Raw genomic sequence first — 72,089 nt, 5'->3', positions numbered from 1 at the left:
TTTCATCTATAGGACACCACCAATCACCTTCCGAAATTGCGTAAAATGTATAAGGAGATCTGGGAACCAGAGAATTTTTTGTGTCGAAAATTTTTCTCCATTAATTTTGACCCCAAGGATGAAAATGAAAATTTCACAAATTTATTGCACATCTACATGGCACCACTTATCATCTTTCAAAAGATTATTTGCCTCCTGCATAAATTGTAAGAGGAGTTCTGGGAACAAGGGTTTTTTGTCGTTTTTATAGAGAAAAACACACGGTTTTCAAACCCCCATTTGGGTCCCTGGATGAACATGCAAAGTCCGAAATCTTATTGCACATCTACATGCCACCACTAATCATCTTCCAAGGGATGTTTGTCTACTGCGTATAATGTAAGAGGGGTTACGAGATCAAGATTTTTGTACAAGAACATTGTTTTCAACCCACATTTGGCTCCCAGGTTGAAAATGAAAATTCCCAAAACCTTAAGTCAACTGCACATCTAGGGGACACCATCAATTACCTTGCAAAAGATGAATTGGATACTGCAAAAATGTATTAGGAGTTTTGAGAACCAGTAATCTTTCTTTCCTTTTAATTTTTTTTGGGGGGGTTTTGTTGTTTTTCTCTCTTGTTTTTAGAAGAAAAACCTATCGTTTATTTTTACCTCCAGTTTGTCTTGATCAGGGTAAAATTAAAAATTCCGAAATCTTTTTGCACATTTACAGGACACCATCTATTATTCTAAAAGATTGATTGGTTACTGCTTAAAATAAAAGAGGGGTTTGATTGATTGTATCTTGCTAAACGTCTCAATCGAGAATTTTTCACTCATATGGAGACGTCACCAAGACCGGTGAAGGGCTTCAAATTTAGGCCTATGCTCGGCGTTTATGGCCATTGAGCAGTGAGGGTTCTTTAGCGTGCGACACCTACTGTGACGCGGGTCATCCGTTTTTAAGGTCATCTCCGAGGACCCGCAAAAAAGAAAAGAAAAAAAGAGGGGTTTGAGGAGGAAGACAAAAGTCTGACCAGGGTAACAACAATATACCCGAACTTTCTTCAGATAGTGCGGGTATGATAAAAGTAATTTTGAACGCCAACTTTTGGGTTGTATTGTATATATGTTTTTACACTTTGTTCTCTGTTTTTAAATCTTACAGTATTTTTGTTTTATATCAGGGGAGATCATTAGGCAACTTTCATTAGCAACAATGTATGATATATGTATGGGTGATCTCCCCTTTTACAGTATCATTTTTATTTCTACATGAATTTGTTTTCATATCAGGGGAGATCACTACGCAATTTTAAGTAGTACCAATGTATATCATTCTGGGTGATCTCCCCTTTTTACATTGTCATCACAATAAATGACAATTCACACAAGTAATGTTGTCTGTCTTACTGTTGGGGTCAGAGTAACACGTTTCTGTGATCATCATTAAACGGGTATTACATAAAAGTATTTTTTTCCGATACCATCCAGGGGTCGAAATTAACTTTTTCTACCACAGGCTAATTTTAGCCTGTGGGTAAAAAATCCACAGGCTAAAATGAAAACCTACAAGCTAAAATGAAAATAATGAAGCAGTGCTCTTTTTATATATATATTTTTTTCAATCAATGATTTCCCCCATCATTACTGAGCCTAGTGGGTCAACAGGTAGCGTTTGGACAAGACACTAAGTCACGCAAGTCATATGGTGCAATGTCTAGGTCTCTTGATTATCGCACCTCTAACAGTCTAATCCACGACTTGTTTACCGCAGGTCTAGATCCAGTCTTCCAATTTCATGCCACATCAGGGTTGTCACTAGTGATTTTTTAAAGCGAATACAGGACTCATGGTTTTATAAGCAGCACGATCACGAGTCCTATGACTTTTTTGATAATCGTCTACGCGGTAGAAATGCACCCGTGTCGTCACTACAACCCGACCTCAATATGACAATGACATTCTCATGATTCTGATAAAAATAACTACCGGAAGACTTGGTAAAACATAGATTCCGATATTTTTTGTAGATAAATGAATAACAAAAACATCATACTTGGAATTATTCAATTTAATCACCCCTATAGGTGAACAGGACTCGTGGCACATGTCGATATGCGATGTCCAATCTCTAAAGCATTTGTTTGACTCCGAGTTTCTTAAAAATCATAAAAGAAAAATCCGGATAAAAACGGTTATTGAAATCGGTCGTTCATGTAAGCGTTTGTATGATTCAGAGTGCAAGTTTGAGAAAAGCGAATAGCCCATCACCGTATAAAAAGGATACGATACGATCATAGGTAGCAGGGGACAGTTTCGCACTATAGGCCCGGTCAACTTTTTCAAAAAATGGAATTACCCTGTATTTGAAGTGATATTACATGTGTAAAAATGTATACAATAATTTTAGGATGCATGTCAAATGTAGCTGAGTGCTTAGTAAAAATGTTGATATACAACATGTAGGTGTCACCATGATTCCTAGCATATAGATGGGTGCAAATACGAAACTAAGACACGTGGTCAGTTGCTGAAGAAATTCCGGTGAAAACATGCAGGGTCTAGCAAAAGGTCTGTAGCTGTGAGGGAAGGTGGATGGCCCCATATGAGAGGTAGATTTTTGAGAAGGGCAGATAGGGTTCTTGATTGTGCACAGTGTCTAAATCCCCATGTTTGGTACTGTGATGGTGTGGGGGTGGTGCGGATTAGCCCAAATGAGGGAAAATCAAAGCAAAAAAGGGGAACCTGCTCAGAGCATGTTTTGTGCACCAGCACCAGTATTTATAGATGACATGTAATTTAGGGTCATAATTTATTAACTACACTAATATGAAATACAGGTATTGACATAAAAGGGAAATATGATTTTTCATTAGTCTGTCATAATCTGACTTTGGTGTATACCCCCTATCCACATGTTTCAAAACCAAAGAAACTGTCCCCTGCCACCATAGTTTGTAAATCACCACTCGCTAAGATTTTCGAGTGTCCATTATTTTTACTCGCTATTTTTCAAATGTACTCGCATTTTGCGAGTATTTCTCGCTAATTTCGACCCCTGACCATCTAGAAGGGAGAATTAATTTACAGTGTGGATATACATGTATGGTTTCTTATATGTATTGATAATTCCGTGTAGAAACAAGGTAAAATTTTCATAATTATCAAAAATATTTATTGCCTCATAAATCACAATTCAAGTTTTTAACAGTCTCATGAACTATTTCCCCCCCCCCCCCCCTCCATGTATCTTTAATGAATAATATGTCAACTTCATTACTCTCGTGTATGAAATCGTCAGTGAGTAAACTGTGGATGGTTGTGTATTAGACAGGAGCACTGCTTGACCATTGTTCATCGATTTAACCGCGGCGTTTTCCTGGTGTGTTAAGTTGCACATCCGAAGCCAGGGAGATCTGGTAAGGAATGGACAGGGATGGGCTGGCAGGGTTCATAAGGCCAGAGACCAGGAAGGCGCTGGGTGGGGTCACTTCAATTACACCTGAAACAAGACATACAGATTCCGTGTTGTTTTAAAATCAATTAGGAAGACATATCAGTGGTATTACATGTAATTATAGAAGTACTACAATGGGTCTTTTGATTAATTATCATGATATCTGTCCTTGATTACTAGATATAAATCAAGAGTCTTCAGTTTAATAAACAAGGATGAGGAAATCAATTTTATGGATTGGAAAATAATTTTTGTTACCGGGATGGAATGCGGGCTGGTTTGGGATAATAATTCCTCCAGTAGTGGTGGTGGTGGTAGTGGTGGTTGTGGTAGTGGTGGTGGTGGTAGTAGCAGCTGTGGTGGTGGGGACCACAATTCCAGTGGACGATAGCTCGAAAACATTACCCAGTTTAGCCGCCCTGCAGCAGAATCTAGCGATGGCCGGACTGAGGGCCTTTAGTTGGTCAGCGGTCAGTTTGTTTGCAGCAGCCACGCTGTAGGCCGCTCTTGCACCAGTCTCGATTTCCATCATCTGATTGAATTAATGTGGTATATATACTGTAAATTTTGCTGCTGGTAATTTGTAAAATAAAATGATTTAAAAATTCAATTTAATCTGAATAATTTGATTTACAGATTAATTTGAATATCATATTTTTCTTAAATACCTGGTAATATATTTTACGATAGATTTTAAAATTGAAATAAAATAGCACGCAATTTAGGAAAAAACACTTTTAGGAGGAATAACACATCAAAGAAAACCGATATTGATGGAAAATTGGGAGCATAAGTATATTTTTGAATTGAAACAGTTAAATTTACCTTTTATTCCTTTACCTTACATAGTGAAAAAGGTGCACTATATGTAGGAAGTCCATGATGGACTCGAACCCACAGTTTACAGATCGGCAGTCGGACACGTTAACCTAATGAGCTATCCAACAAAGCAACACTATTTTTTTAAAAAAGGGACAAAGAATATTTATTTATTATTATTATTCATATTTATTATCTTCCATTTGTGTTTCGAAAGGAAGTCAGTCGTCACGGTGATGTGTTGTTCCTCTACTTCATTGATTTACGGATTATCAGAAAGATTATACAATAAACCCAATTACCGTTTCCCTGCTTTCCAACTCGGAAATAGACTGATTCATAGTGGCGACAGTATTTCCCACAAAACAAACTGCAACAGACCTCGCACGTCGTCTAAAGAAACCAAAAAAGCCTGCGGGCTGATCTTTCTCGTCCTCCCCAAATTTATCATCAATATTGTCGTCATCAGCATCGAAAAAGCCTGCGGGCTGATCTTTCCCGTACTCCCCAAATTTATCATCAATATTGTCATCATCAGCATCGAAAAAGTCTGCGGGGTGATCTTTTCCGTCCTCCCCAAGTTTATCATCAAGATTGTCGTCATCATCATCGAAAAAGCCTGCGGGGTGATCTTTTCCGTACACTCCAAGAAGATCATCAATATTTTCGTCGTCAGCATCGGCCGGATCTTTCGCCGATTCACCTGGTCCAATGTGTCCAGCAGGGGTCACGCGGTACTCGATGCGGATTCCCAGTTTCCCCTTTAAAAAGATATGCAAGTCAAATATTGATACTATTGTACTTTATCAAAATACAGTCTCTCTGATAGAATTTGTTTCATTAAATTCAAACAATTTCATCATTTTAGAATAAAAAAGCACATACTGTTGAGAAATCAAACATTGTGTTGTGTCTGTCAAACCCGGTATTATCTAAATCTCTGTCACGTGATGCAAGGACTGCAATCTGTTTGTTCATGTGCACACGAGCAAATTCGTCAACTTCCACAGCAACATTGGTATTGGCTTCATCAAGATCTGTCACCCAGGAAAATTTCTTTACCTGTAAAATTATAATAATCTAATTAAAATTAGATTCGCTCGCATACTCGCTTATGGCCCTGTCACACTACATCGCGACCATCACGACCTCACTACGTTCTATCATTGTTTTTAGATCGTGGTGAGATCGTAGTGCGAACGGCATGGATTTGTAATTTTGTCTGTCTTCACGATGTTACTGCGTCCTCACTACGCTCTTATCACGATTCCACTACGATTGAACTACGGCCTTGTTACGATTTCACCACGTTCTCACAACGTTCATCAAGTTCTTACTACGCTCCCACTACGTCCATCACGTTCTAACTACGCTCTCACACGACTCCCACACGAGTTTCCTACGCTTCTGCCACGATTGAACCACGATCTTACTACGATTCTACCACGACCTTACTACGGTTCTACCACGTTTCCGCTCCGCTGTCGCCACGCTTTGCAGCAGATGAATCAGATCCAGATTCAGTATAAATACAGCTCAGAACCTTGTCATCCATTTGTACCAATATTTCCATAGTAAAAGCATGCCGTCAAGGTCGTACCCAGCAAGATCTACGCTGCCTTACGATTATCCTCCTCCTCCTTCGCCTAAGTAACAATATAGCAGCTTGGTCGTTAAGTGTCATATACTGAATATGCATCAACATCTCCATCAATATTTCTTGGTCTGGTCTTTCCATGATTCCAAAGAAGCAATGGTCATATGCAACCTTTGTTCAGTTTTTATACCAGTGTGTGGAGGAGAACAGAACGTGATGCGGTCGTGGCTTGCGCGCAGTGAAATCGTAGTGAGGACGTACATGTATTAAGGACGGGAAGAGCTTGGTAGAAACGTACTACAGTCTTCAACAACATAGTATGGACGTGCCGTGATCGTAGCGGAAGCGTGAAGAAAACGTAGTGCAAACGGGGTGATCGTAATGAGAACGTAGTGAAAACGGGATGGTCGTATAGAGAGCGTACTGGAATCGCAGTGCAGTCGTTTTCTTCTGCATCACGATCCCATTACGATACTACTACGACCATGCCGATCTAAATACGCCCTTAGTACGTCCTTGCTACGCTTCCACTACGATCAAATTTGACCACGATCTTACTACGTTTGTTTTGAGCATGTTCAAAGTTGTTCCACGACCATCACGACCATAAAGACGTTACTACGTTCTTACTACGACGTACCCGATCGCACTACGATCATCAATTTTTACATGGTCGTAGTGCGAACGTGGCTTAGTGTGATGGGGGTATTACATAAGAGAGTATATGAGCGGATCTAACATCTAATTTTAATTAGATTGATATAATACAAAATCAAGCGAGTTTCAGGTCAGTGATGTTTGTGTCATTACAAGAGGATATCTCCATGAAACTAGTTCCTGATTTTTTTTCAAAGAAGTAACACATGAAATTTCACTAACGGTAGGTTTTGTGAAGAGCAAAAAAGAATAAAAATATATTTCAAATACAACTTAAAGGTCGTTTTATATATATATATATATAAATATTTCTAAGATACAATTAACCAGAGAAATTTAACTTTAAAATGGAAAATTATGTCCACTGGGGAAATTGTTACAATAAAAGGTTTACAACTTATCGATGATAACCTTTTCAAAACTAAAACAAACTGTACGTCTTCCGCCTCATTCATAGCAATATTAATTATATGCTGCTACAATAGTGTGTCTCAGAATTCTTTAGATCCTAAAACACAGAAACAAGGTTTACTTACGTTTAAGGCAGAACGGCCGGCATTTCCATCATCCCGATCTCTACCACGCCCCCTTCCCGGGGGTCGTCTTCCGCGCCCCCGGCCCGGGCGACCAAAAATCTCCGTAATCCCCACAAATAGGAGTAGAATCGAAAGAGCAAATGCGTACTTCATTTTCTTTTGATGTACTTATTGAGATTCATAAGTAGAAGCCCTTTATATACGCTAAAACTAGCGGAAAATAACGAAAAACGCGTCATAGGTTATTTTTGTTCCGATTTCATGATCTTAACAGTGTGAATATTGAGTCAAAAGGATTTGATAATCCGGGTGGCGTATAAGGCAAGATAAGCATTGTATGAACAAACAGGATCTTGGACAATAGTTATATTAGAACGTTTCACAACTGACATCTTCTCGCCATATACAGTATTTAGTAGTTGAAGGAAAGTAGAAAATTGATTTTAAAAATGAACAAATAATCTATGTATGTTAATCTTTAGTACAGAATCTTTATCTAAAGTTTTACCCAGTCACAGTAAAATATATCAGACACCAATTTAAAAGTACTAGTATCTAACATCTTTTAGAGGTACTTCTGCTTCATTTTTTATTTCATTTTTTCCCATTCTACATGTTGGAATGTTTGGGAGGATCGAATACATATAGTGGAACACTGAAGAATTGGTCACCTCGCGCTATTAAAGCATATCCACTAATGAGTGGGAAAAACAAAAGGTAAATCCAGAAATTGTAATAAATAGATAAACATGACCATTTCCGTAACGTCAGCACATTCTCTCTCTCTCTCTCTCTCTCTCTCTCTCTCTCTCTCTCTCTCTCTCTCTCTCTCTCTCCCAATGAGTAATTTAATTCAATTGTCCTTCCTCTATAGCGTGAATCCTTTGCCTTTATTTGGGGGAAAATAAATAGAAATATATCAACATTCTGGTGTAATATTCTGAACACTAAGTTAGCTGTTTCATTAGTCGTAAATATCTACGTTCCAATGTTTCCACTTCGATAACTTTACCAATTAAAATGATTACCATTTCCTCATAAATGTGAGCAATATGCGTATGAATATAGATGAATAAAATACGACTATTTCAATGGATGGGAATATTCTGACAGAAATGTAAGTAAAATGTAAATATAAAAAAATAAATTATATTTTTGAAAATACACGATGGCATGGATAGCAACGCTTCAAGTCAGCAAAATTTTCATTCAGCACCATAACGCGCTTCATGAAGTATGCGTCGAAGTTTATGCCCCCCCCCCCCCCCCCCACGTATTTTCAAATACAAAATTTGTTTCTTAAATATTTTTAGAACATTGTTAGTTCGTTTGCTTTTAGGTTATAAGATAAAACATGATGAATATATGACCCTTTTCATTCTGTTATGATTTCGATAAAACTCGAAATCCTTATATTCTAATACTCAATTGAATTTGAAATAGTTCCTGCACTAGAATTGCATGTAATATTGAAGAAATGAAAACATTTGATAAACTGTGGTATGCTGTACTGTGGTTTTCAAGTATAAATCGCTATTTTGCTAAGGTTATGATCCGTTACTATGTCAACCAACCTTAGATAAGCTTTATTAATTTCATAGATATCCACTATGCTGTGAAACACAAAGGGAATTCATGTGCTAAATTCTTAACTTGGGTGTTGAAACTATAAGTCAGAATCATATGGCTTCATATTTGCGACCCCGTAAGCTAATTTGTTAATTAGAATCTAGATCTTTAAATCATATTGATGTGAAATTTGTTGTTTGTACTTCTCAAAATATATTTGTAACATTTGATAGAATACTACATGTCGCTTTCCAGGTTTATATTCACGTTCGAGATATGAAACGAGACATTCTGCATCAATGCATAGCGTATTGATCCACAATCTCTTACTGTCCGATGTTTTAATAGCGTATTGATCCACAATCTCTTACTGTCCGATGTTTTAATAGCGTATTGATCCACAATCTCTTACTGTCCGATGTTTTAATAGCGTATTAATCCACATACTCTTATACTGTCCGATGTTTTAATAGCGTATTAATCCACATACTCTTATACTGTCCGATGTTTTAATATCCCAATCACTCGAATCTTTCTTTCTGTCTTCTTTTGAAATTCCTATTCATTTTAAAGATTTTTATAGCCGTAATAGAAACAAAAGCACAGAAGAAACAATAGCGCAGTGCCACAGGACAGTTTTTCAGTTTCTGATGGTGTCATTTGGAAAAATTTTTCAGTTACTATCGTTTTGTCATACCCAATCTACATATAACAAATTACCCCTCAAATAAATCGTAGTGTAGATTTAATGCTAGCTTTTTGTACATCTTTTAGCCATTTTCATTTGTTCTGAGGATGGGGCGACCTTCGTCCAGAAAGTCCGACAATTCAATACGCCGGTTTCGAGTTATGTCCAAGTTAACTCTCGTACATGTATGTACATGCAGTGAGGCGCGAAACAACTTGTTTACATGCGGAGTGGGACAAATATTCATTACTGCACAGTAAGTTTCTCATGCAATTTTATCAGAATGAAGGTCAGAATTCAATCCGTATCATTTTCAAAGTATACACTCAGCTGAAAAAGTTTATTCGTATTTTGCATTGCAAAGTTAAGAAATTTGAGTCTGAAGTTTGTAATTTCATACGACTCCTCGCCATCTTTAGAAATAAACCTGATAGATAATAGTTTTCAAGCTCAGTAACGTTTATCTGGTAGCTGGCTATCACTAATTATAACTTTTATATCTTGTAGTACTTAGCTGGCTACAAGTAGCTAATTTTTCTTACGTTTAGTAGCTGGTTACTAGTAGTTAACTTTTCCTGGTTCAAGAAGCTAAGTACTAGTGGCCAACTTTTCTCTTTTTAAGTAGCCAGTTACTAGTAGCCAACTTTACCGATCTGTTTTATCACCAGAATTGACTGATACATCAACTAAGTAAGCGATAAGTATTCAGGGAGCAATCAAATACATGGAATTCTTATTTTATCACATTATTTCGTTGGTCGTAAGCATCATATCTACCATAAGTAACTCCGTTTACCTGATCAGGATATACGGCTCACGGCGGATGTGACCGGTCGACAAAGGATACTTACAATGTACTCCTCATAGACACCTGATCCCACTTCTGGTGTGTCTAGGGGTCTGTGTTTGCCCAACTCTCTATTTTGTATTGCTTATAGAAGTTATGACATTTATTTCTGTTCGTTATCTTCACCTTTCATCCAGGATATCAATTGCATTGTTTTTATCCTTCTACTTTAGTAAAATATTTAAATATTTCTTTCTGTAGTGTTTTGTATTTCCTTCATTTGATCTTGAAAGAGAAGCTGCTTTTAATTCACAGTCTTCCTCACTGGCTGTAGGTCCACTCTGTTTCACTTAAGACATTCAGATTTGGTTTCATTAAATGCAACTCCTATACAAAACAGCTTTTATCTCGAAACTGGCGTATTGTCAATCTAATTGAAATGAGACTTCTTAGATCCGCGCCTGTTGTTGCGATTGTGAGCGTATCTTAGGATCTGATTTAAAATTAGATTGGACGTATTGTTCCTCTCTCTCTCTCTCTCTCTCTCTCTCTCTCTCTCTCTCTCAGATGAATGTTGTAACGTCACAAATACGTGCATTTCTGGTATAAAAAAATTCCCAGACTGCCAAAAATTATGATAATCAGATCGGGTTAAGAAATTATTGTCCGCATGTGTCGGCTATTATCACATTAAGATATGTTGACTGATCTGTCACGGTATTGCATGGGCCAACGCATGAGGCACTTCATTTCTCTGCGAAGAATCGCCTTAAAGCAATTCTAAAGCTTTTTAAAGAAAGGTGTAAGAAAGTACTACATTTGCTAGCTGCAGATCTGTAGCGTTATGGTTTTATATTCTTATCTTTGACCATAACGACAAGAATATAAAACCATAACGCTACAGATCTGCAGCTATACATTTGTGGATTTAATATTCGAAATCAGTAATTTGTTTGGGGAAAATAAGATTTATATTTTGTGTCTGAAATTTTAGAAATACAATAAGGAAATTACTAAATATCAGAGAAATCGAAGAAAGTTTAAATTTCAAATCCGCAAGTGGCTATATAGCTCCACACAGTCCTTCTCATTTTTACTTCAACGTATTTCAACATGGAAATTATTTAATTAAAGAGAAAACAAAGAATTTTAAGAATAACTTCTGTTTCCTTTCCAGTTAACGTCGGGGAAATGGAAGGTATAACCTCCATACCCACCCTATGGATCTGCTCCTGAAGGACTTAACTGTCGAAAATGTTTGTCGTGATAAAATATATCCTACCTTTTTCTTCGTCTAGGTTCCTTTTAATTTTACAAGTAATTCATGAACAAATCCACTCATCTGTATCACGCTACAATCAGATGAAAGACGCTGATGATCTGGTTACATCCCTTTACAATTTTTTCGTCCTATATTCGATTAGAGTTATACCACGACAAATACAGGTAACCCTTCTTGTATTGGGATTGTGTACAACGCCCACGGTAATGATTACATTGTCATTTGACCGAAACATAAAAATCAAGCCGAGTAAGACGATCATACGATTTTCATGGTGACCAAAAGAAATAAAACCCCAGGCAATACACACTCACGATACCATGACCAAATCCACGACATACAGTCGACTTGAATCGTGCGCTCATTTCATTGCTGTTTTATAAAATCTTATTATAAATGAAAATTATGTAATAAATTTACACATGCATAAATACGAGTCTGGATATCGAATGATATTGTGACAGACAGAAAATTAAGGAATCGGTTTTCAGATGTTTGAAAATATTATTGTGAAACTTGAATATATATATATATATATATATATATATATATATATATATATATATATATATATATATATCCAAAATTGAAATAGAGTCTCAGTAATCGGTTAATGATATTTAAAAAATATGGGGGAAAAAACCACAGAAATCCTCCGTAAAGCTTTAGCGCTTTCATTACATCTTCAGAAGATTTACAAAAATCATTTTTGTAAAGATCATTACAAAAAGCATTTTTGTAAAGCTTCTGAAGATGTAATGAAAGCGCTAAAGGTTTACGGAGGATTTCTGTGTTTTCTTTTCATATTGTTTATAGTTCGAGATAAAATACATAAAAGATACTATAATTTTTCTTCTTCAAATTATCACATGTCATGAATTTTGTGTAATCCGTTCTAAGCAATACGAAGTAAATATAAATAAGGAAGAAGTGTTTTGTTTTTTGCATTTATATGACAATTTTGACAAGCGTACTCGTTAACTGATATAAAGTGTTAAAATTGTTATTTCAGTGAAGATCATCCATACATTTGTTGTATAGATCAGAGCTTAAACGGATATTAGTCTTCGATATTGATTCATGATGAAAAGCCTGTTGTTGACAGTGTATAGGTGTACAGACAAGAGGCAAACCAACAATATTACAGAATAGAAATAAAACAACTACAATGTAGAACTGATGTCAATCTGTTCTGATCATCACATCTATATATTCTTAAGTTTACACGCCATCTTAAAACAACTAACATACTTTCAGTATATGAGTGATCCATCTCATAGATACCATAAATAATGCAAAATTGACAGTAAGCCAAAAACGGACCTCTGGATATACCAGAGGAGGGATCAGGTGGCTAGGAGGAGTAAGCATCCCCTGTTGAGCGGTCACACCCACCGTGAGTTCAATATCTTGATGAGATAATCGGAGTGATCCGCAGTCGAAATCATTATGCAAAGACAGGCTTAACAATTGGTATGAAACGTCAGACAGTATTAGACGTCATGGCAGGTTGTATTAGATCATTATAACGACCATATGTATTGCAAATTGCTGACTTTAATGATACTGTTGAAACCCCCGTAACAGCAACTTATTTGTAGCCCGACTCGATTTAAAAATTCTTCATACGCAGAACATGCTCTTCTGTATCGAGTCAGTTGAGAGACGTAAAAACTACATGTATATGCAGGCGATAATGGAATGTTCGTACATAGATATGGGGACTTGTCAATGGAGAAACTATCGAAATATAAAGCAGATATGGAAAACTCTGTGGTATCTTTATTTCGAATTCAATGTGAAAAATGGAATCGATACAGTGGATATGGATGAAGGTGAGTATTGATAATAGATAAAACGTCCTCGATGCATTCAAAGATCGAGTTGAAGGTCACAGGAAGATATTTTTTCTTCTTATATAGAAGCTTTTGAATACATTCTGGCGTATAAGAATGGATTGATTGATTGGGGTTTTACGCCGTTTTGGCAATATTTCAGTCATTTTACGGCGGGTATAAGAATGGAAAACATGTTAGCTGATAAAGGAACTCATTTCCTGACCATTGGAATTCCAACAGAATGTTGGGAGACCTGATTTCCAAAGATAACGAAGGCATTATCTATGAGTATCTATGAGTAATTTTGACCGGTCACAGTAGCTCAGTGGTAGAGGTAATGATAAGTAGTGATCGCTCCTTCGCCAAACGCTCGGCATTTTGAAGTGAAAATCACGGGTCGTTCAGAGATGGCCCTAAAAACGGAGGTCCTGTGTCACGGCAATCGTTGATCGTTAACGAACCCTTACTGCTACGGCTGTAAGCGCTAAACATGGGTCTAAATTTGTTGCATTTCACCTACAGCTGGTGACGTCTCAATATGAGTGAACAATTCTCGAGGAGACGTAAAAAAAAAAAAAAACAACCAACCAACATATTTTGAGTATCAAGGTCAAAGTACTTGTGGGTAGAATCAGACTAGTGAGTAGTGATTTACAAAGTACTTGTTCGTAGAATCAGACTAATGAGTAGTGATTTACAAAGTACTTGTGGGTAGAATCAGACTAATGAGTAGTGATTTACAAAGTACTTGTTCGTAGAATCAGACTAGTGATTAGTGATTTACAAAGTAATTTTTGGATGACTGATCAGAAGATGTGAATGTTTTCAATTTTTCATTTTATTTCTTTATCTGACATAGGGAGTAATAAAATATTAGAGGGCGAAGCCCTTTCACGGCCCGAAGGGCCGTGAGAGCGGATCTTTCCCTATAGGTAACACGTATAGACATGTTTAAAAGGAAAATATAGGAAATAAATGAAAAACTATACCATACCTATGGAACTTTAAAATTTTGGTACTAATGGCGTCGATTCGAATATTAGCGCGTGGACATGTATTTCTCTATTTTGAATCTCATCTACCCTAGTTCACGTCGTTCTGAGATGCTACATAAAATTCGTAAAAGCATGTAAATCTTATTTTCTTAATCATATAAAATCACTCCACGATTAACGTCATGTTTGTTGTTGTGGTTCAAACGCTATGTTTGTAAATTTGCTAAATAACGACGCTGAATATGACGTCACAATACACCAATTGCGTTATATTTCCCGCGTTCAATATGTAGGCGGATCAAATATCCAAAATTAGGATGCTTTGATACAGTTCCGTCCTCGTGCTAACTTCGGGTTGTTTTTGTTCTGTTTTGGATATAGATACTAATGCCAAAATTTGTTTGCTTCCCCCTCAAACACGGTCACGCCGTAAAACATATTAGTTTATGATTTAGGCGAAGTCCCTCCGTTTGACCACAATAAAAAATCCTTTTGCATATAGAAATCCAGGGGCAGAGCCAAGCTATTTTGTTATAATAATTGAGATTTGGACCCTAGATGATATTTTTGTCCGAGCAAAATGGAGAATTGGAGCCCCTTAAATAGCACAAAATGACATTTCTATTTAAAATAGTATACATGTATGTAACACCCGTAACAGTCCCAAATCCAACGCTGGATTCTATCTTCTCATGTTGATGAAGTGAGTGCAACTTTTGCCAAGGTAATTAAACAAAAGCAATTACTTTGCAACATTTTATTGTCTTTTATTTGAATAGAAATCAAAACTTTACAAAATCACCGGGTTTAACAGAATTTGGTGGTTAGACATTCTTGACTTGTTCTTTACTGTATACGGAACTGTTCAAGGAATGAAGGTGATACCGGAAGTGACGTTGATGTTATAAGGCACATTTAGTTCTGGTTGAGAAGGATCAATGAGACCGTTGACCTTAAAAGACTGGGAGGTCTGCAGGATGGAGCCTTAACAAAAACAATACAGATTATGATAAATCAGTGTGTCCTATAAAGTTACAGATAATTCGACAAGTTCAACATATTAAAAAAAAAGTACTACTCACTCGATTTCATGAGATAAGCGTTTCCTCTGTTGATGGCTTTGGCGCAAAACGCTGTGGTGAACCAGCCGTGGTTAAGCATAGAAGACTGTATTGTCAGCTTGTCAGCAGCCTCAACAAAGCGAGTCATGGGTTCTCCGGTTTCAACTTCCCCCGCCTAAAATTGAATATACATAATATTTCATATAAATATATTAACATTTACAACCATTTGCTGTTGCAATATAATTTATATTACAAAGCTGTGGATCGGCGTGAGAAAAACACTTTAATTTCCTCCCTTAAGTCAATTCTGTATTCCTAAAATCAACTGAAAATTTGTAAGACTACCGGTACTTTATATACTCCTGTGAAACTAGTCTTTTTCTAGCATTTTTATATATATATAAAAAAAGTACCGTTTCTACTTGCATTGCGTACTCTTCTAGAGTTACTGCCCTTGACAAACGCCATTGATTGATGCATCTGTAGTGTATTTAATAGTTCATCAATCATATCACTGAGGATTGCCATTCGGTTGACCACTCTTGGGTTGGACAGTGACAGCCTTACTGTGTGTATGTTTCAAAATATCAACCGACACCCAATTACGTTATTATAAATGAAAACCGTATCATTGTCTACACCTTTTCCTCACAGCCTTTTTGTGCATTCAATGATCTTAATACTTTGGTACCGATAGGTCCAATTTAATAACAATACACTTATTCTGTATAATCCTTGAGCATGTCATTTTCTCTTTGTCTGAATGCACTAAAAGCATGTCGATCACATGGACGGGCGGATAAGATTATTTCTACATTCCTATATGTCTACTGATCAGATGTAATCCATCATTATAACCGACGAACGGAAACTTACGAAAGTAACTTTAAAACAAATCCCTGACTTAAAAAACGGACAGGTTGTGAAATCCTTAATGAGAAAGATTGTCAGTATACAACAGAAGGTGAACTTACATTTATTTGTCAGTGTACAACAGTGGACTTACATTTATTTGTCAGTATGAAACAGAAGGTGGGTTTACATTTATTTGTCAGTGTACAACAGAAGATGGGCTTACATTTATTTGTCAGTGTACAACAGAAGGTGGGCTTACATTTATTTGTCAGTATAAAACAGAAGGTGGGCTTACATTTATTTGTCAGTATACAACAGAAGGTTGACGTTAATTTATTTGTCAGTATAAAACAGAAGGTGGGCTTACATTTATTTGTCAGTAAACAACAGAAGGTGGGCTTACATTTATTTGTCAGTATACAACAGAAGGCTGACGTTAATTTATTTGTCAGTATAAAACAGAAGGTGGACTTACATTTATTTGTCAGTGTACAACAGAAGGTGGGCTTACATGTATTTGTCAGTATAAAACAGAAGGTGGGCTTACATTTATTTGTAAGTGTACAACAGAAGGTGGGCTTACATTTATTTGTCAGTATAAAACAGAAGGTGGACTTACATCGCCTCTGTTGATGAGTTCTCCGGTTACCTCCTCTGCCACCACACTGCTGTCCATAACAAAACACACAGGGGTGGTAGTAGTAGACTGCGGGACGGGGGCATGGAATCGTATCGCCATTTTATTCTTGAAAATCAGATATAATGGTTTTGTGTATTTTCAGAATTGTCAGCAAAAGTACGCGATTATTAACCTTTCGAATAGTTAGTAATAAGTTTCACACGTAATATCCAACCGAAGACTTACCCTGCGAATGTCGTACTGGGTTTGGGATGAGATGAAGCCTTCGTTAGATAGATTTGTGTCGGTGGAGGCAATGTGAGCTACCCCAAATAACTGATAGTATTTTGCGCACTCGCTAACCAACTGATTCTTGGGTAAATTGGTTTCCCATGAGTAGCTCTGAGCCTAAACATATAATATGGTCTTCAAACTGGTGATTTAAGGAAAGTCCGTGCTTTTACGTATCCGGTTTTAAATTTTAAACACCGACTAGAAAGTTCCAGTTATAACTTCTTTGTCTGATGTTTGTAGTTTACGAGAACTGTACGAGTCAAATTTAGCATTCAAATGTGAATCTTAGATATATTTACCATGATTTATTATAGTGTCAAGTCCTCACTAGCTCCAATGGTACAAAGCAATGTAATATCTACACTGATCTCTAAAAGGCTCATAGCTTGCAATCTAAGCCTGAACAAGTTAAAAATCATACATAGGCGTGACCCTCACAGTGGAATTCAAACTGTTTTTAGTGAGTTTGTGTTTTGGTTCAAAGAAACCAAGAATTATAAATCCTCAGAACAGTATCAGTAAAGTTGTTGAATATTTGAACTCCTCTTCACAAGTATTTTCAAGAAACAAAATTATTTGTACATGAGCTGTAGTTGCTAGAATCTACACATGTTACACTATATTTATTTTTCCTATAAGTATGAGATAGCATGTAGGTATTTTTATGTATGATATGATTGATAGCCAAACCAAAAAAGAATAACACACACACCAAAAAAAAATTGTGAGAAAAAGGAAGGGGTGGGGTCCCCCCCCCCCACTCCTTGTGTTCTAATTGTCTGGTGGGACAAAATTTTCAGTATGTTTTACATATACACTGTATATATATTGTCATATTCTGTTAATCTTGATTTTAAGACTGTATTTGCTGTAACAATTTACTATTTTCAAAGTGTGCAAAGAATAATTGTAAAACTTAAATTTAAAAATGGGGGTTTACGTATTCAAGAGACCATTTTGCAAAATATCTCTGGTCAACTATGGTAAAATATGTTTTATTGTTAACCTTATATATAATTCTAAATATTTTTAAAGAAAAACTGGCATGTAAACAATTTAGATTTTGAGAATTTTTCAAAATTGCGATATTCTGTGATTTTTTTCTGAAGGATGTGCGTAGATTAAACAGCAATTGTGTATGTTTTCAATTGAATATCTTTAAAAATTCTCTCAGTAAATGAATAGCTATTGGTCTTTATATATTATAGCTTGATATAATGTGCTTTGGTGCATATTTTTAATAAAACATGAGATCATGTATTCTTGTGTTAAAATTTGGCTTTTGCATTTGGGGGTATATGTGCTCTGTAGCACATAGTATAAAAATAAACCCGCAAAGGTATGTCTAATATGGGTTTTTAAGTTAGTTTATGAGTTGTTAAAGTTATTTAAATGAAAAAAAATTTTGATTGACAGAAATTTCTAATAGTATTTACCTACCTTAAGCTATATTTCTGTCACATTTTAATGATATTTGTGGCTTTGATAGCACAATGGCGGAAAGGAGAAAGGTGGCAGTGAGTTCTGTTAAATGAATTCAAAGTACTAGTATATTATTGGGGAAGACTAATAGGGTCACATCCGCAAGTACAAGTACATGTGCTGACAATTAAGCACCAAAGCTTCAGGTTCATATATCATATTGTAAAAATAATTACTTTACTTACTTTGTGAATTTCAAATTGATTGAAAACAGGATAATACCATAGCAACGAACAACAACTTACAAAGAAAAAGGCTTTGGCGGGAACAGCTACCGTCAGAAGCAGAAGACAACTCGTAACCTGTGCTGCCATATCGTTTAGTTGCTACGTGTTTGTCGTGAACGTCAACTGCCAGATAAAATCAATTTAAATATTGAATGCAAATGAGTTTCTTATATAGTAAAATTTAAATTAATCCCCATAGTTAACAAAATGTAATAGTAATATTAATACATGGATGACGCGATTGAAGCATTGTTATAATCAGAAAGTTTCTTCGTGATCCTGAAGCAGGATGCGCATGTGTTCATTCGTGCTGTTATGCCCCATGTTGTGTATAACTGCATATGGGTATACACGTCCATAAAAAATCAGACATTTTCCTTGTTTTAATTCCATCGTTTTGAATAGTTAAATATTGATTATCAAACTTTAAAAAAAAATGCAGTCTTAAAGTTTTGTCTCATTACAAACTCCAATACAAGAAATTTCTGTTAAATTTGATTGATTGCAATATAGCTTATTTCAAGTTATCCATGCGGGTCATGAATTGTGCGTAGTCATGAATTAAGCGTGGTGAAATAGTTCACGTCAGTTCCGATACTATTCCGCAATGTTAAGCCAATTTATCATAATTTAGCTACGAACATTACTTGGGAATGAACGCAGATTTGGTACATGAAAGTTCATTTCAATGACAAAACCTTTCTAATAGGATAATTTTCTGTTATAGATTTAAGTAATTACACTTTATGTGGCATTTAATAATGTAGCCATAAAATATAATGAAAGGTAAAGCGACACTAATCGAGAGTTATTGTATGCTATAGCTCTATATATGAATAAATTCTTCATTCTTCCCGCTTCAAGGACACTTATTGTTACAGAAAATATGAAATTTTCGTCGATCATTAATTTGATTTCATTCCACATTTTGCAGATTCGCCATTATTGTTTGTCATCGCCCTTCTCCTTTTTTTTCTTCCCCTTTGTTTGCCGTTGTACTCATCGTAAATTTTTCTTTTTACCACAGTTTCCCGGTTTTTTTTGCAGGTTTTCTCGGAAACAAGTATTTTACACCGATCGATTATACTTTTCCTGGAACTGTCTACTTAGGGTCACAAGAAGAAGAAAAAACCTGAAAAAAAGACAACAAGCTAAGTTCAAAGAGCAGCCTCCCTGGTACTTCGGCAGCTACACCAGGGCCAGTATAGCTTTAACAAGAAATTATGTGACGGAGTTGTCATGAGTACAAAATCTTTTGCTGTTGCAGACGAAACAGCCTCTAAATCAGGTGAATACATATAGGTAGAAACAGCCTTTAAATCAGGTAATTACATATCTGTAGAAACAGTCTAACTAATATTCATAAGGTGAGGAATTTATCATGAAAATGCTACAAATGATTTTGACTACGGATAACTCCATATATCTGAAAATTTAGGGCTCACGGCGAGTTTGACCGGTCGACCAGGGATGTTTACTCCTCCTAGGCACCTGATCCCACCACTGATATATCCAGGGGTCTGTGTTTGCCCAACTATCTATTTGGTATTGCTTATATAGGACTTTTGTGAGAAGGGCTGACTGGCTGACTTGGACATTTAAACCTGCGTATGGTGTGGAAGCACAATATTATTAAATATATGTAATATCGAACCGTTGGCATTTACAGTATAGCGGACAGTATATGGGGGACTTCTACTGCCTTGCTCTTGAGCTACATGTAGCTTTTTTGGCGACCTCTCTTGATCACGCAAGTTCAGCAACGACAAGTGTGTTCAAAACGCTGTACGTTACAGAATCGTGTCATCGTAGTGACTGATGTTTGGTGGGAGGCCTGCTTCAGAGAGAGTATCTCTGGAACACTGGGACTTTGTGTCCTTGTACGGAGGTGGTTTTATCCGGGGAAGACGGAGGTTGTCATCGTGAACGGCGGATGCCTTTACCGAAGAGGTGCCAAGTAATCAGAGAAGACCCATGCTAAGCTTCGGGACGAAGCATCCCTGAGCGTAGGAAGTGTAGCAGACAGTAGGTAGGGAATTTCTACTGCTTCGCTAGAGAGCCACGTGTAGCGTTTCTAGTGATATGGTAGTATTTCTATAAGCAACGGTGAGCGTGTTCAGATCACTGCGTCTTACAATATTATTATAATACGCTTGTTAGATTTTAAACTACCTGAACTTTCATTTATCTGACAATTATCAAAAACTAAAAACACAAGGCTATTAATTCATTTCATTTTTGCATGTATACATAGGTGTAAAATTTTTAATTCGCACAGATACCTTGATTCATGTTTAAACTTTACAAATACTGAGTAGTCTTCGCAGCATGATAAATCGAATGTACATGTAAGTTTATTATTTTCGGTAAGTTTATTATGCAGGATCTTTGTGTTTCCTTTTATCTTACACAGCTTTATTCAATCAAACACTCACATGTTCAACACAGAACATGATAAGAGTACCGACAATTCGGAATTACATGTGCATCAGCATTGATGCACACCAGTAGTTCCCTGGACAATATTTGGACATACTAGTACCAGAAAGCTACAGATCCAACCCTTATAAGAACCTTTGGTTTACGGCGCAGGTTGTTGTATTCTTGCATCATAATATCAACAAATTCCTAACACATTTTCCCAGTATATTTCTGTCCAAACATTTATTAAAGCTGCATGTGAACCGAAAACTCGCCATTTCCAATGATTTCATTTTTTGTAAAGATAGCCATGTTATGAAGCAGTCAATTCGAGCCCCGTTGATTTTTATATCTATTCATTGTATCCAATATGAAGTACATATTCTGTCTTTATTTATAATAAACACGAATATTGGACGTAAATATTGAAAAGTAATCCTAGTTCGTTATGAAAGCCATCAATATGTCCCCGTTCCCGATTAATCTTTTCAATACAGACATATAAAAACAGAACGAGGATGGAACTGAAATTATTTCATCTAAAATATTTAACTAACAAGAGACCCACGGCATAGCAGTAAAGAAGATCTATGCTAACAATAACATTAAGACATTATTTAAAAATGGTTTACACATAAACATTATATATACCAAGTTTGGCTCCGCCCTGGAGTCAGTGCGTCTATCCCGGAGGCCTTCAAGCTCTACACGACTAGATCTATGCATTTAGTTTTTCTTACAGATATGAGGTTGTAGAGAAGATGTTTTAATATTGGTCAATTTTTGCTTCATCCTTAATGCCCCGGGGGTGCAGGAGGAATATGGGGATATTAGGTCACACGGACTTTATTGTTCCAGAAAAGTACGAGTATGGAAATGAATCGAAACAACTCGATACTGTTCGGACAACTAACATTTTTGTACATTGCATCGGTTCATCGCTTAATCATGTATACAGGTATGTTACGAAAAGGTTTCCGTATTTTATGCTCGTGTCAAAGTCAGCCGTTGACTGTAAAAGTCAGCCCTTCTCGCAAAAGTCCAGGAGTATTGAGATTGATCACTGTTCGTTATCTTCGCCTTTCTTTTAAATACAATTTTCGTAAAAAGCTAAAGTATTTCAAATTTAAATGTGGTTTGTACCATAGCCCTAAGACATGCACGCTAATTTCACAAAGGGTGGATAACAGTATTTGAAAACGAACAACGATAAATCTCATAATTCCTATAAAGAGTACATAATTAAAAGTAGAGCTAATACAAACCCCTGGATAAACCAGAGGTGGGGATCAGAAACCTGTAGGAGGAGTAAGCATCCCCTGTTGACTGTTCACACCCGCCAAGAGTGCTTTACCTCAATCAGATAAATGTAGTAATCCATGGCCAAAATTAGATGGTAAAGAAAAATCTAACAATTGGTACGAAACACGTATAAAAACATAAGAATCTTTGAGAAATATTTCATTCTTAAATGGTGTACAAACAAGATATGGTTTTTATGACGTACATTTTGTAACACCCATAACATATGTACTGATATGTACAATCAGGTATATCAAAATGTAGTTTTCGTTTTCTTATATCATGATCTAAGATAAAAAGTGAAGATAACGAACAATAATCAAATTAAGAATGTTGCATGATCTCATCATACAGTAAAGATAACAAACAGTGATCAATCTGACAAATGAAAGGTGAAGATGACGAACAGTGATCAATCTCATAACTCCTATAACCAATACAAAATAGAGAGTTGTGTAAACAAGGACACACCAGAGGTGGGATCAGGTGCCTGATAGTGAAAACGTATGGTCAGTTTTTAAATCGAGGCAGGCTACTGACAAATAAGTTGGTGGTGCAGGGGTTTAAACAGTCTCATTTAAAGTCATCATCTAGCAAATTTTGTGGTCGTTATAACGATCTAGTTTTCCAATCCAATCTAATTAAAATCAGATTTCTTAGATCCGCGCCGTATACTATTCTAGCGATTGTGAGCGTATCCTAGGATCTGATTTTAATTAGATTGTTTTCCAATAAAACCTATCATTTGGTCAAATGCTGTCTGATGTGTTTCATACTGATTGTTAGACCGTTCTTGGCACACTGGTTTTGGCTACAGATATCTCCGTTTACCTGATCAGGATGTAGGGCTCACAGCGGGTGTAACCCGTCGACAGGGGATGATTACTCCTCCTAGGCACCTGATCCCACCTCTGGTGTGTCCAGGGATCCGTGTTTACCCAACTATCTATTTTGTATTGCTTATAGAAGTTATGAAATCGATCACTGTTCGTTATCTTCACCTATCAATATATAGGGCTTACGGCTGGTTGACAGGTCTACAGGGTATACTTATTCCTAGGTCACCTGATCCCACCTCTGGTGTGTCCAGGGATCCGTGTTTGCCCTTTTCCTGATTTTGTATTCTTCATGGGATTTATGAGATTGATCACTGTTCGTTATCTTCACTATTCATTTGAACCACAGGCAATTGCATCGCTTGGGGTCGAATTTACTATATAAAGAGTAAAGGTATAGAACTCTAAATATAGGGTACCCAAGTTAGCCGATGTAAAAACAATAAATTAATTGATATAAAATTCTACTTTGTATTTTAATTTATTTATACATAATCAATCTACATTACTACCAAAGTTCATCCCGAAATTCCGTATACTTCCCAAGATATGCAGAAATGAACTCGGAAAAATGCCTATTATTTTTTGGTTGACTTTTAGCTGGGCCCTGACACTATACGACTACACAGAGTGTTTGAACATTGCAACAAGCTATCAAATAGAATGTGCAGCATAAAATATCATTTCTAAAATGAATTTCTTACCCCAATTCATAAAATGAAGACCGTAATAGCTCCAAGTGACTAAAATTTTTAAACCGTCTTATATGTCTCAAATTATTGAATTCAAGGACAATAACTGTTTTCATTAAATTATTTATCATGTCCATTATGCGATATATTGCCTTTATTTTCACAAACATTTTGTATATTTTTTTTAAAGAAACATTTTCATGAATTTGTTATGAATACTACTATATCGTTTTAACCAATTTTTATGAAATTTTGATAATGCTGTTTAAGGAAAATTGCTGCAATTTTTTTAACGTTGATAACAGGTATATGTGTGCCAATTGATTAAAAAAAATATTAATGCCGCAATATATTTATTTTATCATTTTCATTTGATACTAAGATATATTATTTGAAGAATTAACAATCAAATATAAGAATTAACCTATAATTATAGAAGGGTGGAATTACCTTAAACTTAGATTTTGATTCTGTTACAGTTGTTATTTATAAAGTTGTTTTGCAGTGAAAGCTATCGAGTACGACTGTGTAAAATTGTATGAATGCTTGGTTGTAAGTTAATCACGTGGTGTGTGTCGACCTTTTACCTAACAAACCATTCAGACATTATTATCCATTACTAACCTCACTAATATAAGAGAAACAATTTCGCGCTGATTTATTTATCCCATGAGATATTGCTGTGTTTACGGTCACTCTTTGACGTGATGTAAAGTATTAGCTTCATTTTTATACCATACTACTGGAGTCCCTGTAAGGTTTACCTTTACTTGTGTTCTTCTATCCTATTTATAAATTATCAATTACATTGGCAGGATAACATGAAATGTTTGTGTTCTATCTAGTGTAATATCTTTTATGGAACGTCTCAATGCGATGTTTACATGCTGTGGGCGGGGTTTATTGTCAACAATAAATTTTGAACCTTGACCAACATTTCTTTTATTTTCATTGAACCCTGCGACATTAAGGAAAGTATATCAATGTGCAATGAAAGGTGAAGGTAACGAACAGTGATTAATCTCTTAATTCCTACAGAGTTGGGCGGACATGGACCCCTGGATATACCAGAGGCGGGATCAGATGCCTAGGAGAAGTAAGAACCCACTGTCCAACGGTCATAAACGGGATGATTTCAGCTTCTCTATCGTCAAATTCCCATATGTATGTAGCAGTGTTCCATTATCACCTGTATGAAAGGTGAAGATAACGAACAGTGATTAATCTCATAATTCCTATAAGGAATATAAAATAGAGAGTTGGACAAACATGGACCAAATGGGATCAAATGTCTAGGAGGAGTAAACACCCCCTGTCGACCGGTCACAAGCGGGACGAGTTCAGTTTCTCCATCTTCAAATTCCCATATTTATGTAGCAGTGTTCCATTAGCACCTGTATGTGGTGTTTATATTTTTCAACTGATTCAATACGAGGTAGCTTATTCTGCGCATAATCAATTTTTAAATCAAGGCAGGATGCTGGCAGACAAGTTAGTGTTGCAGGAGTTTCAACCTTCTCGTTTGAAGTCGGCATTTCGCAAATTCTGTGATTGTTATGGTGATCTGGTTTGCCAGTGCAACCTGTCATTGGGTCTGAAGAGTCAGGTGCTGTCTGACGTGTTTCATGCTAATTTTTGGGCCGTTCTTGGCACACTGGTTTTAACTTCGAATTGCTCTGTTTGTCTGGGCGTGATGTGGAGCTCGGAGCGGGTGTGGCCGGTCTACAGGGGATGCTTGCCCCTCCTGGTCACCATATCCCACTTCTGGTGTGTTCAGAGGTCCGTGTTTGCTCAAATCGCTATTTTGTATTCCTTGTGGGAGTTATGAGATTGATACTGTTCGTTATCTTCACATTTAATTAGCTTCCTTGACATTATCAGAGCATTCGATGCATTTTGGAGGTCTGATAAAAGTGAAGATAACTTTAAGAGCTTGGCATCACAGACAAGTTATGACATGTAGTTGTCAGTTTGATACTGAAAATCCTCTTTCTGTGATTTAACATGCTTTGTATCGAAGAGATGTCAGACAAGGTGGTGTATAGTCAACCTTCCCTTATTTTTGTTTTAATCTATGATCTGTTAAATACATCAGAATTGTCACACTCATTATCATCATTTATTATAAAAAAGTACATGTGCCCAGCGCTGGTTGACGATACTGGATGAAAGGCGAAGATAACGAACAGTGATCAATCTCATAACTCCTACAAGCAATACAAAATAGATAGTTGGGCAAACACGGACCCCTGGACACACCAGAGGTGGGATCAGGTGTCTAGGAGGAGTAAGCATCCCTTGTCGACCGGTCACACCCGCTGTGAGCCCTATACCCTGTTCAGGTAAACGGAGTTATCCGCATTCAAAATCAGTGTGCCAAGAACGGCCTAACAATCGGTATGAAACAGTCAGACAGCATTTGACCCAATGATAGGTTGTATTGACGAACTAGATCGTTATAACGACCATAGAATTTGCGAAATGCTGACTTCAATCGAGACTGTTGAAACCCCTGTACCATCAACTTATTTGTCAGTAGCCTACCTCGATTTAAAAACTAACTATACGCAGAACAAGCTCTTGCATATCGAATCAGTTGAGATATATAAACACCATATGCAGGTGATAGTGGAATATTGCTACATAAATATGGGGAGTTGACGATGGAGAAGCTGAAATCATCCCGTTTGTCATACAGTTGAGTTGTCAGTTTGCCGTTAATGTCTACTTTCAATAAAATATCTAAGTATGAAGCAGAAGTGGACGACTCTGTGGTGTCCTTTATTTCGAGCTCACAGGGATATTTCAAATCGACATATGAATGAAAGTTATTATTGTTAATAGACAAAATGTCATCGATATATCGAAATGTCGAATTGAAGGCCACAGCGAGGGATTTTTTTTTCTCACGTAGAAGTTTTTTTTAAATAAATTCTGCTTCATATGAATATAGAAACAGGTCAGCTAACAAAGGAGCACAATTCGTGTCCATGGGAATTTCAACAGACTGTTGGAAGACCTGATCACCAAAGACCACGAAGATATTGTCAACGAGGAACACTAGCATATTTTTTATTTCAACTTCAGAGCACTTGTGCATGGAATGAGAGTGGTGTTTAACAAAGTAAGTTTTTTAATGACTAATCACTAGATATAAATATTTCCGTTTTCCATTTTTGTTGAAGAAGTAAAAGTCTATGATGTCAAAAAGTCTAGTCTTTAATTCATCGTGAGGAATGGTCGTGTATAGTGTTGAAAAGTCATAGGTTTTAATGTTATTTCTTTGGGAAAAATTCTGCGATTTCAAGTTTACTAAAAGTTCTTTAGAATCTTTTAGAATCCACATTTGATTAACACCACTTCTGGCATATGTAGTCGCACAGTAAGTTTGAAGTTTCTCCTTCACAGCTGTTAATATTTTCATGAGGAGCAAAGATAGGGGCTTGGTAGAGCACTTAATGGATCCAGCAATTTATCTTTGTTTGTAAGAGTTTTTATTTAGTTTAGGAATCCAGTATAGGTACGGTAACTCATATTCATTCGACCCATTGACTGGGATATTAAATGTGTCTAAAACTGAAGCATGATTTTGAAGAACTTCATCTTCTGAAAGGGCAGTTGGATGTATCGCTTTATTTCCCACATCTATGCACACCATAATGGAAATAGTAAATGAATATCCGTGAAGAGAGTGCATTAAAGTAAACGTAGAAAAATAATGCATTCTGTTATTCCACACCAAATATAGTAGACATACCTCCATTAATTTATATTTCTTGGCAATGCAGTCGCGCAGCTTATTAAGGCTTCTTGAGAATAATCTCAGTTCTGTACAGAATTGTGCCTCTTTGTACTTCATACTATATGATATCAAAACCAAAAACTACGTCATGCCAAAGAGTTGTATAATTGTATCGATGGAAAATATCATGAAACGTTTTAACTACTACTGCTATTAAATGCTAAGCTGTATATGTGTAAATCGGCTTGTTAAATGAATGAAAGGTGAAGATAACGATCAGTGATAACATGCACTCCTATACGTTATACAAAATAGAGATTTGGACGAACACGGACCCTGGAAACACCAGAGGTAAGATCAGGTGCCTAGGAGTAAGTAAGCATTCCCTGTCGACCGGTCAAACCCACCTTCAGCCCTATTTCTTGATCAGGTAAACGGAGTTATTCGTAGTCAAAATAAGTGTACTAAGAACGGGCTAACAATCGGTATGAAACACATCAGACAGCATTTGACCCAATGATAGGTTGTATTGGCAAACTAGATCGTTATAAAGACCATAGAATTTGCGAAAGGCTGACTTTAAACGAGACTGTTGAAACCCTTGGACCATCAACTTGTTTTTCAGTAGACTTCCTCGATTTAAAATCTGATCCTACTCAGAACAGGCTCTTGTGTATTGAATCATTTGAGAGATATAAATACTCTATGCAAGTGATAATGGAATATTGCTTCGTAAATATGGAAAGTTGATGGAGAAGTTAGACTCATCCCGTTTGTCATAAATTTGAGTTGTTGGTCTGCCGTTAATATCTATTTTGATTAAAAATATCTAAGTATGAAGCAGAAGCGGTCGACACTGTGCTGTCTTTTATTTTGAGTTGAATGGGATACATCGAATCGACATATGAATGGAAATGATTTTTGTTAATAGATAAAACGTCATCTATATTTCTAAATGTCGAATTGAAGGCCTCAGCAAAAGATGCTTTCATCTTACATAGAAGTGTTTGAATAAATTCTGCTTCCTAAGAAGATGAAAAAGGTCAGCTAACAAAGGAGCAAAATTCATGCCCACGGAAATTCCAACAGACTGTTGGAAGACCTGATCACGAATGACTACGACGATATTGTCAATGAGGAACTATTACCAATATTGTATAAGTTTCCAATTTTCACGATATTGTGACCTTGAAATCACCCCTTATGTGCCTAAAGATTTGAAAAAAGAGTTAACAACGTCTTGGTGGAGGTGGAAGATGAGGATCTTCGTAAAAGCACGAAAGGAAACACGTATTTCTGAGAATCTTGCTGGAAAAAGGTACGATTTATTTCGATACCGTTATCACAATGTTCGCCATTTTTGGTCAAATATTAGCGATGATAAAGATGATATATGAGTTGTGAGATTGATCACTGTTCGTTATCTTCACCTTGCATATCCCAGCATTTCAAAATCTGACTACTGGTACGCTTTACCTCTCTATTTACTTTCTACTTCGATGCTAACACACCTTTCGTTTGCGGAAAAGCGATTTATTGCAAAAATAAAACTTTAAATATTGGGTCACTTGACTGATACGATCATGTGACAATAAGCAGGGGTTCCTTTCCGGAATATCGAATACGTGTATTCTTACTTTTGTCTAACTAGATCATTTGCCTAGCGACCTATTTAGTATTTTGACATAATGAGAGTATTTTTGCACAACTAGGTATTATCATTAATATCAAAGTAAAATCAAATGATCGTATATCTTCATATAGCACCAAATCGTGGAAATCATTTTACGGACCTTCTGACATTAATATTGCTTGTGTAATCCTCAAACCATGTCAAAACTATTATTCTGCCCGACCCCCACCTTATCTCTGGTGTTGGAAATCTTCTGAAGTTCTTGGAAGGTGTGGTTACATGGCAAATATTGAATTTTTCCCTATCTCAACATAGAAAAGAGACCAAAAGGTAGAAAGCTTGGTTGACCTTTGCTGCGTTGATAAAGCTCATGATGGGAAAAGCCTCTGTGCGACCACATGGTTAACAATTATCAAAGTTGAATTACAAAATAGAGCTGTAGTTTCGTACACTTTCTTTTGAATTTTGAGCGTTTCAAAACAGAGAATAGTTTCTGTAGTGTGTAGACAAAGTGTCTTCACGACAATCTCTCTCCACCTGGTCGGCGAACAGTTCCGTTGATAGGTCATATCTATAATGGAAATTGACGTACATGCAATACCTGTTATTGGTAGCACATTTAATATGTAAAAAATCTGTCATCTTTTCATTATCTTTCAAGAAACCGGAAATTCATAGGCCTAGGTTCCCGTGGGGATCCGGGTTAGAATAGGTCCTTAGTACCCCCTTGTTTGTCGTAAGAGGCGACTAAATGGGGGGGGGGGTCCTTTGGATGAGACAGCAAAAAAAAAACGAGGTCCCGTGTCACAGCAGGTGTGACACGATAAAGATCCCTCCCTGCCTTATGGCCATAAGCGCCGAGCATAGGCCTAAATTTTGCAGCCCTTCACCGGCAGTGGTGACGTCTCCATATGAGTGAAATATTCTCTAGAGGGACGTTAAACAATATTCAATCAATCAATCATAGGTTAGGAAATCGTAACCTTTAGGTGTGTATAAATGTTGGAGGAAAAAGGTGTTCCGACAGTAACTTGTAACCCTCCTATTTACTGCAAAGGTTGAAATTAGCTTCAGGCATTGCATGTTTGTACATGAAAGTTTCTATTAATGAGGAAAACCTTTCAAATAATTTTGAAATAGGATAATGTTCTTTCATAAATTTCAGTAGTTAACCTTCATATGACCTTTTCTAATGTAGCTTATCAAAGATAATGACAGTTAAAGGGACAATTATAGAGAAGCAATGTACACTGTGGCTCTATATAATGAATAAATTCTTCGTTTTCCCCCGTCAAGTGTAGTTAATATTGCAGAAAATATGAAATTTTTGTGGATTATTTCTTTGCTTTGCTCATTCTTCCTTTTTCCAGGTTCGTTTATTTGTCGTCACTGTTATACTTTTCTTTCTATTTTTTATTTTTGCGTTTTATTTCTTTTTGTTTTAATACATTTTCTTGTTTATTTTTTTTGTGTAGGATCTCTTGGACACAAGTATTTTACATTGGTCAACAATTCACCCGGAACGTTTTACATTGGAACACAGAGAGAGGTATTAAAAAGTGGTGTTACAACTAACCAAGTTCAAGTTGTAGGTTCCCCGGTACTTCAACAGCTACGCCAGAACCAGTTTAGCTTTGACATGGAGTTGTGTGACGGAGTCGCCATAAGTACGGGATCATTTGTTGTTGCAGACGAAATATCCCCTAAATCAGGTAACCTACATGTCTATAGAGGCAGCCCATCTATGATTGAGAGAGAGAGAGAGAGAGAGAGAGAGAGAGAGAGAGAGAGAGAGAGTGTGTGTGTGTGTGTGTGTATTCATGAAAAGGTTGCAAATTATTTTCTAAATTTTTTGTTAAAATGATCAAGTACTACAGATATAATTACGTTTTGTTCCCTTTTTCATGGAAGATAATTTCATAAAGGACGGATAACTCTGGATTTTCCACCAAACTACATAATAAAAAGCAAAAGAATCTTATGTCAGTTATATCTTATGTTCAAGTGATATATGAACAAATTTGTCATTTTCATGACCTATATTAAAAATGATTATTCCCATAGGGCGTTTCAGGGTGAATCACTTATTTTCAATATTGCATGATTCTTATTTGGTGAAGATGCTAAGCTGTATAAGTGTAAATCTGCTTGTCAAATGAATGAAAGTTGAATATAACGGAGAGTAATCAATCTAATAACTCCTATAAGGAATGCAAAATTAAAAGTTGGTCAAACACGGACTCCTGGATATACCAGGGTGGGATCAGGTGCTTAGGAGGAGTAAGCATCCCCTGTCGACCGGTCACATCCGCCGTGAGTCCTATATCTTGATCAGGTAAACGGAGTAATCCGTAGCCAAACTCCGTGTACCAAGAACGGCCTAACAATCGGCATGAAACACGTCAGACAGCATTTGACCCAATGATAGATTGTATTGGCAAACTAGATCCTTATAACGACCATAGAATTTGTGAAATGCTGATTTTAAACGAGACTGCTGAAACCCCTGCACCATCAACTTATTTGTCAGTAGTATGCTTCGATTTAAAAACTGACCATACGCAGCACAAGCTCTTGTGTATCGAATCATTTGAGAGATGTAAACACCATATGCAGGTGATAGTGGAATATTGCTACATAACTATGGGAAGTTGACGATGGAGAAGTTGAAGTCATCCCGTTTGTCATATAGTTTGCCGTTAATATCTACTTTCAATAAGATATCTAAGTATGAAGCAGGAGTGGGCGATTCTGTAGTGTCTTTTATTTCGAGTTCACAGGGATATATTGAATTGACATATATAGTTAATAGATAATACATCGTCGATATATCTAAATGTCACAATCTAATGTGAGAAGGATAGGTGGAAATGCAAGTATTGATTCGTGTGAAACCCTTTTGAAAAATATTGAACGTATATCCAAATGCCACTTGTATGCCATTCTTCCTATCAGCCATTTTACTGTCTTGAGCTCATTGGGATAATCCATATATTGTGAGTCTAATTTTTAAAATTGAAAAATCGTGTCGTATTAATATGTATGATGAGCGTGATAACTCGGGGCTGTTTGATTATCTAGTTACCCGATAATTTGAATAATAAGAATGTCCGTGAATTTGAATTCCAACAATATGATGTGTTTGTAGACTGCTTGCTAGTATGTACATGTCTCTTCATACCTTTTAAATAGGAGTCATGTTGCAGTGTTTTAAAAGACCAGAAAATGCATTTCACCTGGTGGAGATTGTCGCAATCATGACAACAAACAGGGTACGTTTTCTGGGATTAGAAAATCATGAAAATGCATGAAATTTCGAGACACAACAGAAGACCTATAACTATTGAGATAGAGCAAGAAAATTCATTATCTTGAATATCTATTCTAGCTTTCTAGTATTCGAAAGTGACGAAAATTAACCTGTAAAGTTATTTCTGTATCTTATTCAAACATGTTAAGAATGTTCGTGTTACCTTCCATTTACTTCAGATTTACGAGCAGCTGTTTAAGAACAAAGTATCGATGTCGTCATAAACCCTTCCCTGGGAACACTCTTCACTGTAGGCTGGTGACTCTTCAGACACCGAACATGGATCTAGGAATTACAGCGATAAAACGTTCCTCACATTGTACATTTTCATCAATATTCTGTGTTTTTTGTTTAACAGTGCTTTACAAATGATAAATCTGTGAAAAATTATTTTTCGTTCAATTTCATAAATATCACTAACAATAGAGAATAATGTCACTTATCCCCTAATATTTGTTAGCATAGTCAATGTATATGACCGAGTAAATTGTTCATGTACAATGTATCGTGTTTGTATGCTGCTTAACATTCCCATTTTACTTAGAGACGCCAAGGTACAGTTACCATTTTTTTCTTTAATAATTCTTTGCTGCGTTCAATATGTATCCTCATTTATAAACCCATGCTTATGTCACAAAGAGGCTTGCTTTTTAAAGAAATTTATTTGGAGCATAAATATCGATTCTTTATAATTATCATTTCACAACATACATGTACATGAAAAATATATACACTGTATAAATAAAAAATAATGGACTGGGATCAATCTCATTAATTTCTATAAATGATACAAATTTGAGAACAGAACCAAAAGAGAACCCGGAGTTGGAACCAGGTGCCGGGGAAAAGTAAGCATAGCCTCTTCACGGGTTACACCCGAAGTCAGCCCTCTCTCTTGATCAGGTAAACGGGGTAATCTGTAGTCAAAATCAATCTGTAAACAACGGTATAAAATTTGTATAGATACCAGGCATAACCACTCCCATTATTTACATAGATTTACATCACATAACATTAACATAACTACAATAATACAAATGACCTATAAGTGAGGATAACGAATAATGAACAATCTCAGAAACCCTGTAAAGAATACGTAATTAAGAGTAGGTCAAACACGGACAACTGGGCACATTAGATGTGGGATCAGGTAACTAGTAGAGTAAGGAACCCCAGTTTACTGGTCACCCTGTATCTTGATCAGACAAACGAAAAATGGATATGTAAAGGACGACTTAACAATTTGTATCAAACGCGTCAGACAACAATCGACCCAATGAAAGGCTGCATTTGCAAATTAGATCATAATAACGACCGGAAAATTTGCGGAAAGCTTACTTTAAACGAAACTGTTGATACCCCTGTAACATCAACTTGTTTGTCAGTAACCTGCCTCGGTTTACAAATTGACCACATGTAGAACATATTCTTGCGCATCAAATCAGTTCAGAAACATAAGCACCATAAGCAGGTGAAAATGGAACATTGCTGAAAGGCGAAGATACGAGTAACGAATAAGTGATCAATCTGATAAATCCTACAAGGAATACAAAATAAAGAGTTGGGCAAACATGGATCCCTGTACACATCATAGGTGGGATCAGGTGCCTAAGAAGAGTAAGCATCCCCTGTCGACCGGTCACACCCAACGGGAGCCTTATGTCTTGATGAAGTACACGGAGTAATCCATAGTCAAAATCAGTGTGCCAAGAACGATCTAACAATCGGTATGTAACACCTCAAGCAGCATTTGACCAAATGATAGATTATATGGGCAGACTAGATCGTTATAACGTCCATAGAATTTGCGAAATGTTGAAACCTTTGTAACATCAACTTATTTGTCAGTAGCCTGTCTCGATTTAAAACCTGATTATACACAGAACAAGATCTTGCGTATCGAATCATTTGAGAGATATAAACACCCATCTATTTTGTATTGCTTATAGGAGTTATGAGATTGATCACTGTTCGTTATCTTCACCTTGCATATAAACACCATATGCAGGTGATAATGGAATATTGGTACATAAATATAGGAAGTTGACGGTCGAGAAGCTGAAATCATTTCGTTTGTCATAAAGCTGAGTTGTTAGTTTACCGTTAATATCCATTTTCAATAAAATATCGAAGTATGAAGCAGATGTGAGCGACTCCGTTGTGTCTTTTATTTCGAGTTCACTGGGATATATCGAATCGACATGAAAATGAAAATTGTTAATAGATAAAACGCCGTCGATATGTCTAAATGTAGAGTTGAACGCCACAGCGAGAGATTTTTTCTTCACATGTAGAAGCTTTTGAATAAACTCTGCTTCATAAGAATATTAAAACAGGTCAGCTAATAAAGGAACACAATTTGTGTCCATGGGAATTCCAACAGACTGTTGGAAGACCTGATCACGAAAGACTACGGAGAATATCAATGTCAATGAGGAACTCCAGCATATTTTTTTTCAACTTCAGAGTACTTATATGTGGAATCAGAGTGGTGTTTAACAAAGTAAGTTTTTGAATGACTGATAACTAGATATGAATATTTCCTTTTTCCAGTTTTGTTTAAGAAGCAAATTTTTATAATATTTAAAGTGTAGTCTTTGATTTGTCGTGAGGAATGGTTGTGTAGAGTGTTGAAAAGTCATACGTTCTAATGTTGTTGATTCGAGAAAGGTTTTGCGATTTAAAGTTTACATAACTTCTGGCATATGTTGTGGCACAGTACGTTTAAAGTTTTTCTTTCATAGGTATTAATATTTTCGTGAGATAGGGGCTTTGTAGAACATTTACTCGATCCAGCAATGTATCTTTCTTTGTAAGAGTTTTTGTGAAGTTTATGAATCCAGTGTAGATAAAGTAATTTATATTAATCTATCCCATTGATTGGGATATTAGATGCGTCTAAAACTGAAGCTACAAAAATATGGTAAGTTGACGACGAAGAAGCTGAAGTCATTCCGTTTGTCATTGAGTTCCTAGTTTGCCGTTAAAATCAATGTCCAATAAAATATTAAAATATGAAGAAGGTATGGAATGGCCTTTGGTGTCTTCTTCTTTCGAGTTTACGCCTGGTCTGCTTACAGTTACACTTAGTTCCTGGACACACACAGTACCGGGACACAGAATCTTAGATAGTTCAGGACATATTGTATAGTTCAGAATATTATTAAAAATAGGTCCAACTTCCAGGTAAATGCCATAAGATCACACACCATGGAATCACATGAAAGGTTTTTCTATAAATTAAGAATGTATATACAAAATATAAAAGCTTTAGCTTATATAGTGCAAGAGAGTTTTAATGATTTTTCCTAAATATATCAGCATACAAAACTTTGATCCCCTATTGTGACCCCATCCTAACCCCCGGGGACCATAATTTGAACAAACTTGAATCTATTTTATGTAAGGATGATTTCATGTAAATTACCACTTTTCTGACCGAGTGGTTCTTGAGACAATTGTTAAAAGTTTTCCCAATATATCTAATTGTAAACTTTGGTCCCCTATTATGGCCCCACTCTAACCCCGGACAAGTTTTCAAGTTTTCTGGTTCTTGAGAAGATTTTAAAACATTATCCCTATATATTCGCATGTAAAATTTTGATTCCCTATTGTGACCCAACCCTACGTATAGGGGCCATAATTTTAGTAAACTTGAATCTGCACTACATGTATGTCAGAAAGCTTTGGTGTAAATTTAAATTTTCTGGCCAACTGCTTCTTGCGAGATTTTCAAATGACCCCATTCAATTTTGTATTTTTTTTTATTACCTCCCCTTTTCAGGAGTCTGCCCCTTGATTTAAACAAACTTGAAATCCCTTTACCAAAGATACTTTGTGTCAAGTTTGGTTGAAATTGGCCTGACAGTTCGGAAGAGGAAGTTGGAAATGTAAAAAAAAGTTTACTGACAGACAGACGGAGAGACGGACGCCGGACAAAAAGTGTTCAGAAAAATCTCACTTGAGCTTTCAGGTGGGCTAAAAAGGGAGAAGCTCTCTAGTTCTACATATAGATTGAGAACAAAATGGATAAGAAGCCCCTGTGGTTCTACGTTCTTGCATTAGTAATGTAGTATAAATATATTCATCTTCTTGATAAAATTATCTGGACTGGCTGATTTGTTGCTCAAATATCGAGTTGACTCGAAAATGTTGTCAAACCATTGTGGTATATTAAAACAATAAAATCTATATTTATTCATGACAATGGAAAATAAGTATTTTTGTTGAATAGAAGAAAATATATCGTCACCTATTCATCTGTTCGCAGCTAGAAATAAACTTTTCTTGTCATCTTTACGACGAATAAAATTGTACGCAATACATGTAGTCATCATAAAATAATCGTGTGTAAGCCAGATATTTTTAAAATTCAATTTTACGGATTTTGATAATTTACTATTGTTATGATTAAATTTTGGAATGAACAGGCCCATAACATTTCCATAGATACTAACTCATTATATAACGAGATAATTAACTCGTTATAACGAGATAATTATAACTCGTTATAATGAGATAATTATAACTCGCTATAACGAGATAATCAACTCGTTATAACGAAATAATTATAACTCGTTATAATGAGATAATTATAACTCGTTATAACGAGATAATCAACTCGTTATAACGAAATAATTATAACTCGTTATAATGAGATAATTATAACTCGCTATAACGAGATAATCAACTCGTTATAACGAAATAATTATAACTCGTTATAATGAGATAATTATAACTCGTTATAACGAGATAATCAACTCGTTATAACGAAATAATTATAACTCGTTATAATGAGATAATTATAACTCGTTATAACGAGATAATCAACTCGTTATAACTAAATAATTATAACTCGTTATAATGAGATAATTATAACTCGTTATAACGAGATAATCAACTCGTTATAACGAAATAATTATAACTCGTTATAATGAGATAATTATAACTCGCTATAACGAGATAATCAACTCGTTATAACGAAATAATTATAACTCGTTATAATGAGATAATTATAACTCGTTATAACGAGAAAATCAACTCGTTATAACGAGATAGTAATTCGTTGTGACGAGATAGTTAACTCGTTATAACGAGATAATTGACTAGTTATAACGAAATACTAACTCGTTATAACGATATATTAACTTGTTATAGCGGGATATGATGAACTCGGTTATAACGAATTAAGATATCTTTTACTCTTTCAAAATGAGCCCATCCGACTTTCGTAAAAATAAAATAAGGGCAACAAAACTATTTTTCTGGAAAATATTGTGTAAATGTATAAAGGGTGTCACTCTTACAAATCAAGCAGAAGGAATAGTTTTAAACTCGACCAGAGTTGAAATGAAGTGAGCCTTTTCTGATCGAAATACACAAAGCAATTCTAGGAAAAGGGGATGTAAATCTGCACAAAGCAATTCTGAATAAAGTGATTCAAATATGCACAATGATATTCTGGGCAAATGGATGCAAATCTACACAAAGCAATTCTGGGCAAAGGGATGCAAATCTGTGTTTATGAAGAACTACACCTCTCTAATGGAGGGGGGAAAATGATTCAAACTGAAGAAACCGTCTATGCAAATTTACACCCTTTAGTTTGGGGCAGTGGAATTTGTCTTTAGTATACTGAGCATTAATTAACATTTTGAATTCTAATTATATACATTCATTAATGAATCTTGTAGATTAAAAAAATATCACTTGTCCAAACTTTGTATGCAATTTTAGCAAATTTCTTTGCACAATATTTATTTGTTAAAAAGAATATGTACCAATTAGTTGTCAGAGGCGAAGCCGAACCGTCTTTGGACTTCAACAAACCGACAAAAGTCTGCAGACAGTCAACAACAATTCTAAAAACTGTTTTGTTTTTGCGAGGACCAGAATAAGCGGAAATTTCTACAGCGGAACGTTAAACAATATACAATCAATCCAATGGCAGGGGGTCACTTTAGGAAATTCCAAATGAGAGGATTGTATATTCCCTAAATTAAAATCAATGCTTGGGAAACGTCATATTATGGTATGTAGGTAACTGAAATCTGTTCGCTCTTTCCTCTAAGTAAGCAGGGGAATTTTATTTAAAATCGGCACTGTGCACAAACATGAACAAATAACATGAGCTCTACAGAGCTCTTAACCCTTATCACAGACAAACTAAAATACAAAATATCACAAAGGTAAGCATGCAGAAACACATATACATATTTACACTCATACTGTATAAATATGCAATTTAAGAAGTTAAGACAAAAGCATTTACCTATACAATTTAAGCACTAAATTTATACCACAGCAATAAGAATTGTTAAGAAGCACTATACTGTTAGAATTATATAAAAGGAAAAACATAATAATGAAAGAAATAATAATAAATAGCAGTTTACAATAACTAAGTTACAAAGTATACCAAAAAAAAAAAAAAAAAAAAAAAAAAAAAAAACCCGAAAAAAAAGGTTAATAAAGATGAAATAAAGATAAAATCTTTCAAAATGTTTTGGTTGGTAGTACATAATGCAGATGAAAGGCAGCAAAAGCATAAACTGAAAAAGCAAACTAAAACAGTGAATTGAAAAATGATATATATTCATTCAGTCATGCACCTCCCCATTGTGTCCTCGACAGGAGCTGCATCTGCAGTCCCCCCCCCCCCCCCCCAAGTGTCTATGAATGTTCTAAATTGATCGATGGTGGATAAATCTCCTATACATAGTTAGGTAAGGAGTTCTACCGTGTGGCAGCTGTATAGCTGAATGACTGTTTACCAAACTTAGTAGTTCTTGGCCTTGTTAGTTCCAAAGTCTTTTGGTATCTGAAATTGTATTTTGAACTTCCCAGCTGGACCAAGTCTTGTAGGATTTAAAAACTTAAAGGGCCATGACTCTTGTGATCTCATACGCCTGGTTTTCAGTGAGGGAAGATTTGATTCATGCAAATTGACTAAATAAGTAATTCTCTACAAGGATGAGACTTTACAAAGCAAAGGTCCCGTGTCTCAAAGAACCATCACAAATTGATTAATGATCATATATGGTATATGTCAATCAATTTTCTTCAGAGAGAAGTTTGGGAATTCATTTTAGGTGATGCGGAATTTCATTTCTAACAATACCACACATTCGATCTCCATCTTTGTGCTAAATTCTAACCATCTCAAGCGAATGTGATTATGTGTCAAATAAAAGTATTGCCTGCAGTTTTTCAATATTACCTCACTACAACCAATGGTTGGTTGGTGTAGAATAGTTTCCTCCATTTCTTGGAGTACCGTTAATCTGTATGTACTGTAGAATGGTCCACGGTAAGTAAAAAGAGCCAGGAGCACCTTGTTTTAGGACCTTATCAGGGGCGGATACAGGAACTGCGGTTACGGGAGGCGCCACTTTATGAGGCAAGGGGTCTGGGGGCCGCCTTGAGGTTCCCAGTGGATCCAGGGCAAAACCCTGGTGGGGGCCAGGGGGCGAAGCCCCCGAAAGTCCCTGGATTTTATAGGGCTTTCAGGGGCGGATCCAGGAATTGTGTTTACGGGGGGCGCCACTTTATGAGGCAGTGGGTGCAAGACGAAGCGCCCCCCCCCCCCCCTCCGGGGTTTTGGGAAAAATTAAGTTCTTCCAATAAAGTAATTCAAGAAATCAAAGGATTTTGTCAATTATTTCTCCGGGACTGGAAGAAATCATTGCTTCTTTTATCGTTAAGTACATTTTCCAAACAAGATACCGCGATTTACCTTAAATTTGAAAATTTTAGGGGGTGGGGCGCCGGCTGCGCCCCCCCCTCTAAATCCGCCACTGGCTTGAAATATGTCTCCTATTTAGTCATATGTATCATTTTCTATCATTTTTAATAAGGTGAAATTAATAAAATGACGCAAATTTTGAGGGGTTTTGGAAAAAATTAAGTTCTCCCATTAAAGTAATTTAAGAAATCAAAAGATTTTGTCATTTATTTCTCCAGGAGTTGAAGAATTAAATTATTGCTTCTTTTATCGGTTAGTACATTTTTCTGAACAAGACACAACGATTTACCTTAAATATGAAAATTTTAGGGGGGGGGGGGGACCGGCTGCGCCCCTTTAAATCTGCCACTGCTTATAATAATAAAATTTAAATTGGTGTACTGTATCTGGGTTAAGAAAAGAAAAAAAAGAAAAGAAAAAAAAAGGGAGTTATTAAAATACAACGATCATAAAGAGGAGGAGATATTGAAAGCATATTTACAATGTGGGTCTATATATATAAGGGGGATAAAACTAGAGAGAAAAAGTTATAGATAGAGGAAAGGTGTCTAGGATAGATGTAGGAAGGGATGTTTAAACCTTACAGTGGCGGATCTAAAGGGTTAGGCTGTGGATATTATACTCCCTCCAGTTGAAAACTTTAACAAAACCTATCATTTTCTGTTATTTGGGAAATTTGAACCCCCTTTGGTACCATTATTCTAATGTAAGTTCCCTCCTTGAATTTGGGGTTCATGAAAATGAAAATTAATGAGGGAAACAGCATTAATCACAGAACGACTATCTTGAGCGAGACTTAACTACATCTAAACGCAACACAAAAGAGTTCCGACTTTTGTAAATAAACAAACATTGGCTACAACGTGACTTACACAATCAGTTTCATAACTATGAATCTGGGGTTATTTTTGGGTAGAAGCATCAGTGGGTATGTATGTAGATGTAGGCAACACAATCAGTTTCATAACTATGAATCTGGGGTTATAACTGAATCTGGGGTTATTATTAGGTAGAAGCTTCAGTGGGTATGTATGTAGATGTTGGCAACCTTCCACGACTATTCTTGTCAAAAGTCAATGTTCGTAATGTAGGAACTTGTTAGGTAATGACAGCTAGCTGACACCCTAAATACTAAGTATTATTTAAACAAATTAAAAAAACCTTACCTTGTCAGCTTGTAATACTACCCCTTTCTATTAATTTCATTGCTGTAGGTGTTGTTCATGATAATTATACAAACATGTACATTTTTACTGACACCCGGGTGGATGGAATGAGAAAAGGGAAGGGGTTTCAATGAAAGATAAATATTTTAGCCTACATTTCGTACAGTACTATGTATGTTCTCGATTAAACAGCATTGTGACGAATACACAAGTTGCATTTTGAGATGAATTTGAAAGGGTATACACAAAAGAAAAACAAGAAAGAAAGAAAATCCCAACAAATTAAACAAGTTTATTAATAGAATATGTTGTAGTGGTCAGCGGGATTTGATCGCTGGTGGCCAGAAAGCTGAATTAGTAGAGCATCTTATTAGAGATTCAGGGGGCCTGGGTTCGAATCCCGGTCTGGTCCATTGCATTTTCTCCCTTCCTGTTACATTTGGTGTCGTAGACCAGACCCTGGAACTGACAGGTGAAAATACCTGCCAGGGGATAAAGATCCTGGGTTAATGTCTTCAGGTGTGAAGATATTTAAGGAGAGAGGAATGTAGTGGTCAGTCGGGTTCGAAGGCTGATGACCAGATAGCTCAGTTGGTAGAGCACCTGACTAGAGATTCAAGGGGCCGGGTTCAAATCCCGGTCTGGTCTGTTGCATCACAGGTATCTGAAAAAAACTATATCTATATATATATAAATACATTTACAATATATTTATATAAATAGATATAGTTGGTTTTTTTCTTTCTTCTTTTATATATCCAGATACCTGTGGATGATTTTCTCCCTTCCTGTTACAATGTCTATAGTTTTTAGCTCACCTGAGCTGAAAGCTCAAGTGAGCTTTTCTGATCGCTTTTTGTCCGTCGTATGTCTGTCTGTTTGTTAAACTTTTCACATTTTCGACTTCTTCTCCAGAACCACTGGGCCAATTTCAACCAAACATGGCCAAAAGCATCCTTGGGTGAAGGGCTTTCAAGTTTGTTCAAATGAAGGGCCATATCCCATTTAAAGGGGAGATAATCACAAAAATGCCAAAATAGGGTGGGGTCATTTAAAAATCTTCTTCTCAAGAACCACTGGGCCAGAAGAGCTGAAATTTACCTGAAAGCTTCCTGACATATTGCAGATTCAAGTTTGTTCAAATCATGGCCCCCGGTGGTAGGATGGGGCCACAAGGGGGGATCAAAATTTTACATACAAATATATAGGAAAAATCTTTAAAAATCTTCTTCTCAAGAACCACTGAGCCAGAAAAGCTGATTTTTACATGAAAGCTTCCTAACATAATGCAGATTCAAGTTTGTTCAAATCATGGGCCCCGGGGGTTGGATGGGGCCACAATAGGGGATCAAAGTTTTACATACAAATATATAGGAAAAATCTTTAAAAATCTTCTTCTCAAGAACCACTGAGCCAGAAAAGCTGATTTTTACATGAAAACTTTCTGACATAGTGCAGATTCAAGTTTGTTCAAGTCATGGCTCCCGGGGATAGGATGGGGCCCCAAGGGGGGATCAAAGTTTTGCACACAAATATATAGGGAAAAACTTTTAAAATCTTCTTCTCAAGAACCACTAAGCCAGAAAAGCTGAGATTTACAGGAAAGCTTCCTGACATAATGCAGATTCAAGTTTGTTCAAATCATGGGCCCCGGGGGTTGGATGGGGCCACAATAGGGGATCAAAGTTTTACATACAAATATATAGAAAAAATCTTTAAAAATCTTCTTCTCAAAAACCACTGAGCCAGAAAAGCTGATTTTTACATGAAAACTTTCTGACATAGTGCAGATTCAAGTTTGTTTAAATCATGGCCCCCGGGGGTAGGATGGGGCCACAAGGGGGGATCAAAGTTTTACATACAAATATATAGGAAAAAACTTTAAAAATCTTCTTCTCAAGAACCTTACTTACTTACTTACTGGATACTGTTAGTGATTGTTATCACATAAGTGCCGCTATGGTATCCCTCCATGTCACATGGTCTTTGGCTATATTTTCGGCCTCCTGATATGTTAGGCCCGCAGTTGTAAAGTTTCTTGCCAGCGTGTCTCACCATCTCTGCCGTTGTCGTCCTTGTTTTCGTCTGCCTCTGGCCGATGTAGGGTCCCATTTGTACATTCGCTTAGGGAATCTTTCATCTCCCATCCTCGACATGTGACCAAACCATCTCAGCCGATTCCTCATGAGTAGTGTTGAGGCATATGGTTGATCTGTGAGCTCTCGAATGTCACTGTTGTGCCTTCGTTCCCACCATTTGGTTTTCAGAATAATTCTAAGGCATCTGGAATCGAAGGCGTCTAGTTGTTGCTCATGTTTCCTGGTTGTGGCCCATGTCTCAGATGCATACAGCAATGTTGGAATGACAACTGCTCTATATATTCTCATTTTTATTTTGAGGCTGATCTTTGCTCTCCAAGTGTTGCGCAAGTTCTTAAAAGCATTGGCGGCTTTTCCTATACGAATGTTCAGCTCAGTATCGATGGAATTAATCTGTTGTTGATTTTTCTTCGTCTGGTTCTATCAGAGCCACATCATCAGCAAAGTCGAGGTCTGATAGTTTCCAACCATCCTCGATTCCCCTGAGTGTACGAACACGCTTCTTCATCTGCAATCCATGACTGTCACAGGACTTTCTTAATACCCAGTCTATGAGAATGCCAAACAGTAGGGGAGACCAAACACAACCTTGCCTCACCCCAGTCTCGACAAAAAATCAGTCGGAAAATTCGCCTCCTACTTTCACTCTAGCCTGAGATCCATTATAGGTGTTTCTGATAATGTTTATGATCTTGTCTGGGATGCCGTATTCTTTCATTATTCTCCATAAGGATGGTCTATGTACGCTGTCAAAAGCTGCTTTAAAGTCGACAAAAGTAGAGACTGCTGGTATTTGAAACTCCAGGCATTTTCCGATCAGTATTCTCAGACAAAATATTTGGTCAATACAACCTCTCGATCTCCTAAATCCTGCTTGATTCTCTCGTAGTCTTTTATCAACAGCATCTTTTATCCTGTTCAATACAATCCAGGCAAAGGCTTTTCCTGCCACAGACAATAGTGCAATGCCCCTGTAGTTCTTACAGTCTTTGATGTCACCTTTTTTAAAGAGAATACAAAGTTCACTCTTTTTCCAGTCCAAAGGCACCTGCTATTCTTGCCAGATCTTAAACAAGAGTGAATGGAACCTGGCTCTGGTGGGTTGACCTCCACATTTTATCAGTTCTGCTGTAACACTGTCTGTACCAGCTGACTTGTTGTTCTTCAGTTTGTTGATTGCCTTATCTACTTCCTCCTCTGATGGTTCACTTGTATCTATATCTAGTTGTTCCCATAGCTGTTGACTTGGATGGTACCTTCGTGCTGGGGCTGGTCTGTTTAGGAGCTCACAAAAGTGTTTTCTCCATCTGTCTTTCACTTGATCTTTGTCAGTCAGTATGTTTCCTTCCTTGCTTTTTACAGACATGGGCTGTGGTGTTGATTTCCCATTCATCTTTTTCACAATTTGAAATACCTTTCTTTGATTTTTCATACCAGATGCTACCTCTAACTCACTAGCACATTTGTCAAACCAATTCTGTTTGTCTTTCTTTGCACTTTTTTTTAAAAGAGCATCAAGCTTTCTGTATTCCTCTGAGCTTCGCCTAGTTCCAGTTGAATCCTTCCTTGCTTTTGCCGTTCGTCTCTTTTCCACCAATTCTTCTGTTTGAACACTAATCCATTCTTTTCTTTTATGCCTAATCCTACCAATGGTGTTTTCTGCAGCATGTAGAATTCCATTTTTGATGTTATCCCAGTCTTCTTCTATCTCAAGCTGTTGACTGTTCTCCTCTATCAGATGTTTCTTCACTTCTTGTTGGTATCTTTCTTTCATTATCCGGTCGTTAAGCTTGTAAGTGGCAAACTTTCCTTTTGCACCCCTTGATTTAGGTTTTGCCAGTTTCATGGTGATAGTAGAAATTAGTAGCTCATGGTCGTCGAAGATATCAGCACCCCTGTAGGTTCTACAGTCTGTCATGGAGCGTTTCCATCTACTATTGATGATGATATGATCAAGCTGTGCTCTTGTTCTTGATACTGTATTGCTAGTCCACGTATACTTATGAATTTCCTTGTGCTGAAAGATGGTGCCAGCAATTACTAAACCATGGGTACTACATGTGTCAAGGAGTCTCTGAAGAACCACTAAGCCAGAAAAGCTGAGATTTACAGCTTCCTGACATAGTGCAGATTCAAGTTTGTTCAAATCATGGGCCCCGGGGGTTGGATAGGGCCACAATAGGGGATCAAAGTTTTACATACAAATATATAGGAAAAATCTTCTTCTCAAGAACCACTGAGCCAGAAAAGCTGATTTTTACAAGAAAACTTTCTGACATAGTGCAGATTCAAGTTTCTTCAAATCATGGCCCCCGGGGGTAGGATGGGGCCACAAGGGGGATCAAAGTTTTACATACAAATATATAGTTAAAATCTTTTTCTCAATAACCACGGAGTCAGAAAAGCTGATATTTACAAGAAAACTTTCTGACATAGTGCAGATTCAAGTTTGTTCAAATCATGGCCCCCGGGGTGCAGGAAGGGGCCACAAGTGTGGGGGGGGGGGGGTCAAAGTTTTACATACAAATATAGGAAAAAGCTTTAAAAATCTTCTTCTCAAGAACCATTGGGCCAAAGAAGTTGACATTTACATGAAAGCTTTCTGACATAGTGTAAATTCAAGTTTACAAAGGGTAGTTTGGGCCATAATAGGGACTAAGGTTTTACATGCAAATATATATGGAAAGTCTTCAGATATGGACCAAGGTGACTCAGGTGAGTGATGTGGCCTATGGGCCTCTTGTTACTATTTAAATTTTTTTTTACTATTTTTTCAATGTATTGCTTATAATTCATTGATATCAAGAATAGAATTTATTGATGGGAATAAATACAAAAGAATATTTGATATAAATATTTTGAATTCTTGATATCAGGATTTCATATAGAGGTGAAAGTTGCAGGTTCTTCTGATATGACCTTAAAAACTGAGATTCTGTATTACAGCAAAGTTTGACAAGATAATGAACCCTCACTGCAAAAGTTATGACCTTCATATATAGATTTAGAGTGACCCTTCACCCAGAGCTGGTGATTGAGGTCTCAATAAGAGTTAATATTTTTCTAAGGGACATGAAACAAATAAACAAACAAAATTCAGTTGTCTTAATATGTATTGGTTAAACTCATATTCTGGAGATCCTTACAATTGTTTTCTTCTGTTTTTGGTTAAATCATCAACATTCAATCCAGAAATCCTTGTCAACATTCACACCAGGAATCTAATTTTGTAATGTTTAAACTGTCAACATTCACACCAGGAATCTAATTTTGTAATGTTTAAACTGTCAATATTCAGACCAGGAATCTTAATTTTGTAATGTTTAAACTGTCAACATTCTGACAAGGAATCTTAATTTTGTAATGTTTAAACTGTCAACATTCTGACCAGGAATCTTAATTTTGTACTGTTTAAACTGTCAATATTCTGTCTAGGAATCTAATTTTGTAATGTTTAAACTGTCAACATTCAGACCAGAAATCTAATTTTGTAGTGTTTAAACTGTCAACATTCAGACCAGGAATCTTCATTTTGTAATGTTTAAACTGTCAACATTCTGTCTAGGAATCTTAATTTTGTACTGTTTAAACTGTCAACATTCAGACCAGGAATCTAATTTTGTAATGTTTAAACTGTCAACATTCTGACCAGGAATCTTAATTTTGTACTGTTTAAACTGTCAACATTCTGTCTAGGAATCTTAATTTTGTACTGTTTAAACTGTCAACATTCACACCAGGAATCTAATTTTGTAATGTTTAAACTGTCAACATTCAGACCAGGAATCTAATTTTGTAATGTTTAAACTGTCAATATTCAGACCAGGAATCTTAATTTGTAATGTTTAAACTGTCAACATTCTGTCTAGGAATCTTAATTTTGTAATATTTAAACTGTCAACATTCTGTCTATGAATCTTAATTTTGTACTGTTTAAACTGTCAACATCCATGCAGTCAGGGGATCCTTAAGATTGTCATGTTTGATCTTGGATCCTAGTTTTTCTTGAATATTAGAATAATTATAGCAGCCCTATTTTTTGAAAATGTTTGTCAATTAATTTTGTCCAATAGTAGTATTATTTATAGGGGATCCTTAGAGTACTTGTAGTTACAAAGCACTTAATGATTGTTTTTACCAAAACACTTCACTTTTGTTTGTTGGTGCCACTGTGCAGGAATTGTTGATTATTTCAGCAAGTAGGTGTTAATGGAAGAGTTGTTTTTCACTGTTAATTTACGGATAGTTTAATGAATATTATGTGTTAATGACTACCAGTATATAAACAGTGTTAGAAAGTAGGTTCTCCTGAACAGATGCAGGTGTTGTTAAGGTTTGACTGTAAACACCTTATACAACACAGTACTAAGGTGTAAATTACATATTAAAGTTATTTGTTAAATATGTGTTGTGACTTAACAATAGGTTATTACTTAAAGGTCAAAGTCATAAGAAATGTTTTTGTAAACAACTTGTTTAGAATAATATTTTCTTGTCTCAGTTTTATTTACATTTATACATGGTTTTACATGAAGGAGATGTGCAGGGTTTATATTTTAGATACCTTGTAGTTTACTTTTCCTTTAGACTAGTGAATATAAGGGTATCTTTTTATATCAATCACCTTAAACAATCTGACTTTTAGTTTAAATTGATTGACTTTATGGTACATGTATATTGATATTTCAAGTTAGTAAAATGTAGAAGGTCAATCTGTCTGTAAACCATTTAGGACAAATAAAATATATGTGTATTTTTCCCAACTCTGCCTTATATATTTGCTGCCAACTCTAAAGATTTTTTTGACAGTATATATAAATGAAATAAAAATCTGCAATGTTCAAATTTACTGGAATTATTTTCTTTTTGTGTTTGAGTGTCTTCGATTTACATTTCGACTTCTATTTATTTTCAAAATGTTTGAAAAGCAATATTGTAATGTACATGTATACTGTTAATGTTGTACAATTCAAAGTGTATGAAAAACTGAGATTCAAAATGAATTATTTCAATAAAATAATTTTTTTTTACCTACCTAATTTTTGGGGGTATGGGATAGGAAACACGCATGTATTTTATTTTGGCCTTATTTAAGATGAAGAACATAATGTACATCATCATAACATGTACTTTATTGTCCTGTTTTGTGATAAATTTCGATTTGAACATGACAAGATACATGGTACTTGTGCTGACCCTATCAAAGAAGTTATTTATACTGAAGATTTTGAATCTGCAAAATGTGTGTTTAACTATATATTGGCTTGAATGTTTTGGGCACAGGAAACAAAGCTTGTTTTCTGAAAGACTGAATTACTCTATTTTGAAATCTTTAATTTCTCTTAAACTTTTGATTCTGGGTGTCATTGGTCATGAGTTAAAGATGTGCAATTAAACAAGGTTAATGTCCAAATGTCTTGGTGAAACATGTACTGTAAAAGTTGTGTGGATATATTTTTCCATTTACTCATGATCCAACTTACTCTTACCTCTTGTTAGTCTCACTCAGACTTTCAAAAGTTTGATTGTCTTTGATTTTTTTTTTTCAGAATTCCTTTCACAGGATCAAAACAGCTTCAAAATATAAGGAGTTTCTGTTCTTTAAAAGATCATCAGGTAATATCTGAACTAGATGATTTGTCTATGAAATGCGATATATCGTATTGATAAAAACTAGGAACAATATAATAGAATAAAAAAGACAAATTAAAACAATTGTGTGGTGATTGTTACATGTATTTGTAGTGGGTATTATTCAGATGTACAGACGCCCAACAGTCAGAACACTGCCGATCGTCTCCTATTGTCTTGCTTTCTTCAGTAAAGTACAGATAGTAGACAGTCCTCGCCAACGTTCAGTCCATTCTGGGATTACTGCTGACAACAGTAGGTATGGATTTACTTGTAGGGAGTAAACTGTTGAAATTTGACATGGATATTGTTTTCTTTTCTTCATTTTTACCTGACTTATAGTATGACACATGTGCCAAAGGCTCAAGTGAGCTTTTTTGATCAAAATTTGTCCATTGTCTGTCATTGTCAGTATCTTCGTAAACTTCTCACATTCTTATCTTTATCTCCAGAACCACTAGGCCAATTTCAACCAAACTTGGCACAAAGCATCCTTGGATGAGGGGTGTTCATGTTTGTTCAAATGAACAGACTATAAATAGGCAATAATCGCAAAAATAGGGTGGGGTCATTTAAAAATCTTCTTCTCAAGAACCACTGCGCCAGAGGAGCTGAAAGTTACATGAAAACTTTGTGACATATTGCAGATTCAAGTTTGTTAAAATCATGTCTCCCGGGTTAGGATGGAGCCACAATAGGAGATCAAAGTTTTGCACACTAACATATAGAAAAAAAATCTTCTACTTAAGAACCATTGGGCCAAAGAAGTTTACATTCATATGAAAGCTTCCTGACATAACTAGTGCAGATTTAAGTTTGTAAAAATCATGGCCCCTGGGGGTAAGATGGGGCCACAATAGGGGATCAAAGTTTTACATACAAATAGATAGGGAAAATCAATAAAAAACTTCTTCTGAAGAATCAATGGGCCAGAAAAGTTTACATTTACATGAAAGCTTCCTGACATAGTGTAGATTCAAGTTTGTTAAAATCATTGTCCCCAGGGGTAGGATGGGGCCACAATTAGTGATCAAAGTTTTACATACTAATATACATGTATATAAAAAGTCTTTAAAAAATCTTCTTTTCAAGAACCGTTGAGCCAATGAAGTTTACATTTACATGAAAGCTTCCTGACATATTGCAGATTCAAGTTTGTTAAAATCATGGCCCCCAGGGGTAGGATGGGGTCACAATAGGGGATCAAAGTTTTACATACTATATTTAGAGAAAATCTTTAAAAATCTTCTCAAGAACCATTGGGCCAAAGAAATTTACATTTACATGAAAGCTTCCTGATCATGACATAGTGCAGATTCAAGTTTGTAAAAATCATGGCCCCGGGGGTAGGTTGGGGCCACAATAGTGACAAATGTTTTACATGCAAATAGGTATGGAAAATCTTTAGATATGGGCCAAGGTGACTCAGGTGAGTGATGTGGCCCTTGGGCCTCTTATTACACTTGGTTTGTATTATACCCTTTTGATTATTGTATTTTTTGACATTGAATGGAAAGACACATTCATAAAATTGCATGCATGAATGATTTTTGCCAATCATCTGTTGACCTTTACCCTTTGTCTGACCTTGACATCACATGTGTTGGTTGTGCATTTATTTTCTGAAATACCATATTAAATTACTGAAACAAACCCAGGGTAAATAAACAGCGTGTGAACGTGAAAATATCCAGAGAACAAATGCCAAACAAAATGTGAACACAGAACACAAATAAGATGTGAACACAGAGCAATATGTGAACACTGAACAAAATGTGAACACTGAACAAAATATGAACACTGAACAAAATGTGAACACTGAACAAAATATGAACATTGAACAAAATATGAACACTGAACAAAATATGAACATTGAACAAAATGTGAACACTGAACAAAATATGAACACTAAACAAAATGTGAACACTGAACAAAATATGAACACTGAACAAAATGCGAACACTGAACAAAATATGAACACTAAACAAAATGTGAACACTGAACAAAATGTGAACAATAAACAAAATGTGAACACTAAACAAAATATGAACACTGAACAAAATGTGAACAATAAACAAAATGTGAACACTAAACAAAATATGAACACTGAACAAAATGTGAACACTGAACAAAATGTGAACAATAAACAAAATGTGAACACTAAACAAAATATGAACACTGAACAAAATGTGAACACTGAACAAAATGTGAACTCTGAACACTGAACAAAATGTGAACACTGAACAAAATGTGAACACTAAACAAAATGTGAACACTAAACAAAATGTGAACACTGAACAAAATGTGAACACTAAACAAAATGTGAACACTGAACACATATAAGATGTGAACACAGAGCAATATGTGAACACTGAACAAAATGTGAACACAGAGCAAAATGTAAACACTGAATAAAATGTGAACACTAAACAAAATGTGAACACTAAAAATGTGAACACTAAAAATGTGAACTCTGAACACTGAACAAAATGTGAACACTGGACAAAATGTGAACACTGAACAAAATATGAACACTGAACAAAATGTGAACACTGAACAAAATGTGAACACTAAACAAAATGTGAACACTAAAAATGTGAACACTAAAAATGTGAACTCTGAACACTGAACAAAATGTGAACACTGAACAAAATATGAACACTGAACAAAATGTGAACACTGAACAAAATGTGAACACTGAACAAAATATGAACACTGAACACAAATAAGATGTGAACACAGAGCAAAATGTGAACACTGAACAAAATGTGAACACAGAACAAAATGTGAACACTGAACAAAATGTGAACACTGAACAAAATATGAACACTGAACAAAATGTGAACACTGAACACAAATAAGATGTGAACACAGAGCAAAATGTGAACACTGAACAAAATGTGAACACTGAACAAAATGTGAACACTAAACAAAATGTGAAAACTGAACAAAATGTGAACACTAAAAATGTGAACTCTGAACACTGAACAAAATGTGAACACTAAAAATGTGAACTCTGAACACTGAACAAAATGTGAACACTGAACAAAATGTGAACACTGAACAAAATGTGAACACTGAACATGAACAAAATATGAAAGCGGACCGGATAATAAACAAATGTAAAATCAGTGATTTTTTTGGGCTAAAATGCCACCGATATTCGGCTGTTTCCCCTCACTAAAATTAGCTATTTTTTCCCAATTATATATATATGTTTTTCCCAATTTCAAATCTAGGGAAATTAGGCCATTTAAAAGAAAAGGTTACCGTATATTTCTGACAGAGTAAATACGGTTTTTTTCTTCACTTTTATTCTCCAAACCACTGCACATGCAAAAGGTTTTGTAAAGAATATGTAAAACAATAGAGGCATCCATATAAGCAGATATGCAGCGAAGTATATAGCTTCCAGATGCACATTAAGCCATATTGTCTACAATTTAGTTTGACCGCCATTTTTTGTAGGGTCAGGCTAATAACAGGTAGTGGCCAACAGTATAGGGTTTTACTAAAATTCAAAAGATACAAAACAGGAGAGACATTCTGGAAACTTGATTATTATAGTAATATTTACTAGATTATGGGTACAAATGCTGGTGAATTAATAATTTATTATTTTCTTTATGAAATTAGACAATAAGTATTTCTTAGAAAAAGTAAATAATATATATACAAGGTGTGACTTCCAATACATATTTAATGTTAAATAAAGATTTATTTTATGATTTTAAATCAGATCTGAAATAAACCTCAAACAAAAAAATTGTTATTTGATTATTTTATGCATCTTTACCATTTTAATTTACTATGAATGATTTTCCCCAATTTGAGGAAAATGTCGCTAATTTTTCCCAATTCAAAAGGAGGGGTGGTAGTTTGAAAAAAAACAACAACAAAGAAAACAAAACAAAAATCACTGAATGAGGGAAAAGGTGATCGAAATGCAAATATTTATTGAGATTGAACAATCAAATGAATGTGGGACAAATGCTAAGTGAACACTGCATGTTCTTGGAGCGAACGAGCAAAAGTGAGTAGAACATTTTGGAGAAATTTCGTTGTCGTATCATGCTTGTAAATTAATTCTTTTAGCAATATGTCTGCCAAACTACAAAGGGCCAAACAGGAAGCCGTGTGGGGCATGTTTATAGCGGATGCTCTAGCAATGCCAGTCCACTGGTACTACAATGTAGCGGATATTAAATCCGGATATGGAGGATGGCTTACCGGTTACAGGGCTCCAGAAAAACGACATCCCTCCAGTATCCTTACCATATCGGCCACAGGTGAGTGCAGACAGTTGTTTTTGTGATCAACTTACTGTCATGACAGATTAATCAGGAGTATATTTATTTTGATAAAACAAATTTATCTATTTCTAGTTTTTCGCTGGCCCTGGAGGTTCGCTATAACCAAGGTTTACTGTATTTCTAGTATGTGTTGGTAATATAAGATTTTCTACATACAGAGGTGAAATATTCTGATACCGATAACACTTCTCACAATTATTGAATATGTAATGATTCTAATTTGAGACCTTTCTTTCAGAAGCTTTATTTCATAACATCTAATAAGAGAATTCGCGGCATGGAATTGATAGTCTCAGCTTCTAGACTGTAATGAATGATAGTTAAATGACAATAGCTCGAGTTCAGAGTTATCAAAGAGTGTCAGACGGACTGTTTCACTCACAAAAATGTGTTTGATCTGACATATACATTTATACTTCAAGTGTATTTCATTGTTTGGACTGGCAAAAATTCCAGCAATCTAAGTGTGGAAAATCAAATTTTGATATTTATAACAAATGACATGGGATCACAAAGCGGAAATAAAGTTTATGTTGAAATTACATTACATCGCAATGCCAGACCAAACACTTGCTGTGACACAGGACGTCGGTTTTTGCGATCTCATCGATCCGAAGGATCGCCCCATTTAGGCGCCCCTTACGACAAGCAAGGGATACTGAGGACACCTAGATCCCCGTAGGACTATATAATTGGTAGCAGATACTTGAAATACGCTATACAATATTCAATTATTTTTTTCAAAGCAGGAGAAACTTACATAATTCACGAGGTGTCCTTAAAGCGAATTTTAGGTAAAGTGAAAAAAAAAAAACCCACAATATTTCCGCAGTGACGGCGACATTTTCCCGGAGGACTTCGGTTATTCAGTTGATGAAGTGCAGATCACCTGACTCATATGCGTGATCACCATCGTAACCATTCGGCTGTTTCCGTAACTGCAAATGAACATTCTTCTTAACGATTACGGAAATGGACGAGCGCATGATCCGATTGGTGTGATCATTATGAGATTAGAGCTTCACTCGTTATTGCGTATGCACTAATAATAAACCCTTTACCCTTTGCATGGTGCAAATTTCGACAGCGTTTTTCACTATGAATATTTATCGTTTTGTTTGTGACGTTTTTCACTGCAGACTAGTTTTTGGCAAACGGAAAACAAATGTTCAAGATAGGTATTCTACAACATTTCTGAACTGATAACGTTTCTTTTAAATGTGGTTTCAAAAGTGAATGTCGTTATGAAAATAATATTTGTATACTGGTTAGTTCAAAGCGTACATTGTAAATAGATGATATCCAGGGGACATATACTACAAAACAAGTTATAAGTCCCCTACTGACGAATTCGAAGGGGACTTTAGGTTTGCACTCTCCGTCAGTCCGTCTGTCTGTCAGTCAGTCCGGTAAATCAGTTTTCTGCACTTTTTCTCTGTTCTTGCAGATAATCATTTGATATTTGGTATATTGCTTTGCCATAACAAGTTACAGATCAAGTTCAAATTTGGTCCCGGTCCGTTGATTTTTCACTTAGTTGTGGCCCTTTAATAGCATGAATTGATGCAAGGTGAAGATAACGAGCAGTGATCAATCTCATAACTCTTACAAGCAATACAAAATAGATAGTTGGGCAAACACGGACCCCTGGACACACCAGAGGTGGGATCAGGTGTCTAGGAGGAATAAGCATCCCCTGTTGACCGGTCACACCCGCCGTGAGCCCCATATCCTGATCAGGTAAACGGAGTTATCCGCAGTCAAAATCAGTGTGCCAAGAACGGCTTAACAATCGGTATGAAACACGTCAGACAGCATTTGACCCAATGCGAGGTTGTATTGACGAACTAGATCGTTATAACGACCATAGAATTTGCGAAATGCTGACTTCAATCGAGACTGTTGAAATCCCTGTACCATCAACTTGTTTGTCAGTAGCTTACCTCGATTTAAAAACTGACTATACCCAGAACAAGCTCTTGCATATCGAATCAGTTGAAATATATAAACACCATATGCAGGTGATAATGGAATATTGCTACATAAATGTGGGAAGTTGACGATGGAGAAGCTGAAATCATCCCGTTTGTCATACCGACGAAATCGAAGAGGACTTTAGGTTTGCGCTTCGTCCGTCTTTCTCCGTCAGTCCTGCAAATAAGTTTTCCGGACTTTTTTGTTGTGCTTGCAGGTATTCATTTGATATTTGGTACATTGTTTGCCATGATAAGCTACAGATCAAGTTCGAATTTCGTCTCGGTCTGTTGATTTTTTACTAAGTTATGACCCATGGACTTAAAAATAGCATGAATTATCAGTTTACATCCAAGTCTCTATTTCTGTAGATAAAGAGTACTAACTCATTAAAACGTGTAGCAAAGTAATACAACAATGTAAGCCAGCTAAATAATTCATTATCACCTACATTTCACAGTTCATTGATTTGGTGAAAGACCTAAACCTAGTTATAGATTTGTCTTTTTTCTTGGTCTAGTCTTTGTGCCTGAATAGTAGTTGATATCCAACCATTCCTTTCCGATCCTGGTTTCCCAATTTTCCCCTTTCACCGTGTACGATGTCATAACCTACATGTTCACAAGGAACATTGAATATTGTTACGGTCCAATGATTTTTGCGACTGGTAGGGGACTATGTATTGCCTTGTAATACTCTCAGAATGCTTGTTTTACATTTCTTTTATCGGTGTAATGTTGGAGAATTATTGTTATGGATCTATAATATTAACTTTGTAATAGTACATGTAGGGATACGTCGTATGATATTAACTTTGTAATAGTACATGTAGGGATACATCGTATGATATTAACTTTGTAATAGTACATGTAGGGATACATCGTATGATATTAACTTTGTAATAGTACATGTAGGGATACATCGTATGATATTAACTTTGTAATAGTACATGTAGGGATACATCGTATGATATTAACTTTGTAATAGTACATGTAGGGATACATCGTATGATATTAACTTTGTAATAGTACATGTAGGGATACATCGTATGATATTAACTTTGTAATAGTACATGTAGGGATACGTCGTATTTGGCGTAGATGTTACTCGTGTTATGACCAGTGTGCTATGATCCTGAACCCATTGGTCATGTGACAGAAAGCTATGCCACACCTCCCTTTTCCAGTTACAAATATCCCCACATGCTGGAGAAACATAAGAAACATTAAAAGCCCTTTTCAACCACAACATTTTTAAGATATCCCGTTCTCGCGTTCAAAAGATGCATTCTTGTGCCATCAGCATTCAACACTTCTAATTGTAAAAGTTGTCTGTTGTGTTATATACTCAGATGACGTTAGTGTTAGGCGACCAATATCTACTGACTCAGCATTCAACACTTCTAATTGTAAAAGTTGTCTGTTGTGTTATATACTCAGATGACGTTAGTGTTAGGCGACCAATATCTACTGACTCAGCATTCAACACTTCTAATTGTAAAAGTTGTCTGTTGTGTTATGTACTCAGATGACGTTAGAGTTAGGCGACCAATATCTACTGACTCAGCATTCAACACTTCTAATTGTAAAAGTTGTCTGTTGTGTTATGTACTCAGATGACGTTAGTGTTAGGTGACCAATATCTACTGACTCAGCATTCAACACTTCTAATTGTAAAAGTTGTCTGTTGTGTTATGTACTCAGATGACGTTAGTGTTAGGCGACCAATATCTACTGACTCAACATCAATACTGGATCAATTTGCTGAGTGCTAACTCGTATTTCCTCTGTCTTCAGTATACGTAAAGCGCTTATAACTGGTTTTATAATCATGAAATAGAAAAAAAAAAATCTGTATAATTTTACATCGCGCTAACCACGTTATTAAGTATGTATACATACTGCTACCAGCTTCACCCCCCCCCCCCCCGCCCACCACCACCACCACCACCATTTGATACGCCAGCCGCCATCATTAGCACTAAGATCTGTCTGCATACCGGCATCATTTGTTGGTAAAATAGTTGTAAAAACGATATTAATATTTAGTTGAAATGTTACAAAATATTTTGCATATGCTAATATTTCTTTGCCTCTGCCTCAATTTCAGGTGGCAGTGGGCGATCTGGATGGAACACAAAGAGCAAACCAGTGATAGGAGACATAATTCTCCATGATAAACTTAGATACTGGACAAGCAACGACAGATCTGTCCACTATCACCAAGGTGAATTAAACTGTCATAAATAACTGCATTCATTGGTAAGGGACATGTACATGTAGCGTCAACCCTTATACAGGTATCTTGCTTCTGTAGGTTCATGTTTCCTCCATTGTCAAGAAATAAATTGTGTATAAAATGGAGTAAAAGTACTTATTTTATGTATCAAATATTGCTATTTATCTATATTGTTTAAAGACATGATAATGCTTTTTTATGAATTATATTTTAATGAGGATTATTTTTCGCAAATTTATTGTAATTATTCCTGCAAATTTGTTTTAAAATGATCTATATCAATAGCAAGCACATTGACATGTTCAGTTATATGGATTCTTGCCCCCAGTTGGCATGGTATATTGACATATATGTGAATCCATATACCCTGCCAAGAGTCTATATAATGAATATGTCCTACAGCAGAGCGATCAATTTAAAAAAAAAAATTATTTTATGAAGCGGTTAAGTATATAGATCTATAGAAGCCATTTTGTATCCCATCTATTCTTGGCAGGGTTCATGGCCTCATATTCCCGGCGTGTCGTCCAATCGAATGCCTAGATTTATTTCTGCAGTAGGACGTTATACCACCTCTGATTTTTGTTGATCGTTTTGAAATATATAAAGTTTTATATTATTTTAATCGTATTACTGACAGGAATGAAATCAGGGGACAATACCTTGAATCTGTCAATGGCACTAAACATGCTGCAGACAATGGTGACAGCGGATCCGGACGCTACCATGGACCCACGAGAATTACGCGGCAAAGTTTTGGAGCAGTATGTACAATTTATGACCACACCAGGGATGCACAATGACACCTATGCTGAGTCCTTCCATCGATCATTTTTCAAAGATTGGAGTGAGAGCGAAACGTGCCCAAGGTCGGGTGAAGATTTATTGAAGTGGACTGAGGAAAGGTTAGATCATGATACCATTTTAAAACAAATATCTTGTTGTGGTATATTGGTCAAATAACTTCTACTACCAACCTATCCTCTTCGTGCCCGGTGGCACATAAGGCTGATAAATAACTTCTACAGTGGACTAATATTGCACACTGATTTTGACTACGCATTACTCCATTTACCCGATGGAGATATAGGTCTCACGGCGGGTGTGACCGGTCAACAGGGGATGCTTACTCCTTCAAGGCACCTTATCCCACCTGTGCTATATCCAGGTGTCCGTGTTTACCCCACTGTTAATTTTGTATTCTTTACAGAAATTATGAGATTCGTCACTATTCGTTATCTTCACCTTTTCATTACACAGAGTACATGTATCTGTTCCAGATCCCTCTGACTAGTAAACTGTACTTGTTCTCATTCGCTGCAAGTCCTGCTCGCCGGACATTGTCTTGTAGCTATATTGAGAAGAGTTGTGTAGGAGATTTACAATTAAAAACATCAGATCAAAAAGGCTTAATAATTTTAAAATTCACACTTCTATTAAAAGTGGTAAGAAATATAGTTTTCAGAGTATGACGAGTGGTGATTGTATATTATAGTATACTTACATTTTCTTTTAATCCTCTAATAAGAATCACTAGAAAGTTTTGATGATATCTGCTTATAACTGTAAAGACCGCATCGCAAAAGTCTTCGGCGTTTGAACACTGGAACATGGCGTCTGCATCTTGGGCCCATGTGTGCAGAATGAAAACAAAGCTTATCTGGTTAGCGAATTAATTTGATCTCTTCCGATAATTAATTAGATCACCAGATCAAAGTGAACAGTACCTAATTTGTGTATTTATTGCAGCAACCATACGGCTTGGGTTGGAAATAAGCATGTTAGTTATTTATTTTGTTTTATTTTCAAGAGTGAAATATTAGTCCATGAACACTACATTATATGGTTGGTGGTATGAAGAAGAAATATCTAATGCAAGTTGAGATAAATGTCTCTAAATGCAGGTTCTTGGTAAACCGACTATCCCTGTAAGTCGGTCTTTTTTTCAGTCCGAGAAAGTTTAGAGAAGTTTCACTGTATTTGGTTTTGGTCGAATAATATTTGAAAGAGTTGAGCCACTTTGACTTTGAAAAAATTCAAACAAACACATTTACACATTTTCCGCTCATCATCTAGTCATACATGAACATTTTGAGTTGAAATTTAGGATATAGATATATCGGGACCATTCGTGTTGCTCCGACGTGTAGTTTTCATTATGCTTTGATTTAAAACGCTGAAATTTGTTATGCAGTTATCTGATGAGTAGGTGCAGATCACGTTTTACTTTTGTAACAGTAACTGTTGACTGATTCTAACTTAAATGTAAATCGTAAATTCATGGTTGACTGAACTTCTTTAACTCATCTTTAATCACGCTTGGATTTTGGTAGCTGATACCATTTAACTATGATGTTTGCAGATGACGTTTTAGTACAAGATTTATGGGACTCTATGCCGAATTTAGTTTTCCAGACTTTTCTCTACTATGGTAACTTGGGAATCTGAAGTTTGAGGTGTGGTTATCTAAAGATCCATATTCACTTTCCTTAAGGATGACTTATTCTAGCAAAAATTGTGAGACTTAGTTTCATGGTTGCCTGACCTTCTTGAACTCCGTGTGTTTATTTTGATATTGTGCGAGATTCATATAACTTACGGGAAGAAGTAAAATAAATCATACTTTCTTTTTCTTTTTGATGATTTAATATACATAAACTGTTAATCATGCACGCATATTATTCATTCTATTCCGAATATTGCGCGAACTACGTGATATAGGGTCGGTGGGGGACTAGCAATATTCTCAGAATGCTTGTTGATGATAAAATGTCTCTTTTATGAATACCAATTTTCTCGGGGAAGCAAACACATTTCTATTCATTACCATTCATATAGCAAGTTTATAGAAGACCTGGAATGTTGAAACTTGCTGACGACATTCATCGATGAGATGTATATTTTTTTGCGCTTTTTTTGTTCTTTGAAAGATATCACCCCCGCCCCCTCCCTTTTTCAAGCGATTATGCTGTATATGTTAGCATGCGATTATTATATTATATTATTTCACAAGAACAACTCACGTGAACAACTACAGGTTTTGATAAAATATTTTTAATTTTATTGTAGTTATAACGTTTGAAAATGTGTTGCCATATATAGTATGCATGGAACTTTATACAACATGTGCCTTAAACAGAGCATATGTCCATGTTTATCCGTACAGATGTTTTTATTCCTTGTTTATGGTCTTGTTTCCTTTCTGATTACAATATGGGATGACATTACTGTAAATGACAAAACATATTGTTCTCCAAAGCATAAACAACTGACGTCAGCGTGGGAGCGTTAAGGATTTTCAGATCTGGAAGAAAAATTAGTCCAATTTACTTTCATGAAGACAAATATTGGAATTGTTTTGACAAAAATAATCATTGTGTAAAATCATTTTGTTTAGTCAATATTATTAGATTGCAGAAAAACACGTTAAAATTTGTGACGATATTTTACAGATTGCATATATCATACAGTTTAAGAGGACTCCTGCAAAGTAATGCATTTATCATTGATGTATGTCAAACATAAATCATCTGGGATATCTTTTCAATTATATTTAAGACGACTTAATCTAAGATACTTGATGGTTGTGTCCCGAGATCCCCTAAAGTGCAATATTTTCTACCACCAGACGTCTTTTAAATGGACTGCTGCACTGGCCGTATCTCTAATTTACTTCACACACTAAAAGATACAAAGATTTATGGTAATCAATGCATTGAGCAATAGCAGATCGCTGATATATGGCACACTTCACAGAGACATTGGTACAGTGAAACCTGTCTAATCCGACATGCATCTGTTTTGTCGGAAAAGCAGTGTATTATGTATTCCAAAACACTGCGTTTTCCGACAAAACATTGTCTCCAGATGCATGTCGGATTAGACAGGTTTCACTGTACCAATGAATTGTGTATCTGTGAAGTGTGGTAAATATCAGCGATTTGTTGTTGCTCAATAAATTCATTACGTAAATGCTCATCAGTGAAACACATTGCACAGGTGTCAGATGAGACAGATTTAACTGTAATTACCTTATGTTTAATAAACCGGACAAAAACTTTTTAGTGTATAGGGATCAAGAAAATTTGTAGGATACAGGGATTTGTTGGAAATGTTTTATAAGTTTATGATGATAATTATTTTACCAAATTATCTCAATGTTAGGTTAGCTGACGCACATTGCAATCCATTCTGAATCAGGAACACTGCAGAACAGTTGCTATATTTCAATTGGCAACATACATGTAGCACTAGAATTGACAAGAACCAGACAGTCATCAAATGTTTTTCAGAGATGATCCTCGATTTTGTGTAAACTTATTTGAAGGGGTACAATGGGTAAATGCTATTTTAACGCATAACGCTCAATTGTAAGCTTTATTGAATACATGCTGGGTTCATGATGGTTAGGGTCACTTTAAAGGTAAAGAACACATGATTTATAATTGTTTGTTAGTTGGTGTTAGATAGTGAGACTGAATTTATTTACATGTATTTCATTAGAAGTGTCCGGATAATTACCTAAACTTACAGATGTGAATGTTCGTCTACATTGTGCGAGTAAAGGCGTATCCAGGAAACGAGTTCAGTTTGCGAGTAAACGCGTACCCAGGAAACGAGTTCAGCGTGCGGATAAACGCGTACCCAGGAAACGAGTTCAGTGTGTGAGTAAACGCGTACCCAGGAAACGAGTTCAATTTGCGAGTAAACACGTACCCAGGAAACGAGTTCAAAGTGCGAGTAAACGCGTACCCAGGAAACGAGTTCAATGTGCGAGTAAACGCGTACCCAGGAAACGAGTTCAAAGTGGGAGTAAACGCGTACCCAGGAAACGAGTTCAATATGCGAGTAAACGCGTACCCAGGAAACGAGTTCAATGTGCGAGTAAACGCGTACCCAGGAAACGAGATCAGTGTGCGAGTAAACGCGTACCCAGGAAACGAGATCAGTGTGCGAGTAAACGCGTACCCAGGAAACAAGTTCAGTGTGCGAGTAAACGCGTACCCAGAAAACGAGTTCAGCGTGCGAGTAAACGCGTACCCAGGAAACGAGTTCAGTGTGCGAGTAAACGCGTACCCAGGAAACGAGTTCAGTGTGCGAGTAAACGCGTACCCAGGAAACGAGATCAGTGTGCGAGTAAACGCGTACCCAGGAAACGAGATCAGTGTGCGAGTAAACGCGTACCCAGGAAACGAGTTCAGCGTGCGAGTAAACGCGTACCTAGGAAACGAGTTCAGTGTGCGAGTAAACGCGTACCCAGGAAACGAGTTCAGTGTGCGAGTAAACGCGTACCCAGGAAACGAGTTCAGATTGCGAGTAAACGCGTACCCAGAAAACGAGTTCAGCGTGCGAGTAAACGTGTACCCAGGAAACGAGTTCAGTGTGCGAGTAAACGCGTACCCAGGAAACGAGTTCAGTGTGCGAGTAAACGCGTACCCAGGAAACGAGTTCAGATTGCGAGTAAAGGCGTACCCAGGAAACGAGTTCAGATTGCGAGTAAACGCGTACCCAGGAAACGAGTTCAGTGTGCGAGTAAACGCGTACCCAGGAAACGAGTTCAGATTGCGAGTAAACGCGTACCCAGGAATTAACGAGTTCAGATTGCGAGTAAACGCGTACCCAGGAAACGAGTTCAGTGTGCGAGTAAACGCGTACCCAGGAAACGAGTTCAGTGTGCGAGTAAACGCGTAACCAGGAAACGAGTTCAGTGTGCGAGTAAACGCGTACCCAGGAAACGAGTTCAGATTGCGAGTAAACGCGTACCCAGGTAACGAGTTCAGATCGCGAGTAAACGCGTACCCAGGAAACGAGTTCAGTGTGCGAGTAAACGCGTACCCAGGAAACGAGTTCAGTGTGCGAGTAAACGCGTACCCAGGAAACGAGTTCAGTGTGCGAGTAAACGCGTACCCAGGAAACGAGTTCAGATTGCGAGTAAAGGCGTACCCAGGAAACGAGTTCAGATTGCGAGTAAACGCGTACCCAGGAAACGAGTTCAGTGTGCGAGTAAACGCGTACCCAGGAAACGAGTTCAGATTGCGAGTAAGCACGTACCCAGGAAACGAGATCAGTGAGTTCAGGAAAGCCGTCAGCGTAGGCTGTGTTAAAAGCTAGTCCTGCTTAATAAAGTATTTTGCAATGGATTTTCACCTGTTTTCGTCTTTCAGAAAGAAAGAGAATTCCAACTGACCCTGAAAAATGGCAATGTGAGAAATAAATCGGGCGAACATTGCACGGCTAAGAATGGGCATGTTGAGGCAATTTGAAGTTTTAATTTACCAGGAAATGGTGCAATATGTCATCACATATGTTTCTAAAACATTCTCATCAATAAAAACAATAGGCTACAGGGGGTTCACAAGATTCATTTGATAAATGGACTAGATGAAACAAGTTTTATTACAGCTTTTTAATTATAGTGAATCAGTTAATATCTTTTATAGATGCACATGCATGTATACTACCGAATTTCTTGATCCTTAAAAGCTGTATAGTCCAAAATTACATGTATGTTAAACCTGATTGATTAGTTTTTAAAGTTATTAATTTTCCCTTAATTACATGTTCGAAAACATTTGCATGTAAATGAAAACAGTGAGATTATCTAAAAACTAAATATACCGGGTACGCAAATAGCCCCACGCGCATGTGCATGAATGGAATCCGAACATGATATATTTATAACTTAGACACAACTGTCTAGATTTAGGTCTAAAAGTGCGTAAAACAACGAACTACTATTTAAAGAAGTATTAGTTGATTTTATTTCTTTTTAACTAAAAACACGGTACCATAGTAACAAAATACACAGCTTTACACTGATAAGACCACCGATGATCGCTGACCTCTGAAAGTCTGAAATGGACACGTGACTGCCACTTGATTCTTGCAGTAAACACCAATTTAAAATCAAATGGTATATGACTATGAATGCATATGTGCGATTTTTTTATCGTTTTAAAATGTAGAAAACCAATTGTCGAAATTCGGACCATACAACTTGAACTCTTTCGTGTGGTAAACTGTAGAACGTATACTATTCGTGTGGTAAACTGTAGAACGTATACTATTCGTGTGGTAAACTGTTGAACGTATACTATTCGTGTGGTAAACTGTTGAACGTATACTATTCGTGTGGTAAACTGTAGAACGTATACTATTCGTGTGGTAAACTGTAGAACGTATACTATTCGTGTGGTAAACTGTAGAACGTATACTATTCGTGTGGTAAACTGTAGAACGTATACTATTCGTGTGGTAAACTGTAGAACGTATACTATTCGTGTGGTAAACTGTAGAACGTATACTATTCGTGTGGTAAACTGTAGAACGTATACTATTCGTGTGAATGTTATTACTAGTATGTCATATTTACAGGCATGGATTGTTGAATTCAGTAGACTGGAGGGAAAGAATGAACAGTGTTTAAACTGGGCGTATAATTCATGTACCTGTTACGTAGTGTTGCTAACGTATAAAAGTTAGCAGTTATTATTATGAATCTTATTTATACAATTGACTGAACGTTTCCACGGTAGCCAAACATTTCTTGCAAAATTTGAACCACTCATTATGCTCACAGTAAGACAAATTCATTTACATTATCAGGTACTTGACCAAAAGCAGAGGATCTTCAGACCACCAGCTGGTCGTTATTGGTGCCCTTGTGCCGGCCATTCCTTGGATAATCCACTACGCTCATAAATCTGAGTCAGAGTGTGCCAAAGCCACCGTAGACTTTATTAAACTTACGCACCCCGAGCCCGGGCTGGTTCCTTTCATCAATATTTACGCCAGATTGTTACACGGTGTATTAAATGGTAACCCACTCAAACAGGAAGCCATGAAGGCGCTTAGTAACGCTGAACTTGGCGGTCAGCAGAAACGAGAAACAGTATTAAAACTCCTAGATATGGCTAGCAGGTACGTTTGAGATAATCGTTATTGAGGAATTGATTAATTACCCCCCCCCCCCCACCCCCCACCCCCCCCCCCCCCCCCACCCCCCCATTACACACACATTTGAAGAATCTGATAAACTTGCCTTACTATTATGTTAAACACAGAATATTTGATGTTAGAAAATTATGTGTAATGTGTTTTGCTAGTGTTCAGGTGTCGTGTATTTAAAATTATAAACATGATTATGTTATCAACAAACACAGATCCCACATATATTATGCAGGTGTCTTGTTCTCTATCTTAAACATGTGATATGAATTGTTTTTGTCAGCAAAGTACAAATATCTTCTTCAAACATAATTTGCACAATGGATTACTTTATTTACATTCACTGAATCTTTTCTCTTATAATTTCTTTTGAAATTGACATCGCTTTCAACTGTGACAATGAATGCATGTTCGTTGCAAACATGCGTTTTTTAGTACCACTTGTCTGTGTAATCATTAACAAATATGGAGCGTCATCAAGGTCAAAGGGTGCATTGGCTGTTCCGTTTAACGTAAGGAATGGGTTAACCATATGATATTTTAGTACTTTCATCTAGTTTATATTTTAAAACAATACCTAAAAATATAAATATAAACAGTAAAATGTCGTTCTTTGTTGTTGCATCGGGTGATGAAGGTAGCAATCATTGCAGAAAGAATTACATAACCCGCGTAAGCGGGTTATGAATGTTTTCTGCAATGCTAGCTACCTTCATCACCCTATGAAACAACAAAGAAAACATTTTATTGTTCAAATAACAACACACTGTCACTAATCCTTTTCTGTGAAAGATGAACGGTATTGCAAAACATTTGATATAATAGATTATTGAATTTATGATTTTAAGGTAAGTTCTGATTTGCTTTTCACAGATCTCCAAGAGGTTCAGAGGACAGGTTACGAATCTGCCAGTCCGCTACGGGTCGATTGGGCTCTGCTTGTTATATCGAGGGGGCTATGTCTAGTCTACTGTTTCTAGCATTAGAATTCGCTGATGACGTCAATGAAGGACTACTCACAAATGCAAACTGCGGAGGTAACAGATGGCTTCTTAGATAGCTTAATGTATTGATTGATGCAGTGAACATTTTATGACTTTTTAAAGAAATGTGGAAGGTTTTTACGGTTTTAGCATCAATTAGATGTGTAAATAATAAGAATATCGAAATATTTCTTCAGAGACAATATCAGAATGATTCTTTGGAACCATTTTCAGAATATTCCTTCAGTGCATAGGAAATGTAAACACCAGTATCTTTAGAATACTTTTACACCGTTCATTTCGGGAGGGAATAACTGGTACATTGTCCAAACATTGTTAATTTGATGTAATGCATGTAAATATAGCATTGTTTCCATGGTCTTAGAAGAATATCGTATTCAATTAGATAGTAGCTGAACATACAACTCGTCAGATGAGCGATCTGGTCCATGTGTCTCTTGATCCTGTTTGTAACATATTACTCTCTGGACCAATTCCGGAGACCTGTTTTTCTTGATTCTGGTCATTTACATGTAAAATACTTAGTCTAGCTCCTGTATTCTAAAAGTCTCATTAGCATCATTTAATACATCAATACCCAAGTGGTTTGGCTTCCTTAAAGTGACATTGATACGATATTGGTAAAGAATATTACTAGTAAGATATTTGATAAATGATATGATAGCATTTGATTCTTGAAAAACGTAGCAGTGAAACTAAATTTCAAAAACTGATACAAATATGTATTTGAGACATCTGAACTTCTCATTTCAAAATAAGGCATGAGTTCAGTTTACAGTATATTTAGATGTCACGTGACTAAATACAATTTTGATGGCTTCGGTGAAAAATCTTTTACATTAAAAAATTCTTTGATTTATTCTTTGTGCTTGCTCCCTAAATTGTGATTCATCATTAACGCGCGTCGAAATGTTGAATGCTTTAAACATACTTTTTAGAAACGTTGATGTTCTCGCCTCCGCATGTGGTTTCCTGTCCCTTTAAGCTACATTCGTGTTTTTTTTAAAGTGAAGCTAACGCATATTAATAAATCTTATTATGAATAAAATCCTAGAACAAGACAAACACAAAATCCTGGGCACACCAGAGGTTTTTTGATGGCTTCGCAATCTGGCATCATTTGATATATTCTGTAACCAATGTTATAAACCCCTTGGTTTGCAGATATAACATTTTATTCACAAAATCAAATCCGAACAGCGTAATGAAACAGGGTATTGGTACATTACATTTTCCCGTAGAATGTATGCCTAAATGTATATTAGATTTAGAAGTAATGTTAGATATGTCTAATCAATTGTATGCTTTGAAATATAAACTGTAAATCGTCTCTGTGACAAGCTGCAGGTGTTGTATATATGGCCTATTTAAAAAAGACCCAAGTTATTCACAAAATATTAAACTCGGTACGGAGATAGGAAAGCTTTGGTGATTGCTATCAGTACTTTGTCAGAAGAGGAACATTAGTGAACAAGAATAGACCAATGAAACATGAAGGTTTAAATATTATAACATTGGTCAATGAATCCCATACGACTTTGTTGTTTCCTCATAAAATCTGCAGGGATGTGATAAAGCAAAAGTGTATGCTGGATGCCTCTTAATTTTGTTATGTCTTCTTCGAAGAAGATGGGCAAATATATATATATATTTAAATTTGTTTGTCGGTCGGTATAGGTTATGCTGTCCCGCCGTTTACAAGAGGATTTTTGTCCAATGGTAATCAAACTCCATAGCCAATCTGATCGTGCGTAGTTAATGAACTTTATTTTCACATAAAATGTCAAAGGTCACTGAAAACAAATATGTATCTGTTGACTAGTAAATAATTGCCATTGATGTCAAATGAAAAGGCAAAAGAATACTTTATTCTTCGCATGCACACATTAGCTATATTCTATGATTGATTACTCTAGAATATTTCACTGATTAGTTATCAAACTTCAAACAAAAATTGGCTATCGCTAGTAGATGACCTCTTTTGCTATTCATATTAAAGTTCACTCTATTTCTTAAGGTAAGGGGGTTTATATGGTTTACAAACATGTCTCGTAGTTCAGATGCATTCAAACCATTGGATTTGTATAGTTTTGGCATATGCATCATGCATTACCAGTTTATTGGTTTTTGGTAAGATTTTCCTAAACGTAGATAGATACAGCAGATTGCTGTAATGTGAACAGCGAGATTGTAACGGCAAAACGAACCTGGAAATCAATAACGATCCGGTCCAATTTAAAGCTAGAAATTGCTCACCAATGTAGAATATTACAGTATGATTTTTGATTTTTCACAAATGGGTTTCCTGTAGAAATATTTGACAAAGTTGGTATTTTTGAGAATTTACCAATCATTGAGATGTCACCAGCTTTAGGTGAAATATAACTTTTGACCTCTGCCTGGCGCTCAGGGTCAGCAGTGAGGGTTCTTTAACGTTCCAGCGCCTACCGTGATACAAGACCTCCGTCCAAAACACTTATGACCTGCAGTTATAATGCTGGTCGCTTGTTGAAGGAAGAATCACTATTTATTCTCACCTAAGGTTAAACTATCTATAGGCTCTCACGACCGGCGAGTCGGTATCCTTTGACTGATTGTTCTCTGAAATGTGCTAAAACTTCTAAAATTAATTAGTGAATAAAGAATTGATGTGTTTTGCTGTTCATTCCCTATAGATAATTTGACTTGTCACTGGATCTTGCATATGACATTTTTCTTCCTCCCTCCTTTCAGATTTCACGTAATAACTATACTTTCAATTTGTTTGATTGCCGTCTAGGATATTCATAGCACATTTTGTACTATTTGCCCCCGTATTTTCATACCGGGCTATTTAACAGAATCGGTATGAATTAATAGCAACTTTTCTTCGCAATTCGTTCCAGTTTTCTTCGTTCTAGGGCATTTAACGGTAGTTGGAGTTAAGGTTGCCACATATGCTGGTAGTTTCAAGTTTAGATGTTCAGCTTTCATGTAAAATTTGTCACTTGCTTAGGTTGGGCCGTGATTGTTTTTTCACTACTCCAGCTGAATATGAAACACCGTGTTCACTTTGTATTGCAGGTGAAAACTGCCACCGAGGTGCGGCATTGGGTGCAATTTTAGGGGCGACAGCGGCTCAACAGGATACCAGGGTATCGACTGAATTCAAGGAGAATCTGAGGGCATCAAAAAGGGGACTTCTTGCTTTATTTGAACAAATGAAATCCTAAATTTATGAATACATTGTATTGATAATTGACAATTTAAACGTGTTTGATTTTGTATTTATTTTATTACATGAAGTATTATTTTATACTTTGAAATGTTGATACATTGACCTGTGTTGTGTCACTGCAAATATTATGATTAATGGTGTTGTACAATGTAATAATTGTCAGAGATATCGATGGAATCAGTGCGCGAAGAATTACGTTGCGTATGAACACAATGCCTGTATTTACATCGAAATTAATGACCTGTAAGGTTTTTTTCATAGAAAAAAAATCTGTTTGCAAATCCAATGTCTGAAATATTAGATTGATTTTATCAAGTAAGCAACATTTAGAATCCGCGAATGTATGTCAATAAAAATCGTATACAATTAAGTGCTGCTGCCTCACATTCAAATAGTTAACCTGATCCTTCTTATCATATTTCGTAACCTTTTCCCCTAGATTTTATAATTGCATTGAGGTTGGTATACATGCACTTGTAACACGTTTAAAAGTGAAGCATTTGTGATGTCCATTGATTTCATATCTCTGCAGAAGATATCTGTGTTGTACTCGTAATAATTATAAAATGCAGTGAAATGTCGAATTTTTAATGTTAATTTATTTACATTTGTGGAATAAATTTTGAGTTCCAATGCTGTAGCATTTATTCCGTGCATATACATATATTTTATATTTATACCCCCCCGAACGAAGTTCCGGGGGGGGGGGGGTATATAGGAATCACTCTGTCTGTCCGTCTGTGCAGATTCGTGTCCGGGCCATAACTTCTTTGTTCTTTGACATAGGCATACCATATTTGGCACACAGGTGGATCACCATGCGACGATGTGTCGAGTACCTTCATGACCTCTATATGACCTTAACCTCAAGGTCAAAATTAAAGTTTTTTTGTTTTTTTTACAATGGATTCGTGTCCGGGCCATAACGTCTTTTTTCTTTGACATAGGCATACCATATTTGACACATGAGTGTATCACCATGAGACGATGTGTCGGGTACCTTCATGACCTCCATATGACCTTGACCTCAAGGTCAAAATTAAAGGTTATTACAATGGATTCGTGTCAGGACCATGACTTCTTTGTTCTTTGATATAGGCATACCATATTTGACACATGAGTGTATCACCATGAGACAATGTGTCGGGTACCTTCATGACCTCTATATGACCTTGAACTTTGACCTCAAGGTCAAAATTGATTATAGGGTTTTGATATAGTCATACCGTAAGACATGGGTGTATCACCATGAGACTATGTGTCATGTACATTCATGACCTTGACCTTTGATTTTAAGGTCAAAATTATAGGTTTATTCCATGGATTTGTGTTCGGACTATATCTTCCATTTTCTTCTACAAAGGCATACCATATTTTTACACTCAGGAAAGAGGTAATTTATACCTATTAACAACACCCTTTGGGAGATTGGGGTAAGCGGGGGGGGGGGGGTATTCTTAGTGAGCATTGCTCACAGTACCTCTTGTTTTAATTTAACTTGTTAAAACTAAGTTAAAATGTTACTTGTAGTCATGTCTGCATAACTGCAATGCTACAGTATTTTATGTGGAAGGTGAAGATAACGAACAGTGATAAATCTCATAATTCCTATGAGCAATACAAAATTGCTAGAACTGGCTGAAGCTGAAAGTAAATTTCCAGACATGAATTATGAAGTACTGCTCCGAAATTCGGTGAAGGCGTCAGTCCAAATATTCAACAGAGCCGAATCTCATCCGAGATTACCGGTCGCGGTAGCTCAGTGTCGGAATGATTGCTTTGTTACCGGGATATCGCGAATTCGAGCCACGCTCCTGCCATGGCCGAATCAAACCTAAGACAATAAAAATAAGTTAGTAGTGATTGCTCCTTAGCCAAACGCCCGGCATTTAGAAATGAGAATAACGGGTCTTTCGGATAAGACTTTAAAAAGGAGGTTCCGTGTCGCGGTGTTGGCACGATAAAGAACCATCACTGCTACGGCCCTGAGCGCTAAGCATAGGTCTATTTGGGATAATTCACCTACAGCTGATGACGTATCAATATGAGTGAAAAATTCTCGGCGGGACG

At 36.3% G+C, this 72,089-nt stretch overlaps 5 protein-coding genes and 1 long non-coding RNA gene across 9 annotated transcripts in view; 2 read left to right on the top strand and 4 right to left on the bottom strand.

Annotated features, from left to right (window-relative positions):
- Positions 1–11,399, bottom strand: part of LOC125667852 (putative defense protein 2) — a 20,206-nt gene extending 8,807 nt beyond the window's left edge. Inside the window, exon 1 of the mRNA XM_048901515.2 lies at positions 11,377–11,399. The gene's annotated coding sequence lies outside the window, so the exon portion shown is untranslated. The remainder of the gene's footprint in view (positions 1–11,376) is intronic.
- LOC125667851 (uncharacterized) lies at positions 3,143–7,705 on the bottom strand. Its single transcript, XM_048901512.2, has 5 exons — positions 7,051–7,705; positions 5,146–5,322; positions 4,563–5,021; positions 3,700–3,973; positions 3,143–3,486 (listed from the first exon to the last, which is right to left on the bottom strand). The coding sequence occupies exons 1-5, from the start codon at positions 7,201–7,203 to the stop codon at positions 3,347–3,349; spliced, it is 1,203 nt and encodes a 400-aa protein (XP_048757469.2). The 5' UTR covers positions 7,204–7,705; the 3' UTR covers positions 3,143–3,346.
- Positions 11,400–14,951: 3,552 nt separating the features above from the next.
- On the bottom strand, positions 14,952–17,127 carry LOC125657635 (uncharacterized). Its single transcript, XM_048888327.2, has 4 exons — positions 16,994–17,127; positions 16,748–16,873; positions 15,292–15,445; positions 14,952–15,193 (listed from the first exon to the last, which is right to left on the bottom strand). Exons 2-4 carry the CDS (start codon positions 16,865–16,867, stop codon positions 15,075–15,077), a joined length of 393 nt encoding a protein of 130 aa, XP_048744284.2. The 5' UTR covers positions 16,868–16,873; positions 16,994–17,127; the 3' UTR covers positions 14,952–15,074.
- Positions 17,128–30,513: 13,386 nt separating this feature from the next.
- Positions 30,514–34,830, top strand: LOC125659220 (uncharacterized). Its single transcript, XM_048890825.2, has 4 exons — positions 30,514–30,746; positions 30,852–31,088; positions 32,569–32,648; positions 32,866–34,830. Exons 1-4 carry the CDS (start codon positions 30,695–30,697, stop codon positions 32,908–32,910), a joined length of 414 nt encoding a protein of 137 aa, XP_048746782.1. The 5' UTR covers positions 30,514–30,694; the 3' UTR covers positions 32,911–34,830.
- A 6,430-nt stretch (positions 34,831–41,260) lies between these two features.
- LOC125667861 (uncharacterized) lies at positions 41,261–70,652 on the top strand. Of its 3 annotated transcripts, none has more exons than XM_056148493.1 (9): positions 41,261–41,358; positions 49,245–49,311; positions 49,455–49,585; positions 53,422–53,615; positions 57,723–57,839; positions 58,492–58,756; positions 65,457–65,771; positions 66,672–66,835; positions 69,866–70,652. In XM_056148493.1, the coding sequence occupies exons 1-9, from the start codon at positions 41,321–41,323 to the stop codon at positions 70,012–70,014; spliced, it is 1,440 nt and encodes a 479-aa protein (XP_056004468.1). In that variant the 5' UTR covers positions 41,261–41,320; the 3' UTR covers positions 70,015–70,652. The 3 variants fall into 3 exon arrangements, with proteins under 3 accessions (XP_056004468.1, XP_056004469.1, XP_048757487.2); XM_056148494.1 differs by having other exon boundaries at positions 41,287–41,358; positions 49,441–49,585; XM_048901530.2 differs by lacking the exons at positions 41,261–41,358; positions 49,245–49,311 and having other exon boundaries at positions 49,447–49,581.
- Positions 60,888–65,579, bottom strand: LOC125667862 (uncharacterized). Of its 2 annotated transcripts, none has more exons than XR_007367361.2 (3): positions 65,449–65,579; positions 61,429–61,532; positions 60,888–61,155 (listed from the first exon to the last, which is right to left on the bottom strand). It is a non-coding gene; the product is annotated as an uncharacterized LOC125667862 (long non-coding RNA). The 2 variants fall into 2 exon arrangements; XR_008798417.1 differs by having other exon boundaries at positions 61,474–61,532.
- Positions 70,653–72,089: the final 1,437 nt, after the last annotated feature.

The sequence above is a fragment of the Ostrea edulis genome, chromosome 9 (assembly GCF_947568905.1).
Source record: "Ostrea edulis chromosome 9, xbOstEdul1.1, whole genome shotgun sequence".
NCBI classification, from domain to species: Eukaryota; Metazoa; Mollusca; class Bivalvia; order Ostreida; family Ostreidae; genus Ostrea; species Ostrea edulis.
The sequence above is the reverse complement of the archived record's forward strand: the minus strand, read 5'-3'. Positions and strand labels throughout refer to the sequence as shown.

Bases quoted from the DNA above. Each gene is read 5' to 3' on its own strand.
- LOC125667851 (XM_048901512.2), bottom strand. From the start codon at position 7,203: ATGAAGTACGCATTTGCTCTTTCGATTCTACTCCTATTTGTGGGGATT. The intron at 5,323-7,050 runs GTAAGTAAACCT...ATAATTTTACAG, and splicing joins CCGGCCGTTCTGCCTTAAAC to GTAAAGAAATTTTCCTGGGT. The intron at 5,022-5,145 runs GTATGTGCTTTT...ATCTTTTTAAAG, and splicing joins CAATGTTTGATTTCTCAACA to GGGAAACTGGGAATCCGCAT.
- LOC125657635 (XM_048888327.2), bottom strand. From the start codon at position 16,867: ATGGCGATACGATTCCATGCCCCCGTCCCGCAGTCTACTACTACCACC. The intron at 15,446-16,747 runs GTAAGTCCACCT...ATTCAATTTTAG, and splicing joins AACTCATCAACAGAGGCGAT to GCGGGGGAAGTTGAAACCGG. The intron at 15,194-15,291 runs GTGAGTAGTACT...GTTTTTGTTAAG, and splicing joins CGCTTATCTCATGAAATCGA to GCTCCATCCTGCAGACCTCC.
- LOC125667861 (XM_056148493.1), top strand. From the start codon at position 41,321: ATGAATCTGGGGTTATTTTTGGGTAGAAGCATCAGTGG. The intron at 49,312-49,454 runs GTAATATCTGAA...GGTATTATTCAG, and splicing joins GTTCTTTAAAAGATCATCAG to ATGTACAGACGCCCAACAGT. The intron at 66,836-69,865 runs GTAACAGATGGC...TTTGTATTGCAG, and splicing joins CACAAATGCAAACTGCGGAG to GTGAAAACTGCCACCGAGGT.
- LOC125659220 (XM_048890825.2), top strand. From the start codon at position 30,695: ATGAAATTTTTGTGGATTATTTCTTTGCTTTGCTCATTCTTCCTTTTT. The intron at 30,747-30,851 runs GTTCGTTTATTT...TTTTTTGTGTAG, and splicing joins CTCATTCTTCCTTTTTCCAG to GATCTCTTGGACACAAGTAT. The intron at 31,089-32,568 runs GTAACCTACATG...CCTTTTAAATAG, and splicing joins CGAAATATCCCCTAAATCAG to GAGTCATGTTGCAGTGTTTT.